The sequence below is a fragment of the Adiantum capillus-veneris genome, chromosome 29 (genome assembly GCF_014529385.1).
Source record: "Adiantum capillus-veneris isolate H3 chromosome 29, ASM1452938v2, whole genome shotgun sequence".
NCBI classification, from domain to species: domain Eukaryota; kingdom Viridiplantae; phylum Streptophyta; class Polypodiopsida; order Polypodiales; family Pteridaceae; genus Adiantum; species Adiantum capillus-veneris.
In genome coordinates this window covers 4,085,417-4,157,505 of record NC_140959.1, presented here as the reverse complement: position 1 = coordinate 4,157,505, position 72,089 = coordinate 4,085,417, and positions in this window count along the sequence as shown.

Here is a 72,089-nt window from a genome sequence, read left to right as displayed (position 1 = left end):
CTACAGGATCAAATAGCCAATTTGGAGGCTTTGCAAATGGACAGGGAAGCAACAACAAACTACTATGTGAAGTAGAGAGAGAAGCGGGTTGCCAAGTTCAATCAAAACTTACCAGACAAAAAGATAGAGGAGGGAGACCTAGTCATGAAGTACAAGAGTAACCTAGATTTCACGTTCCAGAAGAAGTTCAAGAAGAAGTGGACAGGTCCGTATAAAGTGCAGAAGGCCTTTCCAAATGGGACCTATCAGCTAGTAAGAGAAAATGGTAAGCTTCTTAGGAGCAGGGTGAATGGTGTGTGCCTCAAGTTGTATTTTGAAAGAAGTCTAGTGCTTGAGGTGCATCAGATTGTAGCCAAGGGGGGTGGGCAACCCACCTAAAGTATATAGTGTGCAAAAGAAGATGAAGTTTTTGCACATAGCATATACATAGGGTTGTGGTTTTGTGAGTGATTTTAGTTGTCAGTATAGTGTGCAAGTTTCTAAAGTTCTAAAAATATGTTTTTGCTCGAACATAAATGTTCAACAAGGGGGCTAGGCAATGATGGTGCAACCAAAGTTGGTCCAAGCTAAAAAGTGTGCAATTCCAGGCTAAAGCTACAAGCAGGTGCAGTGCAGAAGGCTAGAGCAGGTATCAAGGTCAGCCAAAGGGTAGCAAGAATGCATGCTTAATGCGGCTACTTAGGCAAAAAGGGCTTCAAAAAGGGTCCAGATGGGATAGCAAGTAAAGGTGCCTAAAGTGCCATGTTTGTGCTCTAGAATGTGGGGTTCGAGTTGCTCTAGAAGCCGGTCGAGATGGCTCATCAAATGGAGCCCCGATGTGCAGGATATTGCAGTTTCAAGTTATAAGGTTTAGCAGATCTAGGACGGAAAGGTCAGCTGGGGATAGGTGTCCCGAGTGAACATTAGTGTTTAGAAATGTAGTTCTTGAATTATGGAGCAGGCTTGTCTTTTTGAATTGCGAATCAGAGCTCTGGATAGCAAGTTATGGCCGGTTGAATTTTTGTAGGGGGCCGGGCTTGTGCCCACCTAACCGCATGAGAATTCATGCCATCTGGCATTTTTTGGGCCTCCACTGAGTTCTAGGGGGTGATGCACTTCATGTGGAGTAGATAAGAACTGACGAAGTTTCAATCGGATTCTTGGTTAGCAGTTTACGGCGGGTCAAATTTGAAGGCTAACTCCGAACACGTGAATGTAGTTGGTTTTCCCAGTTTTTGGGCTCTTGGTTCAAGGCCACGGAAAAGTCCAAAGATAAAGGGATCTTCACGGCTCAAATCCAGTGTAGTGGATCTTTAGCCGGTCTTAAGGCAAGGCAATCGGATCAGTAGGCACCAAGATGCAAGCAATTGAAAATTAGGGGAGTAAAAAACTTGTTTGTTTTCCAAAATTTGTGCTGGAATTCAAAGAGTCTTGGAGGGCCATGGCCTGTCAAATTGCCACATGGTGCATTGTAGTCCATATCAGCAAAGTGTATAAGGGCCAGGAGTATTGCCCCTTGTAATCATCACATGGGTGAAGCGCTCCCTTGGAGATCTTGGCGATGGTGGGCCCATGGAGGCACTGCGTGTGTCAGGGTTGATGGCGCAAGGTGGCGCGCCCTCGGTTTTGGGAGGAAAGGATGGCAGCCGATGGTGGCGCACTGACTGAGGGTGGTGGTGACGGCACTGTTGTGGCGTTGGAGTTGGTGACATGATAGGATGTCGTTTCCATGCCCCTTAGGGAGGGCCCCCTTTTGAAGACAAGCAAGCACCCCCCCCCCCCCCCCCCCCCCCCCCCCCCCCCCCCCCCCCCCACTAGTGACATCGCTAGTGCAAGGGAGGAGGGAATCAATTCCATAAGGGGGAGAGAGAGGAAACTCAAAGAAAGCCTAAGGGGGCCGCCATGTGCAAGGGGTAGGTAGGGCCATTGCAGGCAGAGCAGGTCCCGTGTGAGAGAGAAAGGGCCCAATTTTTTCAATGAAATGGGGTCGTTTTTAGTGTTGTTTGAAGCCTGCAGAGTGGAGCACTTTGGCAGAAGAGTGTTCATGTCAAATCCCCTTGTAATTTCTCTTGAAAATGGCCATTGTGGTGGCATGGCAAGCTTTGTACATGCCTTTTGAAGCATAATCAAGCCACTATTGCCCTGTTTTGCTATGGTTTCCCGTTCCCCCCTTCTCTTTCTCCTGCTCTTGTGTTTCCCCGTGGTGCTGACAGTGTGGATGCATGTGCCCCCCCTAGACCATTGGTGTTTTGTGTGAGAGAGTGAGTTTGAGTGGTTGTGTGCATGTATAAATGTGGAGACAGGCTGATGCAATAGGTGTGCATTGTGTGGTAAACCTGTGGAGTTTGTAAGCATTGGGAAAATAGTAGGCATTGGTCTGCTAGTGTAAAGATTTTTTTGAAGATGTTTTCTGAGAGGATATGGGTGATGTGGATACCTTGAGCTATAGAGAGGCCTTTGTTATTGTGCTGGGTGTGTTCCCCCATTCCCCTCTCCAACATCTAGGTTTTTTATTTGGAAAGTTGTAGAACGTGACATCCGCTATTGTTTTCTCTGGTTCACTCAAATAGTTAGAGCATTCATTATTTGCATCCTCATTTTTCTCAGAATGCTCTAGTGAGCTGTAAAATATCTCCTCTTCATCTACTTCCATCGGTTTGTCTTTTTTGGGTTGTTCAAAGACTGGTTCCTCATATTTCCCATTTACCACGCTAATCATATAGTATGGAACATATTTATCGCAAACTTCATTGTGGGACCATCCAAAATAGCACACACATCTAGGGTAGCTAGAATATGTGTCCACTCTAAAGGCTCTAGAATTTATTCAGGGAAGGGTTCATGAATGTACTCCTTGTCTTCAATCGACCTTTCCACAATACACTCTTCTTGTTTTAAGCTTCTACATTGAGATGCTCCACACATCCATATTTCCTTTGTCAAGTTGGAAGCTCAGATCCTGCTAATGTAGTTGAATCAAACTCCTCAACTGGGGTTTGGTTCATTTTTTAAACCTATGGTCTTTAAGGTTTATGCGTGTTATGGTTTCTATGTGCCTAAGGTATATATGATCATATCCCTAGTCTTGGACCATCTTCAATTGTCAATGAATGGTTGTCCTAGTATTATGTTGTAGTTTTTCTTCTTGCAAAAATCTACATTAGCAAAGGTATGCTCATACTCTATGCCACAAGAAGTAACAATCACCTTCTCCAGAAGAACTAAGGGTTTCTCTACTAATTGCAATTTCTTCCATATCTTTTTGGTTGCAATGGCCACACCTACTTCACTATCAAGAATCTCCATGGTTTAGCACCTTGGACCTCAATGGGAACATACTATTTCCATCGTCCCCTTCACATTACTCCCATACCTTGTTTAAGGGTATTGGTTACATGTTTAATTGAGTATTTTCTAGCTCTCTGATCCCTTGTTGTATCTGTGAAGTCGGATCCTTTACACCAAACTTTTCTAAGCATTTTCCAATTGTCGCCTACATGTTTGATCTTATTCAAAGAAGTTATGATATTATAATGGTGCAAGTCACAAGTGCAAAAGATATGTCTATCAATCCTCTAGAGTCTTACAACCTTTTTTGAGGAGAGTCTTTGTGATGGTACTGCCTTCACCTTAAACTTTGCTTCATACTCTCCCATGTAAGAGGGTAAGGTTCTCAAAGATTGAGGTTGGCTATCCAAAGACCTACAGATCCTATATCCTCCCAATATGAGCGATTATCTAGATTTCCCCTCAAATTTCTTAGGAGGAGGAAGATATACATCCCTCCCATTACCAATCTGGTTAACTCTCTGACTTAGTTGTTTGTTTTTCTTTCTTCTCATATTTGTTTCCAAAGTTCATATAAACCGTCATTTTTTTTGAATGGGCAAGTCACAAGTGCTCAAAAGATATGTCTATCAATCCTCTAGATCTTACAACCTTTTTTGAGGAGAGTCTTTGTGATGGTACTGCGCCTTCACCTTAAACTTTGCTTCATACTCTCCCATGTAAGAGGGTAAGGTTCTCAAAGATTGAGGTTGGCTATCCAAAGACCTACAGATCCTATATCCTCCCAATATGAGCGATTATCTAGATTTCCCCTCAAATTTCTTAGGAGGAGGAAGATATACATCCCTCCCATTACCAATCTGGTTAACTCTCTGACTTAGTTGTTTGTTTTTCTTTCTTCTCATATTTGTTTCCAAAGTTCATATAAACCGTCATTTTTTTTGTATATCTCAAGTATGATAGGATAGAAACCATCAAATGCCTCTTTTGTGGTATTCACTCTACTCTTGGCTTTTTAATTACCTTCATGGGTTCTAATTCAATTGTGGGAATCTCAGTTATCCCTTCAGGTTCATGTCTTGGTGGTATCATTGGTGTTGGAGCTGGAACCTCCATCCAACCCTCTAGGCTTCTTGTTGGTGGCTCTAACAAAGCTTCGGCTATTTGGATCATCTTCTCACACATCTCCAGTATTTTCTTTTCCAACTCAGTGTATGGATATGTCATCCACCTTTGGTCCAGAGTAGTCTGGTTATTCTTAAGCCGTGCCTCATAAGCTTTCAAAAGTGCATCTAGAGCTTCATTCACTTTTTTAACTAGTACATATCCTCTTGAACTTGCACTTTTTGTTTTTTCATCCTTCTTAGGCTCTACCTCAAGGGTCTCCTTTTCCTTATTGGCTTCCCCTTCTAGTTTCCTCAATTTTTCCTTGGTTTTTTTTAGTTCTTCTGCTACGGAGATTTGTTCTTGTTCCTTCCTAGATTTCATGCGTGCTTTACTATCCTTCCAAGTGTTGCAATGACTTCTTCGTTCAAGACTAGTGCATCTGTTCTAGGTTCCTTGATCATTGGTTCTTCCATTGCCTTTTGAGTTTTCACTCTTGTGACAACCTGTATAGGTATCACCATTTCATTTTTCAAACCACTACTTGATGAGATTGTCTCTAAAATATTCAATGTTTTTTTCACCATTTTATTTGGGTTTTTGGGACAGTTACTAATCAAACGAGTGATGCCACAATCTGAGAAATATCCATTCACTTTAATGATCTTCGTATGAGGACAATCTTTCATAAGATGGTCACCGCCACTCGCACTGTCCTAATGGTTTTCGAGGCACTCTTGGAGCCACACTTTGATGATAAGCAGGACTTTGTCCTACTAATCCAACATTGGATATGAATAATAATGTTGTCTCATCTAATCTGCCTTCTCTTGCAGCATGAGCTGTTGTTGGTGGTCCAATGTTCCCAATCATGCTCCAAGGTTCTGGTGCTTTTGGTTCTTCAAGTGGATAGTATGTTGAACTAGTCATGCATCCACTTGGCTCTTTGTAATATGCGAGCACAAGCACTTGGGCTTGCTCCTCCGATTCTTCTACATTTGGTGCATACCTAATGCCTATTGTTCTTGCTCCTGGGAGAGGTGGTTGTTGCCCCAAAATTGGTTATGGCCGCTCAACCCCTACTAGTCCTGGCAAATTCCCCGATGTGTACCTAGGCACTGGTGGTACTTGAGGAGGTGCTGTACTAGGCTAGTGGGGCATACTATCACTCTTTCACATATCCCTTGTTGTAATAACACTCTTTTGTCACATGATTAGTCCACTTTTTCTCAATGGCACACCACTTGGGTTGCTTAGCCTACAGCTTAGCAAATGGGCTTATCCTTTTGAGCACTTCTTCAATGAGTTGCTCCTGACTTGCATCTACCTTGATTTTTTGTGCTTATGTTTTGGACTTTGACCACTATGTTGGGATGAAGAATCATCATCTAAGTCTTTATAGTCACCTTCCTTGTAGACCGCACAATTTTCTACTAGGTATAAAGCTTCTTTAGTCAACTCATTTATGGTTGTCCTCTTTTTCCTATGTAGATCCTTCTAAAGGTCTGCATTCCTTAGTCCTTGGATAAATATCAACATGAGTCTAGAAAGGCCATGGGACAGAGTATTTGACAGATCTATACAGTTCAATTTGGTCACTCTATGATGGAAATTTGGGATTATCAAGATGATGAAAGAAAGATTTACATCATCAAGACCATTCACAGAGAGTACATGTCGGTAGAGGGGTGCGATCTAGTCTTGAATGATTGGGTCATAACAGTGGCAATTGCCACAATGTCACACCATCAGTCAGAGGCGAGAGATAGGTACAAGGCCGGCAGTCCAAAGATGGCATTGTTGGATGCAGAGGAGTGGGTGGGGATTGCACGAGAGACATAGGACAATCCTCAGAGATTTCATCAGCAGTGAGATACAGCCAAAGCACATTTGGAGTCTTCTAGAGCGTCACATCTTGGGAGTGGGAGCTACAACACACTTTGGCATGAGTTTGTAAGTATTATACATATGCTTTAAATTGTCAAATATTTATATGCTATTTTAAGATTTATCTTATGGTTAATTATTTATTCTACAGGAAGTTGTCATGACGCACCCTTTGACACACCACCAAGAGAAGTATGTATGGGTACAAGCATGGACTTGTGGCCCTTTTGACCCAACTGCAAGAGGAGGGAGAGACCATCAACTGGGAGGCATTACCATGAGGGTGACATCCTCCATATATGTTTTTTGTGTAGCTGTGGTCTTCTTGATACAGTTGTGCTCTTTCATTGTATACATGTACAAATTCATGCTTATGTTTATGGTTCTACATTTTGTTTACGATTATGATTATGGTATGGAAATTAGGTTATGGTTATGGTTTTGCAATTATGGTATGACAACCATGTTATGGTTATGGTTTGGCAATCAAGTTATGGTTATGGTTTTGCAATAATGGTATGGATGTTATGGTTATGGTATTACAAAATCAGGTTATGGTTATGGTTTTGCAAGTATGGTTTGGCAATTAGGTTATGGTTATGGTTTTGCAATGATGGTATGGTAATCATGTTATGGTTATGGTATGACAAGCAGGTTATGGTCATGGTTTTGCAAATATGGTTTGGCAATTACGTTATGGTTATGGCATAGCAAATGTGGTTTGGCAATCACGTTATGGTTATACTTGCAGTTTTCAAATCATGTATTAATTATGGTTAGGAAATCTTCATGTCCTTGTGCCTATGGTTTGGGAGTCGAAGTTGTGATTATGCTTGTGGAAACTTGTCTGATTAAGATTTTGATTTTTTTGGTTTTTTTATGCTTACAATTTTGCTAATTTGTACTCACTCCCCACGGCATCCACTAGGAAATATGTAAGATAGCACGTGCAAACAAAATAAGGGATTTATAAAGTCTAGGTACATGTACAGAAAAATGTACTTACATAAAGGGTTTTTTGATTGAGAAAGTAAAAAAAATTATACATACGGGCTATTTTTTTACAAAAAAGTATATATAAAGGGTATATGTAATACTTGAAAATATACATATAAGGGATTATTTAAATACCTCTTGTTCGCACATGCTATATGCAATATTTACATAGTGGACTCCCCGGGACTCTCTTGCTCTTCAATGTCAAACTATAGGTGGAGTGCGGTTGCTTTTGCACTCTTCATTTGGAAAGAGAGGGTTGTTTCCTGGTGCTACAGTACATTCAACATTAGTTCCTAGCCCTCTTTCTCCAAAAAAAAGCAAGTTTTGACATCGGTATAGGTATCCGTATACTCGTCAAAATGGGCGTTGGAATAGGCATCGGTATGTCAACATCATTTTCGAAGCTTATTTCAATGTTTTTACCGATGCAAATTTCATTGCTTATTCTGTGATGCAGATGCTTATACCAGGGTTTTTTATTTTAAAACAAACTTTAACCGTCAATATCCACATCAATTTTTGCACGACAACAAATGTCAAGAAGTAGTGAGCTCATCCAAGGGATGTGTTTTGACTTGGTCCCCAAATATGGGAGTGTATGAGCTCCAAGGGCTGCCTTGCTCTATAAGTGCTCTCATTAAATTGAGTTCTTTATTGCTTGACAAATTGAAATATGGAGATGGATGTTGCTCCTCATTGACTTGCAAAGCCAGTAGACCTACTACAAGTCCTTCTTTCTTCAAATGATTGATGCTTTGAAGGATAATGTGACCAAGTTTCTTATGCCAAAGACTAAGAGAGCTAGATGAAAAATGAGAGCTAAAATTAGCATGGTGAGTAGCATGCGATTTCATCTTGAAAAGCCTTCCATTCCTCTTTCCATGAGCAATGACCTTACCTTGATCATTCTCTACATAACAACCTTGCTTATTAAACTTCACTTCATGATTTTTCTCCACAATTTGACCTACTAAAATTAGATTTTGGGCTATACCTAGAACGAGAAGAACATTGGACAAGTCCTTCACTTCATTGCTTGATATCTTCACTCGGATAGTTCCATTTTCTTGAATGGCATGATGGGAATCATCACCTGTGAGGACCAAATATTATCCTTCAAATGGTTGAATTGTTTTGAACCAATCATGATGATGAGTCATGTGGTTGGATGCTCTTGAGTCAATATACTACTTATCAAGCGGATTGCAATGTATATCATTGTAAACGTTTTTTCAAGCAGTTGTTGAAAACTATTTTTGAAACTGCAAAAATCTTAGATACAAATAAGGAAAATTAGAGCTATTGTTATTGTAGTCCATCATCCGTTGATCACACAACGTTCTCTCTTTAAAGCATTAAGTTTTTCCTTGAATCATGCTAACTGTATTCATTTGCGAGAGACACACAACATCTGATGATATGAGAAAGTTAAGTTTTCCAAAAAGGAAAAAGAAATGATTTTGTACTCCTATGTGTGGATATGTCTAGGTATTTGTGAACTTGTATGCCTTGATTGCCAAGCTTTAGACGAGGTAGAGTGTGCTAGTGAAGTCCATGCAAGGGACGAAGCTGGAGAGTGCAGGAGGTAGTCATTGTTGGTGTCTTGAGATATCAAAACACATTGTAGCACACACTGAAGGAGGGTGAAGGATGTTGGTGAAAGTAGCTGACTGGAAAAAGAAAGGGGTGGTTGGAGCAAGACGCAAAATTTGTTGATGTTGTGCCAAAATGAATTGTGATGTGCACAATGGAGAAGTTATGGAATAATGTCATGGAAAATATATAAGTTGTTGCTACATGGTTTGTTTCTTATTTGGTGATTTTTGAAAGAAGTATTAACATGGAAGGTTATGGGAGGTGAGACAAGATCCATGTGGACATGTGACATGAGTAACCGAGAGACATGGAAAAAGAAATTGAATTTCTCTTGAAGTTGGAAAATTATATGAGCTTGAACGATTGTCGATAAATGGTATTGTAGTAGTGTAGCTGCTTGCTGGAATGGATTGTCCATTTCTATTAATGCTATTTCTAGACACCTAAGTATTGTAGACAGACAAGTACGAACAAAAGTCGTTGAGCAGTAGTACATGTTGCTGTTGAACCGCTAAATGAGAAAGTTGAATGAAATTGTTGTAGAAAAATACAAAACAAAACTTAAAAATTCTCACAGAAAACAGTCACAAGACTCTTGAAAAGCACTTTGATACACAAGACAAACATGAATGAGAAATATTACCGTAGAACAAAGACTGAATTTCATTGCACTGTATACTTTTCTATGGTATTTTAAATAATAGTATTTCTTGCGGTTTGGGGGACGTCCCTTCAAATTTTTATATCCTTTCGTGGAAGTTGCATCATGAGTAATTATCTCTTGTGTTTCTAGTGAAATAGTAGTACTCCCACCATGTGTATCGTGTAGTAACCAAAACTCAGAGAGAACGGTGGAAAGGATGACACATCATGTCTCATCCGTTCTGGTGGATTTGTCATGTGCACCCTTTTCCTAGCTTCAAAAATTGACCGTCATGCCTATATAAACACAGTTATTGATTTTGCATCTAATAGAGTATACTATGGAGCTCTCTTCATCTATCGTTGTCTTTTGGGAGTTGGAACAACGTCGGAACGGACTGCTTCCTCTTGTGAACTTGTTATATTGTTGGGTAGCTCCTTGCTAGTGATAGCCGTTTTTCGGCTCTCCATAATTGCCATAGTGAGTTAACCCACCCTACCAAAATCATCCAAACACTGTGGCTATCCCTACCATTTCACTGTATATAGGTGTGTGTGAGTTAGGGGACTTTTTCCATATCTTCTTAAAAACCCTTAATTAGCTAGTCACTGGGCTAGTTGAGCCAAAAAAAAAAAGATAAAAAATATAAGTATATTATGGCCCATTTGTGTGTAAATATTTCATTGTATATAGGGCCTAAATGAAAGGATTTTTCATAATTATTTTGGTATTTATTTAAATATTTCTACCTATGGTGTGTTATTTATGCTATGTACATTGACTCACCATTACCATATTTTTTCTTACCATTTTACATACTCTTTATTCCATATAAAAATAATTTCATGCAAGCTTCTCTTATTTTTGGTGTAATTCCATCCCAACAAAAATCCAAAAAAACTAGTTCTATTTAGTGTATATTTTTTCACTATTGTGATTTTTCCTTCCTACATCTATTCTCTTTTACTCTCATAAATTAGAACACCAAAAATATTCATCTTTTTATGGTAGCCTTATAATGAGAGAGATTTATTTTGACCCCTTTATATTTTTTCCACCTATATTATTTATATTTGACATGTACATATTTTTTTAGATCCCTCAATATTTGATTTTCTTAGTTGTACTATTCACTTATATCATGATCTCAACAATATCTTCAATTATAGACCTACCAAATAAGGTCAAGGGTATGTGGAATGCATGCATGCACCATGGGGAGCTCACTCTTGGAGGTATTCAAAAGAATATCCAAAGAAGGACCTCACAAGGACCTTGTGCAGTGGAAAAAACAGTCGGTTTTGCTAAATTTTTAAAGATCACATGCTCCCCGAATTTGAAAAGGTGATACAAACAAAAATTGTAGCTCCTGAGCTGAACTTTCACCTCAAATTTTTTTATATTTTTTTGAGCTACGAGCTGTGAGCTATGATTTTATTGGTGGACCCCCATTTTGCCCATGCTATGCAGCCACACTCTCTCTTCCACTTTACCATTTTCCTATTTCACACACACCTCTCCACTCATCATACCCACCTCTCTCACCACTCCTCTTTGCACCCTACTCACCTTCTTCTCAACCTTGAAGAATAAGAGAAACCATGGTGAACTCATGTCTCCTACACACTTCCATTCCAAAATTGACCACCTAGTCTCATTTTTTCTCTTCCATATTACCCATATTTATAAAAAAAACCACAAAATTCAGCCTCTTCTCTTGAAAGACAGCATCATGGTGATTGATTACTCATGTTCACTTACCTTGACTCCCAAGGAAGGTCAGGAGTGGAGAAAAAACGTACCGTCAAAGCTAGTGGACCGTCAACAAGCGTCAAAATTGACCCTACTCAAGACACTTGGAGCATCGACATTGTAAGAAATCCATTTTTCTTACCTATTAAGACTTTTTTCTTCTTTATTTGTATCCTACATGGATATCCCCATTGTAAATATCCAATTCCATTTGTAAATCAATAAAAATACTAACTCTACTAATTTACTAACACTAACCTAACGGCTCCTGTGAGACGAACAGTGGATCAATCAGTAATTACCATGACAGTTACCACAGTAATTCCCAAGGCATATAAATAGGACCCATTACATTGTAATCAGGTTGGCATTAGTCGTGGCATAAATCGAGTCATTTGTCAGCTGTACTTCTTCTTAAACTTTTGATTCATAATCCTTAGCCCTGAGCTGTTCTTGAGCTACATCATCCTTATCTATAATCTCTCACATGTAATTCTAAATATAGCAGCCCAGTGTACTTCAGTCATACATACTTTGTACTCATTCTCTCTCTGAGTCTGTATTTGAATTTGAATATCATTCTCAGTACTTTAGTCTGTTTCTCATTCTAGTAGATGTATTCCAGTTCAGTTTCTATTTCCTTTTTCAGTCTACTACTTGAACTAACACATCACCCATAGTTGTAAACTTCTAGCACTGGGATCAATTATCTAAAGAGATCAGCTCCAGTTCCATTTTGGCGATCATGATGGCTAGAGATGTTGCTCGTTGACTAGAAAACTCATCGCCCAGTTGGAATTTCTCAGCTGCAGTAATGGAACCCAAAACCAGTCGTGGCCGGGAACCATTCTACCGTGTTGACCCTATTCCTAAGGAGTTAGAAAGAGACTCTAACCCCAAGCATGAGTTGGTGACTGACACTGAGGCTAAGGAGGAGCACAGTCAGGCTGATGAGGTGCAGGGCTCACAGCATTCTAGACGGTCCAGACGTAGAAGGGCAGAAACGGAATCACACAAGGCTAAAAGTTCTCGGTCCAGGGAGGGAGACGAGGGTGCCAATGGCAGTAAAGGAAGTTTCCATACTTCCAGTAGTAGACAGGCCAGGGAGGACACAGAAATCGAGACAAAAGACAATATTAATTGGGATGCAAATACAGACAATTGTAAGAAAAATCCAAAGAGGTGTCCACACTCTAAGATTAGAAGAGGAAGGACCAACGGTGATCGGCATGATTACACGTCCTTGCTGAAAATCTCTTTTCCAGTGTTCAAAGGGGGTAAGAAGGATGATCCAGATGTTCACATCCAAGCTTTTAAGCAGTATGCAGAACCGGAAAAATATTGATGAGGATGAATGGGGTGAATACTTTCCACAAATGCTGAAGGAGGCAGCGAGGAAGTGGGACTACCATTACCCGACTTGCCAGCTCCGATCCTATAATAAACTACTTAAAGCCTTCAGACTGGAATATTCCGACAACAGAGGTGACGAGGATATTCTTTGTGAACTGGATAAGATTAAGCACAGGAAATTGTTAGTCCGAAGCTTTGTTGAGAAAATCAAGGAGCTGACAAGGCAGCTGCAGGAACCACCATCGAAAAGGCGACTACGAGCATGGTTCTTGAATGGCTGTCGCAGCAAGAAGCTTAGGGAGTAAGAAGTATCAGCATCGACGAGGAAATTCAATGATTTGGTGCAACGAGCCCTGAAGCTGGAACAACAAGCTAAGTAGGAAAAGGGCCATAGGAAGAGGAGGTCCAGTAGTACCAGTCCTTCTATTGATGGCTCTAATTCAAGCGGAGTTTCCAATAGTTCTAAGAGTAGCTCCGATGAGAAGACCAAGGATAAGCCTAAAAAGGGGTCTTGGGCTAGGAAGATTGAAGAGATGGCTCGACAAATTGCTGAGATTAGCTAGACCAGACAACCAGTGAGAAGAATGGAGACTTGGTGTTCAAAATGTAAATCTAAGGACCATGTTTCCAATGAGTGCCCACAGTGTACTTATTGTAAAGCCTATGGCCATTTATGGGATAACTGTGGCATTAGGATTCATCATTTCAAAAAGGGCAAAGACTTGTCAGTGGTGGCATTTACCAATGCCAAACCAGTAAGAGTGGAAATTGTCAATGCTTCTCAGGAGGAGAAATCAGGTACCAGTGGTACTAGTCCAGGGCGCGGCAGATACTAGTCCAGTGCTGGCATTTACCAATGCCAAAACAGTAAGAGTGGAAATTGTCAATGCTTCTCAGGAGGAGAAATCAGGTACCAGTGGTACTAGTCCAGGGCACGGCAGATACTAGTCCAGTGCTGGCATTTACCAATGCCAAAACAGTAAGAGTGGAAATTGTCAATGCTTCTCAGGAGGAGAAATCAGGTACCAGTGGTACTAGTCCAGGGCGCGGCAGATACCAAGAGAGTACTGGCTGAGGCCGGGAGCATGGTAGCTTCTAGATCCAAAGTCTAAGTTGCTATACCTGTGGAAGTATGGGTATTTCGTGGCTTAGTCCAGACACACCTGGGACTGCAGCTACTAAGGTGAAGGTACCAAAGCCAGTTCCATTACGAGCAGTTACACGGAGCAAAGGAGTAGTGATTGAGGAAATCCTAGAGATTCTAGAAAAACCAGTCACTATTGAAAGCAGCAAATGGGCTCAACAAAGAGAGGTATGGAAGGCTAAGGGTAAATAAAAGGTGGTCGATGAATGGCAGGAGCAGAGAGAACTAGCGATGAAGATCACAAAGGATTTAGCCAACAAGCTGCCAGAGCAGCAAGAGATTTTTGAAGCACGGGTCATTCAAAAGATACCAGCCCAATCTACCGAGACACATTAGTCAAAGCGACAAGCTTATTTCCTACAGATCTTGGCATCCCGACAAGCAAGTGTACTTCGTGGGTTGGTAGGTTTCAACCGCTTCCTTTTTAAGATACGTCGCTCTTTCCTTATTTGTCGCTGCAGATATGAGAGCTACAATCCTTAATTGAATGAAAAGTTTTGTTTGATGCATAATTTTAGATAGAGAGTGCATTGCGTATTGCAAAAGAGTATTGGTGCATGAGGTTGAAATCATACATATTTTACTTTTTTGTGTGTTTTGCAAATGATTATCATTGTTCCAGTGTCTAAGTTAATCATTCTATGTTGCATGTGAAATTAAGTTTAAAAATAGCCATAAACCACTACATATAGACAAGGTGATGCTTTTATATGTGTCTTATTGGCTGCAAATCACAAAGTACATAAAATTAATCATGAAGTGTGTAATTGCATAAAAAATTTATAGTTTTGTTTTATGCATGATGTCAGATAGAGAGTGCATTGCAAATTGCACGAGGTTTGACAAATAATTGCTTTCTTAATAAAGTTTTTAGTTTTAATATATATTAAAAAGTATAGGATTGTTTTTATAGCTGAATATGAAGTTCTTATGTCTTCAACTATTAATGCAAGTAATGGACCAAAAAGCCAGCACAAGTGGTACAAAATCAGGAAATAAAGAAAAGGCCTCAAAAAAAGAGTGGGAATTTGCTCACAACATATGTGGTTGATATCTAGAATTGCAATGCAAATTTTGATTCACCACAAAAATAGACGGGGCTCCACACATTAGGGGCCATTTTTTGGTAGCTTTAAAAAGAGTTGTTGCAAATGTGATCAACCTCATGCGATCATCCTTAGGCACTTGAAGTTGCAAAGCATTTGAGAGAAGAGATCACAAAGAAGGATGGCAAGAAATAGAGCATAAAGGAATCTGTTATGGATGCATGCCAAGAGCATCTAGAGCCAACTACCAATCATAATGATCCTGTGGTGACACCAAACAACACTACACAACAACATGTGCAAGGAGATACAATACCTAACAATGTTACTTCTAAGTATTTACAATGAGGTTGGGCTTGGGCAAATGCAAAAAAGATGATTGCACCAACGCTTTCAAACGTAGACGCTATAAGAGACACAAAATGCACTTGCAAAAGAAATTCTTTTCATTGGGAGTACATTAGTCATGGTTGATAACCATCATTAGAAACATGCATGTAAGAAAATCGATGAGTACGCTCCATGATTTTTACCCCTTCGTATCACACGATACAGAATGATCTCTTGGACAAATGTTAAAAGAGAGTGTTTCCAAAATAATTCTTGGGAATATATTTCTTTCAAGATGCACAATCGTCAGTGAAAATTAGTGAAATGTTCAGAGAAGACCACGATCAATGTTATGCTGCTTTGTCCGGGAGAGACGTTCATAAAAGCTATTCAAAATTCTAGTGCTATTAAAAGTGGCAAATATATTGTTGAGGTCTTGCTTAATGTAAGTAGAGAAATTGACGTTGAACATGTCATTCAAGTAGTCACGGATAATGCAAAGAAATATTACAGTGTTGATAACATAATCAAAAAGTGCTTTCCATAGATTTATGTCAATGGTTGCAATACACACAGTTTGAACTTGGTGCTAAAATGGAAAGACAAAGAGTGCTTGATTTGTACAAGATGTGCATGTCAGTTGTGTAGAAATTTCCCGGTGATACTCAATTTGCAAGCACTATTACACATTGGAATCACTCGTACACAATAAGTGCACTGTGATTGATACGTTCAACTACACGACATGTGAAGAATGGTTGCTTGACCAATCTGAATGAGTGAAACATAAAATTACGAGTTTATGTGGATCCATAAATAAGCTTGCTTGGTGGAGGAGTGTAGTGGATGCATACCACGTAATGATGCTCGTTATGTTTGCAATTCACAACCTTGATAAAAAATGCCAAATTTGGGCAAAGTGTGGATGACTTGGTGGACAATCCAACAAAGTTAGAGAATCTTGAGGAATTAAAAGAGTTTATAGTAGAGAAAGAGTGGTGAATACCATTCTCTGCAAAACAAAGAATTGTTTTGTGTAAGTAGTTTCATGCAAGATGGAAGAGTGCTCATAGTCCACTCCATAGTGTGGCTTTTATGTTGAACCCTGAGTATTGGAATTTGGACTTGATGTCAAATACATATGTGGTCAATGATTTCTATCAGGTAGTCAATATGTTCCACTCCAATGTTTGAGATCAAAATAATTACATTAAAGAGATGAGTGCATTCACACTAAGGAAGGACCTTGTGCAAATGAATTTGTCCAACCGATGACGAAAGAGCAACTTGCATGAAAGTGGTGGATGATGAACTGTGGGGAGCATTACTTGATTGTATGTCCTCTTGGAATGAAAGTTTTGGTGCAATGTGAAACAAATTTGAGCTTTGAGAGAAATTACAGTATGTACAAGCATGTCCATAGAACAATCCGCAATAGATTATTAGTAGATAGAGCTGAAGAATTAGTTTATATGTTCAACAATGAAAAAATATTGTATCATATTGAAAGTGCTGGCTACAAGGAAGAAATGCCTAGTTGGGTCTATGATTGTCAGATCAAAGATGAAGGTGAGTTCAATGTTGGTGTATCACAGTGCATGATATAAAATATAGGAGAGAATCTCACGATAGATATAGATGATTCAACAGAGAAAAACAGACAATGCTCGCACTCAAAACAAAACATTAACTATACATATTGACCATAAGATGAACTAGGATTACAAATACAAAATGTAATTGGAGCTTATATTCTTCAACATGTTTTGATTGTATACAATGGTGCTTTGAGGCAAAATTACAATGTCCTTGTTGTGAAGTGTGTTTTTTAAAGTGTGCTTCTTCAATACTTAATAAATTTTTAATTGCACTACGAGTGTCTTGTTTGGCTTGGTTGAATTTATACTCATTTGCCATTCCAAACATATAATATACTCCTTGTGGAATTTCTTCAAACAAATTCCACATCGGCTATTGTTTTGCATTAATTGAACTAAGCAAATTAGGTGATAATAATGTCCACATTCCAATGTGTAGTATCCACTCCATCCATCAAAAGCCTTGTAGCATATTGGACATTGATTTGATGAAGAGGCATTTGAGTGTGATACAGTGACTACATTTGGATGTAAAAACAGGTGACTTATATGCTTCCCTTGAAAATGCGGGAATTCACATGTTGCGTCAAGTTTTGAACATCTTGTCTTAGGAGATCAAGAATTTTCTTCATTCTTGTATGTGATGCTTGAGGTGTGTCGGCTACTTCAAGGATTCATGTTATTTTTACACCTTCTCTACCAGTTGTGCTATCAAAATATCTTATTTTTTTCAAATTTAGATCGGCACCTTCAACTATTAGTGCCAATTTCTCTCATGTAAATGTCACACAACTCTCCCTTATGTCATGTGTGGCCACAGTTGTCTCCTTTGAGGAGAAGTCTATTGGACGTTGCTAAAAAAATTATACGTACAACATTTTTGCAAAATACAGCGCATAATTTTTATTGTGTAATGGATGGCCAAAATTTCCAAGTAGATTCTCTTGGCTTTTTTCTTGATTTCTTGGTGCTAGCACTTCAGAACTCTCCAACAACCTTTCTTGATCTTTGCGTCTTCACATGGCCATGTTGTTTTAATCATATCCTTCTTCACTTCTTTGTTGATGTCTTTCCATTGTGGGTGATGCGGATTTTCCCATTAGATAATGGACGAGTTGTGTGTTTCGCTTGTTGAGTAGAGATTCCATGTGCTAGAGACTTGATACGTTGGAAAGCAGTAACAACCAATCGATGCTAATCTGCTGACTGCATTTGTGGTTCACATGCCTGTTCTTTCTTAGCCATGGTGTCTTAGAACTACAATTGGACACTTGGATGAAGCTAAGAGAATGTGAAGCACGAAGAACATTTTTCTATTGTTTAAAGAGTATTTAAAGATAGACCCTAATTCCTTTCAACGATCGCTCATTGAACTTACGCCATCTTTTATCCGGCTTAAAATATTTTGAAGGGTGCGATCGATTCTTGTAAATGATTTGCCACCTAGGTTTCTTATTAGATCCATCCGTCCATAATTACTTGTGATATTGTTGTTAACATGAGTTGAAGTATATTTGGATCAATTTCTTCAGTCAATCAAGTTGTCTATTATACAACTTAAGTGTTTGAGTTAAAATATATTTGGATCAATAAATTTGAGTTGCCTACTATAAAGCATCTTGATGTATTTGGTTTGATGTGCTCTTGTCATGGTTTGATGTGGTCTTATCATGATTTAGAAATCCATGAGAGCATCTTGGTCAGGGTGAGAGAGCACTTCATCTAGAAAATATACCTTTCTAGCTGCACTCCAAAAGTCTATCAGTATCTTGTATAGGAATCCTAATGCATATATATCACTAGAATTTGTGTATGCATCTCAAAACTGTGGACCATATATCTCTAGAGCAATCCATGCCGCTTTTGCAGTTCATGTTCTCCTGCTTCTGTTGCTTCCAAAAATGCAAATGAAGACTGAGCTGCACTATGTACAAAATTGTTGGAGATCCACTTGGCTAGGGTTCTAAGCATCATATCTCAATCAATAGTACCGATGCGAGGTTTATTCGTGTGGGTATAAATCAACATTATATTATAGGGATGAAAATCACGTGCACTATGCCAGGAGAGTGGGCGGCCGCAACGCCATCAATCAAAGCATGTAAAATAGCTTGCATTTGCTCAATCACTGCTTTGAGACAAGTGGTTTCTATCTTTGATAGTTGTTGACTTGTAGGTGGAAAATTCTTCTAGCCATACTGAACTTGGTGCATGCAACACCAAAATGCACCTTACGAGAAGGGCACTTGGCACATTAGATCTCCCAATGAGCCCCCATTATAGTATGGGAAGAGTGTGATCGAGGGGCCTTTGTAATAAAGCCTCAATACATCTAACAATAGAGAGGTGCAATGTCTTCATGCTCTGCTCTAACTGGAAGCTATCAAATTTTTCTTCTGACCCTCCCTTGTAACATTTTCCTACATAAGTGATGTGCTCTAGAAATAATTATATGCATTTACTAGTATATAATTTGTAGACACCAAACAAGCCTACTCCAATTTTAGCACCTTTGACTAGGGCTTTGTGAGGAATGCCTATTAAATATGTGCACTTGGCATTCAATGATATTCACATGAATGTGCCGATGCCGTTGGTATCTGATCGGCCACCAATGGCCCCTTGCACATATTTCACCATCTTGATTCGCTTCAGCAAAGTGGATTGATCTTGGACTTTTCGCGCTTCATCTTCACCTTCCACTCCTCCCACTATTAATCCCACAACTCTACATTGGACAAGTTGCAAGTGGGAGAGAGGTCTTCTTTCAAATCTATACAACACACCTTCATACTACCAAGCGCCGTTTTGATTTTGAGGTGCAAGTCAAATTCTCTGATTCTTATTGGTATAAGTAACTCGTACTGCCCTTCTCCATGCAACCTGCACTCTGTGTTCTCCTAAATAGTGCTCATGAAATCTTTCATAAAGATGTTACTCTCATTTATTTGTTGAATTTGGGCATCTATACACGAAGAAATTTCTTATATGCACTCCTTTTGAATAGCCCACACAATAATTTTTCTTTCTTCCAGGCGTCATTTTTGCATTGGATAATACAAAAATACTTAAAATAGAACTGCATAGCATTCCGACGATCTTACACATGTTGGACTATTAATATAACACTTCAAAACACTATCTCAAACACTTCTAAACACTATAACACTTCAAAACCCTAAACACTTCAAAAAACTCTGATGGATTATAAGACATGAGTCCACCAAATCAGTATTATGATGAAAAGTTTTAAGATGGAAAAAAAAAGTGCAATTTTAACAAAAATTCATAAATTCAATATAATTTCTCATCAAAAGAATATTTTTCACAAATATCAAGACAAAACTTAAGGTTTGTAACACATCTATTGCCAACACCCATTAACTAAGCAATTTGCAAGGTTTCAAACTCACAAGTATGTTGTATTTTAAGCCCATTAAAAAAAAATATAGGGCAAACTTTATTGAGAGAAAAAATTGCCATGAAAAATTAATGAAAGTGTATATGTGAATTCCTATTTGTGTCGATATGAAGTAGTTGTCTACAAATATGTGAGATGAATGAACAAATTCAAAAGTGGACTAAAACTAATCTTCGATAAATGAAAATTACGCTAGTTTGTGGGATATGGAATAAATCAATAAATATGGCTGTGATAACCATCAAGGAGTATCACCTTATGTAATAGAGTTGTAGATGTTGTACATATGCAACATAAGACATTACAAATTTAGATGAATTAAATATTTAATGTGGGCGTCCATTGTAGTGAAACATCAACTACTGTTTTGCAAAGATGCTTTTCAAAAATATATCTATTATTGAGATTGTACAAACGCGACATGCTATAAAGTTTATGAGTACTTTAGTAGCATTTTATAAGCTGAAAAAAGTACAACCTGGCATACCTGAGACCATGTTGGCTTCAGTAAAAGGGATGATTGAAGAGTTGGGAGCTGATAGAGGAGTTGAAAGCACTACAATGAAGGAATGGCATTGTGAAGATATTACCCCAGTTCTTTGAGCTCTGACAACAACTTTGACCATGAGAAAGAGGAAATTCATGTCAAAATCTGTGACAAAATCCAGAAACTCACTGTGTAGTTGGAAGACATTAGAAGAACTTTGCCTAAAGCAGCAAAATTCATCAGACAGCGAAGGAAGGCTGAGGCGAAGGCCAGGACATTTGACTTGACGGCTGTCAGAGGTGATGAAGTGCAGCTAATTCAGATAGATTACAAAGTTTGAAAACAATGGGAACCACTTTTGAGTGTCAATATGGATGGGGGAGCAGGAGTAAACATCATGGGAGTACATCTTCAGCAGAGGATGGGCATCAAAAATTTGAAGCCAACACCTTTCAAAGTGCAGATGGCAGATCATCGAGTAGTGCAAGCTACTAGTATGATCAAAAATATGCCGATAGGAGTGGGCAAGGAGAAGTTCAAGACCAGTTTTCTAGTTCTCGATGTGCAAGGAGCATATTGAATGCTACTAGGGCACCCATGGTTGCAAACTGCACAGGCTGTTGACGACTATGCTAATCAAACTCTAACTTTATAAGGAGCTAGTGGCAGAATCCAAATTCAGACAAACAACACTAGTAGCTGGAGAAAGGACCTGAGACCTAAAGAACTATGCCAAAAGTATAAGATCAAGAAGATTGAAAGGATGTTAGAAGATCTAAATATTTTTCCCTTAGCAGAAATTGATCTTAATGCAGGTCTACTGAACAAGGAACATGCTGACAAAGAGAAGAAGCAGTTTCCAGACTCGTTTACTGAACTCAATTCAGGAGAACGATCAGTTCAGTTAAGTGGAAGGCCGGAAGGATCAATTGAATCCAGCACGTCGGATGAGCCAGCACATTCTGGGGAGGACACAACAAATCAGAACAGTGATTTGGAACTCAAAGGGCTGTCTTGGGATTACGTCGAAGAGTCAACCAAGAGAAAAGACGGTGGGCCTAAGTGGCTACTCCCAGATGATCAAGAGATCGAGGAATGGAATCTAGGCTCTGAATACAACCCTAGAATGATCAAAGTTAACAAACATGTCAACCCTACAATGAAGGAGAAAGCACGCAGAATGTTCCAACATTACAAAGATGTCTTTGCCTGGGAACACGCTGATCTGAAAGGGGTGGATCCAGAGGTCTGCCAGCATAGGATACCACTAAAGCCAGATGCCAAGCCAGTAAGACTGCAGTGGTACCAAATGAATCCCAATTATGCTAAGAAGGTCAAGGAGGAGATTGACAACCTTCTCAAAGCTGGGTTCATCACTGAAGTATCCAATAGCGATTGGTTGTTTCCTATTGTAGTTTCTCCCAAGAAGAATGGGAAGTTGAGAGTATGTGTAGATTATAGGAAACTCAACACTCAAACCATCAAGGATCCATTTCCATTTCCCTTCACAGATATGTTGCTTGATGAGATTGCAGGGTATGAGATGTACAGTTTTATGGATGGATATAGTGGCTACAACCAATTACAAATTGCTCCTGAGGATCGGGGGAAGACCACTTTCATTACAGAGTGGGGAGCATTTATGTATCTGGTAATGCCATTTAGACTATGCAATGCACTAGCCACTTTTGGGCGGTGTATGATGGAGATATTCAATGAGTTTCTTCATCAGTTCCTCGCCATATTCATGGACAATTTCACTGTATATTCATATGAGGAACAGTATTTACTATTCCTGAAAATGGTTTTTAAGCACTGTCAGGAGAAGCAGATTTGTTTGAATCCATTTAAATATGTTTTCCTAGTCTGGAAAGGATAGCTACTGGGACATGTAGTATCCCGCAATGGAATAGAAATGGCCAACGACAAGATCCAGTGTGCTCAGGAGGCCAAGACACCCAGGAATGCATCTGAGTTAAGTTCTTTCTGGGATATATTAACTTTTAAAGAAGATTGTGCATAAATTTGCCTCCCAAGCTTTACCATTGTATGAGCTCACAAAGAAAACTAGCAAGTTCAATTGGACTGCTGAGTGTGAGGAAAGTTTCCAGAACTTAAAAAATGCCATTATCAATAAACCAGTCCTTCGGCAACAAATTGGGATGTTATCTTCCATGTACATATGGATGCTTCGGGGCTGGCAATGGGGGAAATACTAGCCCAGCCAGATGGAAGGACTGACTATCCTGTCTATTTTGCAAGTCACAGATTCAGCCAGGCTGAACAAGGTTATACAACCACTGAACGAGAAGCTCTAGTAATGGTTTTTAGTGCTACAAAATTTAGGCATTATTTGCTAGGAAATTTGTTTTATTTCTATGTGGATCATTAGTCCCTCTTATTCTTGATTAATAAAGTCATTATTCAAGGAAGGCTAATACAGTGGATGATGTTCCTTATGGAATTTGAATTTTGAATTTTCCATAAACCTGGCAAGAACCACTATGGTGCTGATTTCCTCTCTAGGAGTACGGAGGGCTATTCTGAAGTGTCTTTAAGAGACGAACCAGTGGATGCTGAATTGTTTCAGCTAGAAGCGGCAGAATCAGTTGATCTTGAATTATATGAAGTATATCAGTTTCTTTCTCAGGGTGGTTTCCCAGATGATTGGAAGCAAAACCAGAAGAAGGATCTGGTTATCAAAAGATTAAAGTTCATTATCATTGGGGGCTTACTCTACAGATTAGGTATTGATGGTATTCTTTGCCGATGTGTACCTATGGAGGGGAGAATGCAAATTATCTCAGAGGCGCATAATGGAGAATCTGGTGGACACTTTTCTGCTGATGTTACTTACAAGAAGATTTTGCAGGCTGGTTTATGGTGGCAAACATTGATATCTGTGTCAGAAGATTTTGCAAAACATATGACATATGCCAAAGAATGGGTAGACCCACAGCTACAGACATGACTCCCTTAACACCAGTACAACCACTGGGTGTTTTCATGAAATGGGGTTTGGATTTTATGGGACCTTTCAAGAAGGTTACTACCAGGAAGAATAGGTATATAGTGATGGCTGCCCGCTATGTAACCAAGTGGGTAGAAGCTAAGGCTCTTCCTGACAACACAACCAAATCCACTGTAAGATTTCTATTTGAGAATATTGTCTCTCGCTATGGCTGTCCTGTGGAGATTGTGTCGGATCAAGGGACACAGTTCATCAATGATACTATGGAGATCCTTATGGATATGCTTTCAGTCAAGCATCGGAAATCCACACCTTATTATCCTAGATGCAATGGACAAGCCGAAAGCAGTAACAAGACCATTAAGACTATTGTAACATTTAATGGCCTAAAAACTTGTGTGTAGCGGAAATTAACATGAACATAGTGGGCATTTCATTAGAATAGATTCCTAATGAGAATTACAAGAGTGCTTGGGTGGAGAAAGCAAAAAAAAGCATAAGACCTAGTTAGATAGCATGAACAATACTTTCAAAAGAGAGAGAAATTAAGCTATTGACAATAGTTGAGGACCGGATTTGCATGGAGCCGGTCCCCCCACCAAAAGGCTTTGTATTATGGTTTCTCCCATCAAGAGAGATATTGTACAATACAATTCTTTGTGTTCCTTCAAGACTAGCTAGTGCAATGAAGATGAAAGCTTCATGCACTAAGCAAAACTCTTATCAACCACAACATCAATTGTCTCCAGTCTCAGACCCAAGACCTCACACACCTTCGAAGATGGTGAGAGCTAGCGGGGTATGAGAGTAGATTGAGAGGAAGAAGGAGTATTCTTACGAGAAAGATGTACATCTCCTCACATAATCACTCATATTAGCATAGCTTAGCTTGGTAATTAGCATGGTAGAGGAGATGAGCATGCATTGAAGCTTGGCTCTTGGTTGGATTTGCATCACAAATCCAAGAGTTGTTCGTGTAGGCCTCCCTTCTCACAAGCTTGGAGTAGGTGGTAAGCTTTCCATTAAAGCTTGAGAAGGAGAGAGAGTATTCTTTACTTCACACATGAGATTGTGTGAGTGTGTGTGTGATAATGCCTTGCAAAAATCACCCCCCTCTCTCTCTTGGTCGACCCCTCTTGCTATTTGCTCAAGCTACCCTCTCATTGGACCTCCCTAGGGCTAGACAATGACAATTAAGCAGCATAAGTGATAGCCTTCTGACATGTGTCCCCCTTTCCCTTTTTGTGAGATCTTTAGGTAATTCAATAATTCAACTAAACTCTCATTGGACCCCTTTGCCTCCTGGCCAATAGGAATCAGGCAAGCCATTGGGCTGCTGAATGCTCATTGGACCCCTTGGGAGACTGTCCAATAGTCTTCTAGAGGGCTTAATTCTCATTGGTTCGTTTATTAAGTGTTTTTAAATTAATTAAACTAGATTTACTCTGGCCTAATTCTGATTGGTCCACCTCCAAGGCCATCCAATAGGAATTGGGTACACCTTGTGGGCATCTGGGCTAGGGAGCTGACATGTGTCCCTCATTCCCTTTGTGTAAAGGGAGCTTGTGTGTGTGTGTGTGTGTGTGAGTTTCTCTCCCATCCCCTACAAGCAAGGCTCTCCCCCTCCTATGTAGGGATTGCTAAAGACTTTTGGGGTACACCCAAGGCATCCAATTTTCCCAAAGTTTGACCTTTGGACGCAACCTTTGAATTTTGGAACCTTAGCATTTTGGAAGTATAAATGGATTGAAACTTAGGGTCTTTTAAGCCCATTATTGCACATGGCTCTTTTGTAGATGGCCCCCCCTTTGGATCCCTATTGTGGTCGGTCTGCTAGCTTAACCAATATTCTAGCTTTTTCTCCCCTGGAACTTCCGCATATTAAATGATCTATCTTTTGTAGACGGCTCGGACGGGACCGGCTTGGGTCGAGTTGCCTTCAAAGGGGCCCGGCTCGGACGGGACCGGCTCGGGCGTGGTTGCGTTCCATGGGTCGACGGCCGTGGTGCGTTTCGCGGGTCTTGCGTTCCGGGTCCCTAGCCCCACGTAGCCTCAGGCTCCGCCGCACTCACGGAGGGTCATAGCGTGCCCTAGGGAACCTTGCGTGGAGTCCCCACGGTGCACGAGTGCGTGGAGTGAGGCTAGCGTGTCTAGGTGGGGGGTCCCCTCTCGTGGCCGTTTTCGGGAGGCTCATACCCCTTATATACACCCCCGGTTGAAGAAAGTTCGACGTCCTCGTCGAACGAAGGGAAAAGAGAGCTTGGCTATGCATGAGGCCAAGGGACTAAGGGGTGCATATAAGTGCAAAGTGTGTGAAAACTGTACCCGAAAATGCAAATAGATAGCATTCTTTGTTTTTGGACTTTTTGAGAATAATGTGTGTGTATTTTTGTGGTTTTTGGCAGAAGGCTGAAAAGAGATGCTTTGAATACCCAAGTAGACTTCCCCATACTTGAGCATTCCCCAAAAAGGTAACCCAGTGTGTGCGGAGCCACCTGCTGCGTTGGCCCGCGCGGAGACTTCTTGAAAGTCGAATTGGAGTAGAGTCCGTCGCAATGCAGCCCTTGCGAAGTTGCAAGGAAACTTACCGTCATTTTGACGCGCGTTGTAGACTTAGGCTGACACCAGCTTTGGTTTCCAATCGCCGAATCTTGAATCGGGCAAGGTTACTTGGTTAGATGCAGTCTTTGGGTTGAAGTTTCTTTGGTCGTCATGACACCATGAAGGCTTTGGCTGAATCTTCAATCTTCAAACTGATCCCTGTTAGTCCCTATGTGGACGTCATTTGGAGGGCTAGCACGGTGCCCTGTGGTCTCTTGTAGACTTGAATGGGTCTTTAGCTCAGCATGGGCCACAAAAGTGGCCGGGGCACGACGAACTACGTTGAGTTGGTCCGTCGCGTTTTTCTCTTTTGATGTTTGATATGAAGAGCCCTGTCTGGCTCGCATCTTTCCTTTGTGTTTGCAGAAGTGGTGACGGCCCGGGGTTTGGACGCGTCACGGGGACGGGGCCTGGAGTTCTTTTCCTGGAGCTCTGATACCAAGTGGAGCTCTTCCCTCAATTACCTCGAAAGGTACTTTTCCCGTGGAAGTATGTACAGTGTTATTGTAAGCATACTCCAGTAAGGGTAAGTACTTCTCCCATTGGTGGTATCTTTGATCTACTTCCGTTACATAGGCTTTTAGTAGATCGAGAATTTTTAGGTTATCTATTTCACTTTGGCAATCCGTTTGTGGATGATAGGCCAAAGAGAAGTTTAGCCTTGTCCCTAAATTCTCAAAGAGACCCTTCGAGAAATTACTGGTCATTCTAGGATCTCTATCCGACACTATGGACATTGGCAAGCCATGGTACTTGAAAATTTGTGAAATGAAGATGGTTGCCATTTGATGGGCTTTGATAGTCTTTTTGACAGGTATAAAATGAGGTTGTTTACTAAACCTGTCAACTATCGTCCATATTCCCGTATTCCCATGGATAGACTTAGGCAATCCAAAAATAAAATCCATGGATATGCTCTTGCATGGTGAATTATGGATTGGCAAGGGTTGAAGCAATCCAGGTTGCTTTGCTCTATCAAATTTTGTCTTTTGGCATACCACACATTTAGAAACATACTCTTGTACTTTCACTTTCATGGTAGGCCAATAGAAATATGTTTCAATTCCCTTTAAGGTAGACTGAATCCCTCTATGCCCCACATAAGGAGGAGTATGAGATTCATACATTACTTTCTCAGGTAGTGAGTTAGTAACGCATAGTCTATTGCCATAGATAAGATAACCATAGTGTAAAGTAAATGGTTCTTGTTTCTTCCCTAATGCAAGGGCTGAAATCACATCTCTAAAATCGGGATCAATAGCGTACTCATCTATCATTGAAGATAGATCATTGTGAGTTGCTATGGAAACCGCATTCACTCTCGGCCGTCTTGAGAGTGCATCAGCTACTTGATTATGCTTGCCAGCAATGTGAGCAATATGAAAATGAAATTGCGAAAGGAAATTTGCCCACCTCATTTGTTCGTCGGAGAGCTTGGTCTGCGTCATGAAGTACTTAAGACTTTGGTGATCTGTTCGCAGAATGAAAGGAGTCCCCAATAAATAGTGCTTCCATGATTCTAAGGCATGTAGAACTGCAAGGAGTTCCTTTTCATATATGCCTAGAGCTTGCTCAACAGGGTCGAGCCTTCGACTTTCATAGCCTATGGCGTGCCCTTCTTGAAGCAAAGCAGCTCCAAGGAAGTCACCACAAGCATCACATTGGACCTCAAATGGTTTTGAGAGATCCGGTAGTGTAAGCACAGGTTGAGAGATAAGCTTTTATTTAAGCTTTTTGAAAGCATTGTTCTCCTTAGCAGACCATGTATACCTAACGCTTTTCTTTGTTAGGTCATGTAATGGTCTCGAAATGTGCGAGAACTTTTCTATGAAGCGTCTATAGTATGCACACATACCTATAAAGCTTCTTAGTTCATGAAGATTCTTTGGTTTAGGCCATCCTTTTATTACCTCTAATTTTGATGGATCCATTTGGATGCCATCATGAGAGATAATGTGACCTAAATACTGAATCTCTTGCAAGAAAAAATCACTTTTCTTTTGATTAACATAAAGTTTATTCTCTCTTAAAACTTGAAATATTACCTGGAGGTGTTGCTTGTGTTCGTCTAATGAATTAGAGTAGATGATAATATCATCAAAGAACACTCTAGTGAAGGTTCGATGAGGCCTGAACAGCTTCTCCATCAAGCGGTTGAATGTGGTTGGTGCATTGGTCAAGCCAAAAGGCATGAAAATGTATTCGTAAAGACCAAATGTGGTGCGAAATGCGGTCTTTACAATGTCTTGATCAACTATCCTTATTTGATGATAGCCACTTTTTAGGTCAATCCTACTGAAGTAGGTTGATCCTTCTAGCTTATCAAATAGGTCTTCTACCCATGGAACGAGAAACCTATTCTTGATAGTGATCCTATTTAGTGCTCTATAGTCGACACACATACGATATGTGACGTCTTTCTTTTGCACTAATAGCACAGGTGAGCAAAATGGAGATGAGCTAGGCCTAACCATGCCCTTTTCAAGTAACTCATGCACTTGCCGCATAATCTCCTCTTGTTGAGCTGAGAAACTCTATAAGGAGGTTTGTTAGGCGGTGAACTTCCTAGAAGAAGTTCAATTGCATGGTCATCATTTCCTCGTTTAGGAGGTAGCTCACAAGGGATGTCGTCAATAAAGACATCTTGAAACCCCTTGAGAAAATTGGATAACTCTAATTCCTTTTGGTTGCTTTTATTTTCTTTTGCTAAAGCATTAGGTTCATTTTGAGAATCTTTAACAAAAATCATGTACACGGAAATAGAGCTCTTTATTGACTTGTTGAAAGCTGGTGTATGTACAATGGGGATAGTGTTACCCATTTCCTTAGCATCTATATACATGTCTTTTTCCCTGAACTTAAAGGATATTCTCCTTTCAGGGAATTTAACATTGGCAGCTAGGCGGTCAAACCATGGTGCCCCAAGGATTACATCTTCATGCTTGAGAGGAGAGATAAAGAAGTCCTCTTTGTCCACATAGCTTTGGACATGAAGCCTCAATTTCCCGATTACGGGAGTGATTGAAGCTTCTTGCCCTGTTGTCGTGCAGAAACATTGCTCACAGACGCTAATACAATGACAACCAAGCCAACAACAAGTTGTCAACCTAGGACGGAGTTGATCCGTAGGCGCATGGAAAAAAATAGTTGATTGTCACTCAACTATTCGACCTTCTCTAGACAATCACTACCAAAGGAAATCATTCTAAAGCACTCTATTCATACTGAACTGCAATCCTTCCTACAACACTTCCGTTCACCGAAACATGGTCAAACATTGTCGATTCGTCACGAAACTCAATGATCCTACTCTACACACCTAGAGGACACTTCCCTGAAGTTTCTAACCTAATCCACAACCCGTAAACATATGGTGCAGAAATCGCGTATAAAGACAAGCCGAAATTTACAGGTCATCGAATCTGGAAATGTTTAGTCCTAAAGTGTAGTTCTACTTGCCGTGAACGCAATGACATAAAGCAATCACAAAACGGACACATGGATAGAGAGAAAACTCACTCGGAAGCTCACGGAAGAGCTCTTCGTGAAGAGACTGAAACCGCTCAAGCTTGGCGTCAAAGCGTAGCTTTCGCCGTTGCTAACACGATGGTGTAGTCACTTCCACAATGTAGTAGTCATAGCATGCAAGGGGAAGGGAAGAAGACCTCTCTCACTCTCACACACAGTACGCAGTCACCGTATGCTCAGATAAACTCCCAAAAATGATTAAAATAAAAAGATCCTTAGGTTTACAAAAGATTGGCTTTTATACCTCAGCCTTGGAGGTGTCATCTCATCAAAATGAATTCTACTTCCTATCAGGGGTGTTGTTGAGTAGCAAATACAATGACATATGTTCCGAAAATTATCTGGAGCCTGAAGAATTAATTACATTTAAGCTCATTGTGTGAATAGTACAAGAAAAATGGGATTTCGGATGCGGTTGATTTGTGGTCAACACTCCCCCCTTCCGCGTTCACGTCATCCCTGACATGATCTTTGTCTGCTTGACTTGCCGCCTGGGCCATCTTCTTATGCCCGCTGCTAATGGAAGCCTGGTGGCTTTATCAATTTGAGATAGGATTCATATCGTACATTCCCCAGAGTGATAGTAGGGTCGAAGATCTTGCTGTCGTAAGTGAAAAATCCTGTATAAAACGCCTCTTCAAATGCCTGCATATGATAGCTCGGCAAAAACATAACTCTCTGATAGAGTAGATGCAACACTTCAGGTGATGGCTGCTTTGAGAGGTCGTAGACCATCTTGGCAAATGTGTCGCCCGTTGATAGTAGACTTGAGTCAGTAGCTTTGGAGGGCACGAACACTTCAAGACAGGCCAGTAAGGTTTTGTATATTTTTCTTAGCATGATGCACGCTAGGTCAGGAGAGCCAGTGAATATCCTAATGGCGCCCTTTAGGGTTTTCACCATATAGGCTGCACTTATTCTCTCTTCTGCACTAGGTGGTGGCAATGATGGGTAATTTAGCCATGTTGCGTGTGTTCTCAATAATCTGAGATGATTGGCCCATGATCTGACATGTGGCACTGGGCAGTAGGCACAATCATCCCTTATAGCCTTAGGTGCTTCCACCAAATTCTTCAAATATGCCGAATATTTGATGAGCTAGGATTTTCTCCATTTGGGTTGAGAATCTACAATTCTTTTCATATCTGATTTTCTTTGTAGATCTCCTTTGTATATGGCTACTGTTCCTTCGGCTTGAATTCTCTTTTTGGTTGCTTCGACTTCGTATTTTAAAGGAGGATATGGAAGTGTTGGCTGCATCCACTCTTCTCTTAATACTGATGTGGCGATCCCTTGAGCACCCAATGAATGGATAATTCTTTTTTCCCATTCTATGGCGGCTTTGTGATCTTCCACTGTAGTTTGTTCTATGAGATGCTGCAATCGGGACTCCTCTTCAACTGTTAGAGCCTGTTCCTTTTCCTCTTTCTGCTGCATCTCTTCCTCAATAGGCTTAGGGTCTTCAGCCCCTTCTGGTATTTGCATGTGCTCTATATGAGCACTCACCTCTGTCTCCCTCGTGCTCGGTCCTACTTGGAGCTCTTGCAGGTGTCTTTGTACATCTACTTCCCTTTGAGTAGCTGTAGCTGCATTTTCGACCAGCAATTCTTGAAGCTCCGCGAGTTGTTGGCTTTTAGCTTCTCTTCTTCTCTTACAAAATCTTCAGCTAAAAGAGTCCTTTGTCGTTGCTCAAACTTAAGAGAATGTTGTAGTCCTTTGATTTTCTCTTCAAGGGCCTGCACTTCTCTATTGTTGTCTTCCGGTCGACCTCTCGCTGCCCTTGGAGTTGCTCGTAGCCTTTGGATTGTTGTGTCTTGAAGTTCCAATCTGGCTTTCAGCTCCATGATCTCATCTCTAGCGGCTTCTAACTCATCTTCCACCTTTTCTTTTTCAAAGGTGACACTTCGGACCTCATTGAAGGCCTCTGCCATCTGGAGTGTTAGTCCATCTCATTCTGCTTCAGCTTCTTTCAAAATTCTAGATACATCTTCAAGTTCATGCTCTGCATCATCTGCTCTTAGTTTTGCATCTTGAAGGTCTTTAAAGAGATGATCATATTCATCTTGCATGTTCGCTTCTCTTGTTCTGAGCATATTGTTTTCCTCAGCTAGTGTAAGAGACCGCGTCCTGATTCTGTCTAGAAGTTGGTGTGTGTCTCTTACATCTTTCTCATTATCTTGCAGTATGTTCTGTCTAGTAGGCCAATCAATTGGCCCGAAAAATGGAACTTGGTACCCCATGCTCAGCATCACCCCTGATGGAGGCTTATACGGGCACTCCAAGGGTTTCCAAATGTAGTGTTGGGGGTTCTGTTCCATTCCCAGCACTTCAGGTTGCTCTTGTTGCTCTTGAGACTTTTCTCGTGCTTTTCTATCCCCCTGTGCTCTTTTCGCAGCTTGTGCTGGCAGCTTTTCTTCAGTCTTTTCCTTCCATGGTGGGTGTGTCACTCCGTACACTCCCTTGGCCGCTTCTTATTCTGAATAGCCTACATTGAGTAGGTCTTGAAAAGAGCATCTGTCTTCTTCCTCCTTATCCTTTGGTGGTGTCTGCACCTCTCCCTTCTCTTTTGGTGATAAACTTCTAAAGTTTCTCTTCTTTCCCTGACAGCATTCCCTTCATTGCCCATACTTAGGGCATCTGCTATCACCTGTGGTGTATTCATCACCTCGACTTTTTGGTTGTCCAATTCGGTGATCCCAACCTTGCCATCCTTCTAAATTGTGCTTGTGAGCTCATAAACTCTTTGTAGATCCACCCCTGCTGGCTCCGCAGTGAAGAAATTGTGCAAGTCTGCCCTTTCCAGCTGAGTTAGCAGAGCTTCTTTGTTTGCATAATCAATGATTTCTCTTGGGTTCATAGGGATATCAATTGTGTTCCCTTGAGGATCTCTGAAAGTGCCTTGGTATATTGAGATCCCTTCATCCTCAAGTGTTCCGTCATCTATCCATGCTTTTGCAAGCTTTAGTGTTTCTCGAGGTATGGTGTACGGCTCGGTCTTTGCAATGATGTCCTTTAGGGACATCTTTTTCTTTTTTTCCGGTGATCGGCTTGACTCCATTGATCCTGGTGTACTCAGAATGTCAAAGTTAGTGAGCCTGTTAAAATCTGGCATAATATCAACTTCTTGCATCCATATAACTTCAAAATTAAAACACAAGCTATTTAGGGCCTAGGGGTGCTATGCATGTTGTAAAAGAGCAAATCATGCTCAGAATAGTGCAATGAGACTTTTTACGCGTATAAAGTCTATGTGAACAGATGGTGGTGATTTTGAATGTGTGCATAGCCCTTGGCTGCTAGGTCACATGTATAGGCCTGGATTCCAATTTTGGATGTCATTTGAACAAGTTTTGACCCTTTTTCTGATTTCAGGCTTTTTGTGGGCTTTTTGTTGAATGACAATCATTAAGAGGATTTCTGAGGATGAAACTTGGTGGGAATTCCTCTAAGATAGGAGCAAAGGCTTGGGATAAGTGAAGCTTGAGATTGGATGTCAAATTTGGCCTGAGAGACATTATACGCGTATAAAGTCTAAGTTGGAAAATTTCATCTACTTTGATACCATGGATAGACTTTGGCTAGGCTTACACTCCCTTTGCACCAAAACCTGATTTGGGTTAGACATCAGCTGCTTTAAACCATGAATTTGAGATCTAGTGTGTTGAACCTTGTGATTGGGGTTTGAGTGGTCATGAGGCTATTGAATGTGGTAGAACTTGGGTTCTGAGCTATAACAGTTGTGTTACAACCCTGATATGTGAAAAATGTTAACAACTCCAATTTTGCCTCTGTAGTCTTTATACGCGTATAAAGTCTAGATGGTCAAAATGAGGTTGAACTTGATTTGTGAGGTCCCCATGGCATGGTTAGCCCTTTGATCGTTCCAAATTTGACTTTTGAGGTTTGTCACTGATGTTGGGGTTCAATCTATGGTTTTGGCATTCTTTTTTCACTCTTTTTGATCCCACTAGTCATAAACTTGTTCAAATTGGATATTTGGCATGTATTCATGATATTGGATAAGATGAAAACAAAAAATGATGAGTTTGACCTCCAGAAGAAGATGAAGTCATTATACGCGTATAAAGACTACATATGGATTGTTTTACTGTTTTCAATGTATTTTGATGCTGATGCATTGTATAGTGCCTAGATCAAGTTTGGTTGGATTTGGAGCAAGTTTGTTAGTGTTTCGGTTATAGTTTGAGTTTAGGCCTAAACCTTGCATCTTTTTGGCATTAGATGCTCCAACTAGCTCCAAACCCATTCAAACTTGGTAGGTCCTATGCTTAGAGTATGTACTATGGCAATATGAATCAGTTTGTGATGAACTCCTTGTGAAATTGGCAGTGAGTCTTTATACGTGTATAAAGACTACTGTTGCAAAAATGTGAATTTTTGAATCCTGACTTGCATGATGATTGTGCCCTAAGCCCTAAATACTTGATTTCAACTTTGAAAGTCATTACTTGGTCCTGGAGCCATCTTCCCACCATTATTCCTGTTGAATATCAACTTCCTAGCTTGGGGAAGTGAGTAATAACCTTTTCGTGTGGTTGTTGCCGCATTTGGGTTCTCCAACACCCCTTTTGTCGATTTGTCTCTCTTAAAGCGTCTTTTTGATTGGCGATGACAGATAGCCGCTTTTTTGCACTTTTGGCCTTAAGCACAGATGGTTGGTGGTATGTCGATGCTGCTCGTGAAGTTTCGGGCAATCGGTCGCTTTGTTTGCCCGTATGAACCAAATGACACTTTGCAAGCTCGAAGCCGTTTCTTGTATTTAGGCCATTTTTTTGTGATCGGAATTTGGAGAAACTTCACAGGCCCTCAGGCTATGCTAAAAGGTACCTCCTTGTGAAATTTCAGTCCGTTCTGACAACTTTTTTCCGAATGGGGTTATAGGAGGCCTGAGAAATTAGGGTTTTTCCGGCTGGGCATTTGGGATCATAGACATGTTCTTCTACTCTAGGGTTAACCCCCTAACAAGTCTTGTAGCTACCAGGTTAGTGGTTGTCGAGTTACGGCTACTTTTCTCTCTCTTCCCCCATTGCCCTACTACTGTTTCTGAGAGTTTTTCGCGACAAAGTAAACAATGAACACCAAGAGTGCATGGTAGTGAGCTCACCTCTCATATCTGGCGCTGTCTAGTATCCCGTGCGCGTCGTACAAAGTCGTCGAAGGTCGGAGCGCTCTAGGTGGCTGGAGGTCTCTGTCAACTATGAATAGTAGAAATGAGCTTTAAATGGAGTGAAAATTTCTTATATTGGGGGTCCCCGAACCACTCTTGATGGAATTTGACATGTGCTCCCATCTTCTCACGAAATGTGGTTTAGACTCGAAAAGTTCCTGATTTGGACTCCATTTGCTATGCTTACCAGAAAATTGGCATCTCGGACACGCTTTCCGCTCCAGTCTCATAATTGCACCCCCACTGTACCATAGGTTGTCCTATAGTCATTGATCATCCCCATTTTTTTTTCATTACGACCGTTTCTCACTTGCTTTTTATATTTTTGAAGTTTTTCTGCCGAAAATTAGTAAAATTAAAAGAAAAATAGCAAATCAAACCCAGAAAATCCCCAAAAATCATAGTAAATCACAAACATCACCGCAAAACATTATATGCACTCACATGCAATTTTTATGGCCGGATTTCTCCATTTTACCAATATTTTGCTCGTAAATAGCTATTTTTACATATATACACACACCTAGAGGCCTAATTTTGTCATTTGGCATGATATATCTATAGATTTCCTACTGTATAAGGGCATATGTACTTAGATTAGTCCAAAAAATTCCGCAATCAAACCAAAACCCTTCAAAATAGTCAAAAAACATGCCCTTTTTTGCTCTTTTCACATTCATTGGGTCCGCATTGAGAATGCCTCCCCCCTTCCTAATCGGAGTCCTCCCGGACGACAAGGTATCGCCTCGGAGTATGTGCCGTGCATAGGTTGAAAAATTTGTGCTAATGCTTGGCCGATTAATGTGGCCCTATTTTATGCATACTCGGTCAATGCATGGAAAAATTAATGTTGTGCAAGAGAAGGGAATAAGCAAGATTCTTATTGGCATTCGCCGTCGAGGTTTCTTGTTTTCTTTGCAAGTAACAGTTGTAGCTCTACTGCTCTCTGTTGAATTGTCTTTTTTGCAAAAGGCAATTGCTTTGCCGACACTGTTGATATAGCCGTAGTTGTTTCTATGGAGAGGATTGGCTTCGCTGGAATGGCCGTCGGCCATAAATTCTTTTCTTTCCATTGGTATTTTGTTTCTGCCAAATATTGTAGATGTTTTGGCACTTCCAAATGTAGCTGTCTGTCTTCCGTTGTTGCTTGTACTGAAGGGAGTTCCTTTTGCTTTGGTTTTGGTATCCAAATGCGAGTGACATTTGGATTATGGCTGAGCATTTTCTTTGGGATCCATATCTGTTTTATGCCCTTGGTTTTTGGTTGAACCATCTGCTTCATTGGAATTCATTTGTTGCATTGTTGTTTGTCTGCCATGTCATTTCTATCCTTCCGCATCCATACTTGCTTCTGTTGTTTTGGTAACGTAGAACTTTGCATTGCGGCCTGTGACTTCGTATGTCTGTAATTAGCATGGTTGGCCTTTACCTCATTGTTGGTCTCGAGTATCATGTTGTTCTTTGGTGGCATTTTTGCTTTTCGCTCTTTTTCCAGTGATTGCATGGCTTGTAGCTGATTATTCTGGTATTGCTGAGCAAAGGCTATCACCTGTTGTTCATGTGCATGCTGAATTTTGATTGCCTTTGCATTCCAATCTATCTGCACATTGTACTCTTTTTGCCACGGTTGTCCCAACATCATTGGGTGTTGTGTGCTTTCATCCTCCACCACATAGAATTTGTGTGGGTAAATATATTGATGTATTTGTACATGCAATATAGTCCATCCCAATGTTTTCAACGGGTGTGATGTGCTACTTTGCAGCACTTGAGGAGTAGGATGAAGTTGACCTGTGAATTTGAGATGTTGGTATAACCCGTAAGAGATCAAATTTGCTTGAGCTCTCGAATCAAGCAATGCTATTGATTTAACTTGATTGTTGCCCACTTTGACCGCAATTATTGGCTCCACTGTGTCTTCATCTAACTTCATCAGTCAAATGGCATTGATCCGCAATGGTGCTCCACTTTGTTGTTGTTGTCGCAGAAGTCGTCGTTTTGCAATGCGTTCTTTTGCTTCTGCTTGAGCTTCCTCTCGTACTCGCTGTTTTTCCTTCATTCTTTGTTTTCCTTGATGAATTTGTTGGAGCATCTCCTGTGTGAGTGGTAGATGGTATTTCTTCAGTCGACATCCACTAATCTAGTTTGGCATTTCTTCACCTGCTAATGTAGCAAGCTTGACAGCTCCACTTTGTGATGGATCACTAATCACAAATGGTCCCATCCCTCGCTTCTTAAGTTTCTTGGCATGTTGCTTCAAAGCATAAACAAGTACGTAATCGCCTGTTTTGAACTCTTTATTGCGCACATGTTTGTCAAAGAATTCTTTTTGTCTTCTCTTTTTAGCATAGATTGAATGTTAGAAGCTGGATACACCCCATGGCATCTAACTACTTGGAAGATTATTATTTTTATAATTATTCATTCATTGAGGAAAACCTGATTTTTGACCTTGTAAATATTGGGACTTACAGAAGTTTCCAGATTGTATCCCAGTTTTGATAGTTAGATTGAGTAGATGGTTGATTTTGAAACTTTAGGGTTTGAGAATTGTAAAGTATATATACCACTTTTTGACCTTAATGAAAACCCTTTTGTCATTTTTAAAAAGAAGTTTTGAAGTCTGTGAGTGAGCGTACTGTGTACGAGAGAGAGTGTGAGCTTCATCTTGACGCTACCTGTGCACCGGTGGTCGGAATCGAGTGTGAAGAAGTGCAGCGTGTTGCCCCTGATGAGAGCTACGCACTAATACCTACATTGCATGCGTACGGTCCGGTTTTGTGAGCTCCTTCTACGAGCTTCATCTGGTGTTTGGGTGAGTATACGTTGTCTGATTTTGCATTGCAGCATATCCACACGTTCACATTGAGTAGAACTACACATTAGGCACTTTACATTTCGGAAATGAAGACCTACAGATTTCGGCCAGACATCCTACGTGATTTTGCACCGTGTGTTTTTGGTTGGGATTTTGGTTCATAGACCTTAGGGAGAGCGACCTATTGGTGTTAGTAGGGTCTCCTTCAAGTTCTATGGTGTTTCGGGATTGTTTGATGGGTGTTCGGCTCTAGAAAGCGTTGTAGGAAGTTTCCTCTTATGCAGTCTTGAAGGCTGTGACTTAGACAATCGGTAGAGACCTCTGTAGGAATTAGTTAGGAGTTTGTCGAGTGTAGGTTGACACCTTATGCTTGCTTCCACGTGCCTGCGGGTCGAGCTTCGTCCTTAGCTGACATTATATATTAGGTGAGTTCTTGTTGTGCTGACGTCCGTCGCGGCGTATCCGTCCAACATTGGCGCCGCTGCCGGGGACGAAAACCTTAGGTAGGTGACCGAGACTAATCCTTGAGGATTGGGATTTTTGGCTTGCCAAGAGTCTTGTTTTACATTTAGATAGGATCAGAGGGTGGAAGACTCTCTAGGTCTTAGAGGGAGTCTAGGAAGCGTGTGTCTGGCCTAGATCCTTCGACTTAGGTAGACCAAGATAGTTTTAGGTAGTAGTTGAGTTCTTGAGTAGGAATTGGAGTGGTAGAAGCGGTGAGAGGAGAGCTTGAGAGTCAGGAGAGGCCAAAAAGCAACCAAAACACCATTATCATCATTTCACACGATAAGTAGGAGTAGAGTAAGTAGGACATCATGATTTAGGATCTAGAGCATTTTATGCATGTATACTTGCTTGGTGAAATCATCACAAGTTTGTAAAAGACGCAAAAAGATACAAACGGATGCAAAAGTGTGTTTGAAAGCTTAAGTAAAGTCCAAAAGTTACTGTGAATGTTTCTGATAGATCTACAGAGCATCAGGAGCATCTCTGTCAGAAAAAAAAATTAATTTCAATCCAGGAGACATCCTACGCGTAGGATGTCTACTACAGGCTAATCTAGTGGAAATTTTGGTATTTTGAGTTGAACAATGTGTTTAGAAGGTGGGGTTTACCCTAATTTCAAATGGAAAGTGGAAATTTGACCATATCTTGACAAGATAAGCCCAGATAGACTCAAATTGCCAGACATCCTACCCAAATTGTGCCAAAACATTATTTTGAGACCAAAACCATAAGATGGTTGGATGAACATGTCTTGCATGATATATTGAGTGATTGAAAGGGGTTTCACCTCATTTGGGTGAGAAAATTGGGTTCAAAGCGGACTTTAGCACTTTTGACTGAAAAAGGCAAGAATAGTTAAAATTGGGACTTTTGAAATCCAAACCAAAATCTAAGCATACCATTGGGTTAGTGACATCAAGGGGAAGCTATGGGACAAGTTTAGGGTCAAACAGGCCAAAAAGACATCCTACGTGTAGGATGTCTTCTGTGTGATTTTGGACTCCAAACCAAATTTTGAGTATACCAAAGTGATCAACAACTCAAGGGGAGCCTGTGCTTTGAGTTTGAAGCCATTTTGATGAAAAAGACATCCTACGCGTAGGATGTCTAAAGCAAGAAATTGAAGCCAGACATTGACAGTGGGCATAGCAAGGTGTTGTATAGCCTAAGGCAAGCCTCATAGTCAATTTTGGTCCAAATTGGAGTTGATTAGACTGATCAAAATCAGCAACAGGCTGTCGGAACATATTTCTGACTCATTGACCAACTAGTAGGTGTCCAAATCAAAAAGTAAAAACAGTTGTGGGCTCAGCACATCAAGGGGAAACCATAGTGCAAAAATCCAGGCAAAACAAAGCAGAAGACATCCTACGCGTAGGATGTCTATTGGGGCCTACTGAAGAGAAAACTTGACTGGGCATAGACAGTGAGATGCCATTTGGATTAAGGGTTCTAGAACTTCTTTCAAAAGTGAATTTGGACGTTGTTTGTCCATTTGACGGATCAAAGACTGAATTCAAACTTTTTCGCATAAATTGACCAACATCTGAGGGAAGTACAGTTCAGATTAGCAGACCTAAACCACAACATCAGCAGTGTATAAAATACAGTAGTGGTTGAGATTAACTCTCCAGTTATACCAATGATTACTAAAATATCTTCTGGCAAATAAATGCTTTGACTCGATTGCCGAAATTAAAACGCTTGTGTACAGGTATATTCAGCAACAAAGCAAGAAGTTGTGCAGAAACTGACCCTTTGCCAGGTGAGAGGTTGGATTTGTGATAAATTGTATTGATAAGTTTGATGAATTTAAGATCCGGAAGATACATTTTTAGAGACCAGAAGGTGGCAGGTGACCAAGGTAGCTTAGTGTCCACCGAAGAGAGTGTAACTCAGGCAAGGCTAGATCCGCTAGCACCAATTATTGAGGAAGGTAGTGATACTAACACTTCATCAGACAAATCTTTCTTCATGATGGATAGTCAACAGCCAGGAGGTTTCACCTATGACGGACCTATGCCAGGAGGAAGCACCTCGCAAAATCCTTTGAATGATTCCAAGCTCACTGTGATCTTCCTAGAAGGAACAAACTCGAGGGGAGCCCTAGTCTATTCTGACTATCGAGGACGCAAGTACATTTGTATCAAAGAGAGGCCAGCTCAGAGATTGGAGATAATCCGAGTCTATGATGATGGAGATAGATTTCGAGACGAAAAGGGGAACCACTATCTGATAGTTAGTAACCCTGAAGATTACAACAAATATGGAGATAACGTGGCGAAAGGGAAAATGGTTTCAGAAGCTCAAGAACCGCCACCAAACATTGATCGACCCGGAGCTATTTTTATGTATGATAAGAAAACAACCAGGGTTTCAACTTATGACGAGAACTTGGGAATCTACAAGCATGAGAGTGAGGGTATAGTCTCTTACTTTCGCAGCAAAGAACCATACGTAAACGAATTAAGCAAAGACAAGGTTCTTTACTTACTCTCTTATGAAACTGCTATGGGGAAGGGTATAGTTTTTTTTTATAAATACGGGCGAGAATACCAACGTATTCTCCCAGAGGAGGTAGAAAGGGCAACAGGTCCAGGAGCATCAACATATCCTCCTGAGGAAGTTCCAAGAGCCACCTACACCCCAAGCAAGTCAACAAATCCTTTTTCAGATGAGTATGATGCTACCTCACATTCCACCCGACCGCAAGCATTCAACAACCAAGACCAACTGGCAAACCAACCATCATTGCAGGCATGGTTTCGACAGAGTGCAACAATGGAACAAGACTAAAACCAAGATGGTTATCAAGCCGCACGAGGGCTAAGGGATTTGCAAGAACCACCACTCTATTCAAGGTATCAAGGAGAGAGTAAGCCAAAGACTCAAGGGTCAACAGAGCCTGGAGGACCACCCATAGAACAAGTTCGAAGAGATGAACCACCTCCAGCGAGAACCGTTAGAAATTATGGCTTAGGAGCACCACTCAGAGAGGAACCAGCCTATTACAAAAGACCTGACGAGGTATATCGATTAGGATGTGGAGATCCAATTATGAGGTTTCTAGACCATCGGAGAATTAGGCCTTCTCAAGTGCAAAAATGGGTAAACAAGAAATACACAGGAAGCAGAGAACCAAGAGATCATGTAGCAGCCTTTGTGCGTGTAATAAGAGCCGAAGAGGTGTTAGACTTCCCTACCAATTTGCAGGGTTTGGACTAACCCTAGAGGATGATGTTGCCACTTGGTTTGACTTTATAGAGCGTAGAGACTTTGAGTCTATGGAGGAAGTGTTTGACGAGTTTATCGAGGAATTCTCACAAAGGGGGATAGCTCATAATACCGTCTCACAGATCCATAAATTCAAATAGAAAGATGGAGAATCTGTACGAAAGGCATCCCTAAGACTAAAAAGATATGTTAAGTTCTATCCTGTTGAAGAACTGCCAACTCAGTCCAGACTCATGTTGATATTCATCCAGGGACTAAGGAATGCGGATCTCCAGAAAGACTTACATATGAAGAGGAGCACGACGTTGAATGAGTTGACCAAGGAGGCTCTTTACCTTGTGGACAATTTTGCGGTCTACAAAGAGGGGGAGTTCAAGGACCTTGACGACGATTCATCTTCACAACAAAGTGGAAGCAAGTCTTTAAGACAACACCGAAAGGAGAAGTAGCGGTAAACCAGGACCAGCTTGTAGATGAAGTGCTAAAAAATGTCAACTTGTACGCCAAACCCCAGGCTAAACAGCCCAAGTGGTGTGCTATTGAACAAAAAAGGACAAACCATGTGACCAAGGAATGTTATTATAACAAGGGATATGTGAGAGAGAGACCTTACGTTCCCCAAGCTCCGGTAGCTTCTCCTCAAGCTCCACCGATGCCTAGGTATCAAGCAGGCAACCTACCAGGACCTGTAGGTGTAGAAAGACCACAACCGGTGTTGGGGCAACAACCACCCCTACCAGGATTATGACCAGTTGGTATAAGATACACAACTGAATCAGAGGATAAGGCTTTAGTACCTATGCATGCATATTATGAAGATCCCAATGGATATGTGGCAAACCCTGTCTATTATCCACAGGAAGAGCCCTCAACACCAGAACCATGGAGCATGATAGGAAATACAGGACCACCAACTGCTGACAGGCAGCAAGAGAAGGAAGATATAGCTTAGATGAACGAACATTGTTGTTCATAGCCAATGGAGGAATGGGCGGACAGAGACATGCATACCAACAAAGAGGAGCTCAAGGAGCACCTCAACAACCCAAGGGACCTTGCTACAAGTGTGGTGGAGACCATTGGCTAAGAGACTGTCCTCATGATGAAATCATTAGAGTCAATGCGTATTGCCCAAAATGTGGAATTACTCATTTGATTCCCGATGCAAAGGATCAAAAACCACCTTGAACATGCTAGAAACAGTACCTTCCAGTGGAGGATCGAAAAATGAAACAATTATACCCATCCAAGCAGTAACACGAGCCCAAGCTCAAAGAAGGACGAACGAACCCACAGTTGAAGAACCGAAAACCGATGCCCAAAGTTCAAAAACGAGAAATCAGAGAAGCACTTGGAAAGCTAGAAAGGCGCGTAGGAAAGCCAGGAAGGAACGAGAGCAAACAGCTCTATCTAAGGAGTTAAAACATACAAAGGATAGATTTGAGCGGTTAGAGGATCTAGCTAGCTTAAGCTCACACACCACGACGACCATAGCACCCAAGGAAATAGCAGAGCCCAAAAGTGCGGGATCAGTAGGATTTGTACTCGCAGACAAGGTAAATGAGCAGTTGGATGCGCTTCTAACAGCTTATGAAGCTAGACTTAAAAAGAACCAAACCCAAGAGCAAAGGTGGATGACTTATCCATATGCAGAAATAGAAAAACAAAGGTTGGAAATCTGTAAAAAGATGATCGAAATAGCTCAATCATTGATGGAAGACCCACTGGGTAAACCTGCAAATTGGCATGAGGCACCAGCTCCAACCCCTATCCAACCAACTTTAGAGAAATATGTGGAAACAAAGGAAAGACTCACTAATGCCTATGAGTCCAGAGGAGAGCCTATAATAGTGCCAAATACCACAGATGAGGCAAGTGACGGGTTCCAGCCTAAAACATTGGCAGAGATGGGAATGGACTGTAACAGTCTAGACGATCTGTGGAAGCAAGTCCATGAGGCCAACGAGGCTAATAAGATGAGTAACCACATGAATAGCATGAGAAAAGACAAGAATGTAACCTTACCTCCTATTGAAGAATTTGAGGCAAGGTCACAAATGAACTTTGAGATACATTCACAAGGGGGAGACCAAGGATCAATTAGTTCGGGGCACAGCCAACGAGACTCGCTTAGAACTTTACCCTCTTACCTAGGAGAGTATGAAGCTAAGTCATAAGTGAGAGCAATCCCATCTTAAAGACTTTCTTCTAACAAAGTGATGGATTCGCAAGCATTGATTGAGTTGTTGTCCACCCCTGTGGCATGCACAATCACATTAGCAGAACTCCTAAGGTTACGGCCCAACATGTGGACCACATTAGGTAAATGCCTAGAAAAATTTGGAGTGAAAGACCCCACCTTGAAGCAACAGGAAGGGATCAAAGAGTTGGACAGGCCTCAACTAAACACTAGGCCAGTACCATTGAACAAGGTTGGAGAGTATTGCGAGGGAGAAGATGGAAACACCACGCTACCAGTAGAATTCCAAGGAGTAGTTTCCAAAGCTATTCTTGACAGTGGAGTGGGAGTTGCTATCGCCACCAAGGAAATCTGGAAAAAATGGGGAAAACCAGCTTTGAGGGCTACCAGAATGAAACTGCAATTGGCAGATGGGTTCATGGAGAAGCCTCTAGGACTCTTAGAAAAAGTAATTGTCACTTCGTGCAGAATCGAGTATGAGCATACATTTGCAGTAGTCAATTTCGACAAAGAGAACAATTATGAGATCATCTTGGGACGACCATTCATGCGACAATTGAAGATGGTCCAAGATTGGGGGTATGACCATATATACCTCAGACATGGTGAGACAACAACTAAAATATACCTAAAAGACCATAGTTACAAAGATGTGAACCAAAAACCTGTGGAAGAGTTTGATTCAACTATAGTAGCAGGATCAGAACTCCGGGCATGGTTAGGGCAACAAAAAGAGCTATGGATGTGCGGAGCTTCACATTGTGGAAGCTTAAGAAGAGAGGAATGCATCGTAGAAAGAGCGATAGAAGACAAGGAGTATACCCCGGAACCTTTCCCTGAAGATGCCTTGGAACCTCTAGAATGGGAACACATACTAGCAACATTGGATGTCTGTACCATTACAGATAGTCCAACAACAAAATTTTGCGATAAGGATGGCTATGATGTGCTACCCTACTACATGGTAAACATTATACCAGGAGAAGAAGAGATGGTAGAACCACTAGAACAAGAAGAGTTTTACAACTCCTCTGAACATCTGGAAGTAGAGGATGATGCAGATAATGAGTATTCAGACACCTCAAGTGAGCATGGAAGGAAAACCGAGAATATCAAGTTTTATGATTTTGCCAATCAACACCCTAGATGCCGGGAACGCTATAGGAGGAAACGAGCAGGAAACAAAGCGAGAGAGAACCTGATGCCCAGGATAAAAGGTAAAACTCACTATTTGATGCTTGTAAAAGCAAAGGATTGTGTGAAAGATCAAATATCAGGAAGATTCTCAAAAGACCGAAAGGAACGAACGCGAGAGGAAATAAAACAGGTACGAAAAGCTAAAACAGAAACAAAATCACAAAAATCTCAAAAATAAAAAAAAGAAACAACAAAAGACCAAGAGTGGACCAAACTGGAGCGCAAACAGAAATACCAAGAACTGAAACGGTCTTTAAGAGAGATATGGACTACTGAAGAAGATAGTGATGGTAAAGGGGAGTCAGAAAAGGGGAACATGAATGTACCCTCATACTATCGGAAATTTACTATCCAGGACAGGAAAATCATAATGACACCACCAGTCAGGGAAAGAACCAACCAAGAATCTTATGATGGGCCAGAAAATGCAAAAAGGATAGACCTTGCAGAACCAGGTGAAAAGCCTCAGCCGGTCTATATAGACAACGATTTAGAGCCCGAAGACGAAGAACGGCTAACACAACTTCTCAAGAAGTATAAAGATGTGTTTGCATGGTCGTATAAAGACCTCAAGGGAGTTGATCCATCGATATGCCAACATACAATTCCTTTGAAATCGGATGCAAAAACTAGCAAACAACGTCCTTATACATATAATGACACATTTGCTAAACGAATCAAAGAGGAGATTGATAAGCTGATGGAAGCTGAATTCATCTATGAAATCGAACATACAGATTGGGTGTCACCCATTGTGGTAGTTCCCAAAAAGAATGAAAAATTGTGAGTGTGTGTAAACCTCAAAAAGGTAAATGCAGCCACCATAAGGGATAATTATCCCTTGCTAATCACAGAACATGTACTTGAGCGAGTGGCCGAGAAACAAGCTTATTACTTTCTAGATGGGTTTTCAGGATACAACCAACTGGCAATAGCAAGGGAGGATCAACACAAAACAACATTTTCCACAGAATGGGGGATTTATGCGTATCGAGTTATGAAATTTGGCTTAACTAATGCCCCAGCCACTTTCCAAAGGTTAATGATTCACACATTCAAGGAATACCTAAGAATATTCTTAGAAATTTACATGGATGATCTCTGTGTACACTCTCTTCTACGAGAGGAACAAATCGACCATTTGAAAAATGTCTTTGAAAAATGCAGGACATATCGAATCTGTCTTAACCCGAAAAAGTGTGTATTCATGGTTAAGCAAGGCCGCATCTTAGGACACATTGTCTCAAGAAATGGCATAACAACTGACCTAGACAAAGTCAAAGTCATTGTCGACCTACCCAGGCCTACTAATGCAAAACAAGTGCAATCCTTCATGGGACACTGCAGATATTATCGAAGATTCATATACATGTATGCGGTTATCGCACAACCTCTGTATCGTTTGCTAGTCAATTTTGATTGGACCGAGGAGTGTGAAACTTCATTCCAAAAGCTGAAGGAAAACCTTATATCAACACCTGTACTGAAGGCAACAGATTGGGAAAAGATATTCCATGTTCACATTGATGCTTTCACATATGCCATCGGGAGTATTCTGGCTCAACCTGGAGACGAAACAATGGATTTTCTGATTTGCTATGCGAGCCGACAGCTAAACAGTGCAGAAAAGAACTACACAACCACCGAGCGGGAAGGGTTAGGAATGATTTATGCTGTAAAGAAATTTCGACATTATTTTCTTGCAAACAAATTTGGTTCTTTACAGATCATCAAGCTCTTTTGTATCTGGTAAATAAACCTTGCAATACAGGGAGAATCGTACGTTGGTTTATTATATTGCTAGAATTTGACTTCACAGTGGTGGTCAAGAAGGGTAAAACACATCTACAAGCGGATCATCTTTCAAGGATACACAACGGGGAAGCTCCTGAAGGAGTAGATGATGACATACCAGATGCTTATCTTTTCAATATTGAAATGGTACCCAAATGGTCTAAGGAAATTGTTAGCATTCTTTCCTTTGGAAGTGAGTTTGATAATACGGAATACAGATCCAAACAACAAACAATTCAACAAACAAAAAACTTCCAGTTGAGAGCAGGACGACTGTATCATCTTGGATCGGACCTAATCCTACGATTATGTATAAATCCGAAAGAATTCGAGTGCTACCTTGAAGAGGCACATGTCCAGAATTGTGCATTTCATTGTTCAACAGTGAAAACACACTAGAGACTAAAACAGTTAGGGGTTTATTGGCCAACTATGTATGCGGACAAACATTCTTATGTTACCAATTGTACTATATGTAGTGCCAAATGACTAGTGGATCACGCAACTTTGTTTTAGGTAAACATTGCACCTGCATGGAGTCAATATATAATTGACTTCCTAACCACCAGGTTGTTCCCCGAGAACATCACAAGAGCACGGAAAAAAGGTTGTTCCCCGAGAACATCACAAGAGCACGGAAAAAAGCTATAGAGCTGGAAGCTCGTGACTTTCAATTAATTGGGAACCAACTCTATAAGCGAGAAAAGGACAATCAACTTAGAATCTGTGCAAGTGAAAGCGAATACCTGCTGATTCTAGAACATGCACATAGCGGAATAAGTGGAGGCCATTTTTTGGGCGATAAGATGGCAAAAATTGTCTTAACTACAGGAATTTGGTGACCTACATTGCACATGGATGCTGGCGAGTTTGTAAAGCATCGTGACGCATGTCAACGCACCAAGGTGCCAATAAAAAGAGATGAGATGCCATTACAGCCAATGATGGGAGCAAGAGCATTTGCAAAATGGGGCATTGATTTTGTGGGACCTATCTCACCCCCTTCATATCGCACCCATACCCAATATATCATTGTGGCTACGGACTATCTCACAAAATGGGTCGAAGCCAAGGCAACACAAAAAGTTGATGCACGCACCACTGCACAATTTTTGTATGAGAATGTTTTTGTACGATACGGGTTATCAGTAGAAATTGTCAGTGATCGTGGGACACATTTTCTCAATGAAGTCATTGAATATCTGCTAGAGGAATTCATGGTCATACATAGGAAATCTGCACCATACCATCCAGAGGCCAATGGACAAGCTGAGGCCACAAATAAAACACTATGCACGGTTCTCACTAAAATAGTGTCAGAATCAAGAATAGATTGGGATCAGCAGCTACACTCAAGACTATGGGCATACAGGGTAGCTTACAAAACATCAATAGGAACAACACCGTACAATATGGTGTTTGGCCTGAATGCTATACTACCCATAGAGTTTTTAATTCCAACTCTACGAGTAGCAAAACGCTTAGAATGGACAGGCCATGAGCTCTCTTCCAGAATTGATGATCTTGAAAAGCTAGATGAACTCCGCTTACGAGCTGTAGCTTCAATCAATGCTAAAAAGAGAAGACAAAAAGAATTTTTTGACAAACATGTGCGCACTAAAGAGTTCAAAACAGGTGATTATGTACTTGTTTATACCTTGAAGCAACATGCCAAGAAAATTAAAAGGCGAGGGATGGGACCCTTTGCGATTAGTGATCTATCACAAAGTGGAGCTGTCAAGCTTGCTACATTAGCAGGTGAAGAAATGCCAAACTGGATTAGTGGATGTCGACTGAAGAAATATCATCTACCACTCACACAGGAGATGCTCCAACAAATTCATCAAGGAAAACAAAGAATGAAGGAAAAACAAAGAGTACGAAAGGAAGCTCAAGCAGAAGCACAAGAACGCATAGCAAAAAGAAGACTTTTACGACAACAACAACAAAGTGGAGCACCATTGTGAATCAATGCCATTCGACTGACGAAGTTGGATGAAGACACAGTGGAGCCAATAATTGCGGTCAAAGTGGGCAGCAATCAAGTTGAATCGACGGCATTGCTTGATTCAGGAGCTCAAGCAAATTTGATCTCTTACGGATTATACCAACAACTCAAATTCACAGGTCAACTTCATCCTACTCCTCAAGTGCTGGAAAGTAGCACATCACACCCGTTGAAAACATTGGGATGGACTATATTGCATGTACATATACATCAATATATTTACCCACACAAATTCTATGTGGTGGAGGATGAAAGCACACAACACCCAGTGATGTTGGGGCAACCTTGGCAAAAAGAGTACAATGTGCAAATATAGATTGGAATGCAAAGGTAGTCAAAATTCAACATGCACATGAACAACAGGTGATAGCCTTTGCTCAACACTACCAGAATAATCAGCTACAAGCCATGCAATCACTGGAAAAAAAGCCAAAATAAAAAATGCCATCAAAGAACAACATGATACCCAAGACCAACAATCAGGTAAAAGCCAACCATGCTAATTACAGACATACGAAGTCACCGGCCGCAATGCAAAGACCTAGGTTACCAAAACAAGGGAAACAAGTATGGATACGGAAGGATAAAACTGACATGGCGGACAAACAACAATGCAACAAAAGAATTCCAACGAAGCAGATGGTTCAACCAAAAACCAAGGGCATAAAACAGATATGGATCCCAAAGAAAGTGCTTAGCCATAACCCAAATGTCACTCGCATTTGGATACCAAACAAAAGCAAAAGGAACTCCCTTTAGTACAAGCAACAACGGAAGGCAGACAACTGTATTTGAAAAAGGAAAACTGACTTATGTGGATGCCAATCAACAACAAACCAGTGGCAAACAAGGAAGTGCCAAAACATCTACAAAAACCGGCAGAAACAAAATACCAATGGAAAGCAAAGGCAATACGGCCCAGCCAATTCTCTCCTTAGAAACAGCTACCGCTCTATCAACAGTGTCGGCAAAGCAATTTCCTTTTGCAAAAAAGACAATTAAACAAAGAGCACTAGAGCTACAGCTATTACTTGCAAAGAAAACAGGAAACCTCGACGGCGAATTCCAATAAGCATCTTGCTTATTCCCTTCTCTTGCACAACATTAATTTTTCCATGCACTTGACCGAGTATGCATAACATAGGGCCACATTAATCGGCCAGGCATTAGCACAACTTTTTTAACCTATGCACGGCACATACTCCGAGGCGATACCTTGTCGTTCGGGAGGACTCCGGCTAGGAGGGGGGGAGGCATTCTCAAATGCGGAACCAATAACAGAAACCGCAAAAAAGGGTAGAAACAACAAAAAAGGGCATAATTTTTGACTATTTTAAGGGTTGTTGTTTGATTGCGAAATTTTCTGGAGTAACCCAAGTACACATGCCCTTATACAGCATGTATCTATAGGTATATGGGGCCAAACGCCAAATCAAGCCCCTAGGTGTGTGTATATAAGTAGAAATAGCCATTTTTCAGGCAAAATATTGGTAAAACGGAGAAATCCGGCCATAAAAATTGCATGTAAGTGTATATAATGTTTTGCGGTGATGTTTGTGATTTATTATGATTTTTGGAGATTTTTGAGGTTTGATTTTCTATTTTCTTTTTAATATTGCTAATTTTTGGCAGAAAAACTTCAAAAATACAAAAAGAATGTGAAAAGCGGTCGTAATGAAAAACAAAAAATATGGGGATGATCAGTGACTATAGGACAACCTATGGTACAGTGGGGGTGCAATTATGAGACTGGAGCGGAAAGCGTGTCTTGGCCAGGTTTTGATCGAAATGCCAAATTTCTGGTAAACAGAGCAAATGGAGTCCAAATCAAGAAATTTTTGAGCATAAACCACATCTCGCAAGAAGATAGGAGCACATGTCAAATTTCATGAAAAGTGGTTCGGGGGCCTCGATTATAAGAAATTTTCACCTCATTTTTAGCTCATTCTCACTATTGACTGAGAGCTTCTGCCACCTAGAGCGGACCAACCTTCCAGAGCTTTTACGACGCGCACGACTACCCAACGAGCTCTAGACATGAGAGGTAGGCTTACCACCTTGAGCTTTTCGCGTATGTTTGTCATTATGTCGCGAAAACTAGCGTAGGGATCACACACAAAGCGGGCGGTAGAGACCTACAAGTAGAGACGGCGGCCTAACGGCTAACCCGAAAGCAACAAGACTTCATCGGCAGCTTACCCTAGCCTAGGAGACCAGTCCTGGATGTCCAAAGGCAGTAGAAAACCATCAGGAAAAACCCTAATTCCCAGAAACTCGCAAGAGGCCACCAAATGGGAAATCGGCGAAACGACGACCAAATGCTACCAAAATTCATGGGTAGGAGCATCTCGACATGCTCGACAAGTCTATATGACCCGCATGACCAAAAAGTGACCCGAGGCGGCACTAAACTTCAGAAACGGCATCGGACACACAAAGCGTCAAATTGCTCTTGCGGCCAAACCGCAAGCCCGTTTGCCACCAAACTTCACGAGCGGCTTTCCTAGACCATCAAAAACCAAGTCCTAGGGTGGTAGACCACCACAAATCATCGAAGGTATGTAAATGCAACCACGGGTGCTTCTAGAGCGACAAATTGCCAAATGAAGTTCCGGGGAAGCCAAAGTCGACAAAAACCATACGGCAAGGATCCCCAAGGCATCGGGAAGCTATGGAGACCAACATCAAGAAATTTCATAGCCGAAAAGCACTCCAAAAGTCAGAAAACGGCTCGGAGACTCTGAAGTCCACACAGGGAGTTATTATCTCTCCATTTGACTTTTTTGTTGAAATTAGGCTCAAAAGGGACTCAGGGGGACCAAGGGCAGGCACTAGGAGCACCATCCATGAAAAATCATCAGGAGACATCCTACGCGTAGGATGTCTCAAGGGCACTTCTAGGCACAAACTCCAACTTTTTTCATCATACACATTTTTTGAATGACATTTACAAGCTATCCACCAAGTCTCATCACATTTAGACCAAAATTGACCTCATATGCATGAAAAAACGCAAAGTTAGGGCATAGAGGCAATAATGGGCCATAGAACTACCAAATCTTGTCCAAATCACATGAAACTTGCACAACACATTCACCAACACATAAACAACCAATCTGTGTGGTTAGAAGCAAAAAATGGTGAAGTAGACATCCCACGCGTAGGATGTCTATTTGACTTTTTTGGCCTGCAGAGGATTTTTGTTCACTCCAGATCCAATCACCTCATCATCAGGAGCTCATATATCAAGTTTGAAGCCATTCTAATCATCTTTGACCCCCAACACCTTCAAGATACACTTTTGCAGCCCAAAAACACCACATAGGCTCTTACAAGCATCAAATCCTTGTCCAAATCCAAATCCAAGAGCATGGCCATGTTCCATAGGCCAAGGACTACCCAACAGAACAAGTTTCATGTCATTTTGATGAAAAAGACATCCTACACGTAGGATGTCTCCATCATAATTTAGGCCTTTTGTGCAAAGAGTGACATCATGGGAGCCAATACCATGGTGCAATGAGCCCATATACCAATTTTCAACCCATTTGGACATCAATTGCTACCTATGATGGACGTTCTACCCAATTTGTGACCTAAAGCCTGAATCAGCCCAAACAATCCACTTTTTGATATCCAAACCTAAATCCAAGCATATAGCCATGTTCCATGAGTCATACACTACCAGCATGTCAAGTATGAACCAATTCTGAGGAAAAAGACATCCTACGTGTAGGATGTCTAAATGGAAAATTTTGGCCAGATTTGCACTATGAGCACATGCACAGCTTCACAAGTTCCTTTTAAGCTTTATTTTCAATTTTCAAGTCATTTGGATAGTTAAAACTCAGTTTCGCAGCTAATATGGAAAAAACGCTAACTTCGGATTACTGAGTGCAACAGGATCTATGGCAGCCGCGAAGTCACCGGCAAAGAAGAAAAGAATGACCATCAAGGATTACCTGGAAGAAGTGGAACCCTTTGTCATTCCAGAAGGAACACTAAAGCCCACTAGCACATGGATCCAAGAAAATCTATTAGAGTCCAACGACAAGATCTACAAGGAGTGTTCAAAGACACTGAAGGCAATGTCATCGAGCTACCAATGCTGCCGCGAGAACTCAATGAGTTCGTACGAAGCAAGATGGCCGGGTACTTGGAGAAGATTGATCTCCACAACTACTTTGAAGCAATACCGGCATGGGTGGACATAAAGAGAGTCTGGGAGTTTGTGACAACCATCAAAGAGGATGGAGTCTAGGAGTTTGTGACAATCATCAAAGAGGATGGAGTGACCAAAGTAACAGATCTACAAGGCAGTCTAGAAACAGAGATAATCATCACTGAGCAAGTTGTAGCAGATGCACTAGACCTCTCCAACAAGGGGGATAGTGTAACGAAAAGAAGAGATGAGGTAAAGGTGTACAATGAGAAGAAAGGGAATTACACCTTTGAAGATATTGCCAACCCAAGAGTGGAAATCATGAGCCAGTTGTATAACCAATACTTCCACATGTGTACGAAGAGGCCACAAAAGTACAGAATTTCGCCAGGTTCAATTGCCACAATATTCACTTGGGCAATGATAAAAGGCACCCCAAAGATAATCAATTATGCGGCATATATACATGACAACCTAGTAAAGATGGGTAACAAGAAGCCAACCTATATAGTGCCAGGAGAACTAATCACCAAGGTGATTTATGGGGCACTACACGCAAAAGGAAGGTGGCCTGACCCCCCGTCTCAGAACGTCTGGCTGAGGCTAAAAGAAGACAAAGAAGACGAGCCTCAAAGAGCACCAAGGGTGACTACAAGACTGAAGAGACGACTAGAGCCAGTTCAAGAGGAGCAGGCGGAGCAAAAGAAAGAAAAGAAGGAATTTACCCAAGTACCTGCAAAAGAAACAAGGTCACAGAAAGCGGCAAGATTAGGGAGGCTGATGGAGAGCTTTCGAGCAGAGAGAGCCCTTAAGGGTGATTTAAGTGAACTCTGGAAGCCATCTCTAGAAGCTATGTCGGGATCATCCCGAAGAGTGCAAAGGGACAGATTCGAGGACTATATCAAGAATTTTGAGATTCTTGATGCAGCATCAGAGAATATACTGCATGTCCCTTTCACAGAAGAGGAAGTACAACAAATACGGCAGAAACTGCTAGATGATCAGAAAGAGAGCCAAGAAAGAGAAAGAAAAACTAAAGTAGACAGGGATTTAAAGGGCAAGCCTACATCTCTACCGGCCAGCCCTAAACCCAGCCCACAGCCATCACCACCGCCCTCACCACCTTCTAGCAGCCCTTCACAAGAAGATAAGGAGGCTGAAGACAAACCAGAAGAACGGCAAGCAGGACAACAAGAGCAGAGTCAGGAGCAAAAGCCAAAGGAAGAGGCTAAGCCTCAAAGCGAGCAAAAAGAATTAGAAGATTCTTATTACGCATTTTTGGACCTGCTAGCTGCAGGATACACGAAGGAAGAAGCCTCCACAGTCGCATTCGACTTGGCGAGGACAGGGCCTAAAGAACAAATGCAAGGCATCAGGCTAGTGGAATTAAGGGAAATTGCCACAGATACAATGGATCTGCACCCACCCTCCAACGACTGGGACGTGGTGATGACGAAGCTAGCTGGGTTGAGAGCGCAATCCATGGCTTCAGAAAGAGAGATGGCAGATCTCAAAGACACTGAAGTGAAGATTAAAATGGAAGTAGATTCTCTACAAGGACAAATCCAAAGGCAGAAAGAGAGGGAAGCTGAGCTACAGGCCAGCCTAGCAAGGGCACTACAAAGATGCCAAGCAATGGAGGAAGAAAATCAAGCAGCCACAAAACGAATGCAAGCAGTTGAAGAAGAATGAAAGCAGTTGAAGAAGAATGTCAACAGCTCAGCAAATCATTGCTAGATGCCGAGAGGGAAAGAGATAACCTTACCCTACAACTGGCTAAAGAGTCTAAAGAAGTAGAAGCCATGAGAAACGCCAAGGAAAAGGCGGAGATAGATCAAGAAGCCAGCCATGATGAGGTCCTTGAGCTCAAGGACCAACTCAAAGTAAAACATCAGACCATACAGAGGCTGCGACCATCACCTGCCAGAGTCAGAGCTACTAGCTCGACTCAAATCACGACTGAGAGTCAACTCTATGAAGAAAAAATGCAAGAACTTCAGAAAGAGCTAACTCTAGAGAAAAATCAGAGATTGATGATGGTAGAAGGATCTATCGTCATGCAAATGAGAATGGAAGAAGGCCAAAAAGCCCTGCAAGAGGAAGTAGAAAGCATGAAGAGAAAGCTCGAGGAGGCGGAGAGAATAAACGCCAAATTAAATGACCTCCTCGTGAATATGGGCAAAGAAGCGGAAACGAAAAAGAAAAAACTCCTGAGGCAAATTGAGGAGTTGAAAGGACAGCAAGTAGGAGAGCTAGAGAGCACAGGGCCAGCAGCCAATGAGGGCATTGACTTAGAAAATGTGGCAGATCCGGTGGGCACGCCTATGCAAGAGGAAATCCTAGAAGGATCCTCTCAAGAACTACAGGATCTAACACAGGAAGAGGAAGAAAAATTGTGTAAAGCAATAGAGGTGGAGCTCAGAGAGACAAAAAAGGAAGCCTTGGAGTGGGAGCAGAGGGTGTTCAAGTCTATGACCATTCAGAACATCGATGCCAACAACCTCAGGCGCGAGTGGCTTCAACCCTCTCTCCCATATCCATTGCTGAAATATGAGGCAGCCACCATAAACAAGCGGATAAGAGAAGAGCCAACCATACCATTTTACAATGCAGATACCTCACAACCAGAAGGGGTCAGGCTCATTGTTGATTCTCAGCCAAAGTGGAGGAAGGCCTGGCTTACAAAGTACCCACAATACCTAATCCACTTGGTAGAGGCACCAAAAAATATCAGAGACAATCTCAGCTTTTGTCCTCTACCAAGGATCAGGACGTGGAAAGCGCGGGAAATATTGCAAAGGAGCCAACCCACTTGGCTGAACTACCCTAAGCTGCCGAGCTTGAAGGCAGGTGAGAGAATAAGTGTCCAATATATGGTGAAAATCCTAACGAGCGCCATCAAGTTGTTCACTGGCTCACCTGACCTTACATGCATTCTGATGAAGAAAATCTGCAAAAACCTCTTAGCAGTGTTTGAGACTTTCAAGCCAAGCCAGGTGACCGACATCATCTTTTTCTTCCAGGATACTTACAGATGCGCTTATGATCTGTCTGGTCAGCCTTCCAAGGAGGTGATACATGCAATGTATGAGAGGATAATGTTTCTACCATCCTATCACCTCCAGGATTTTGAAGAAGCATTCTACACAGGCTTCTTCACAATAAACACTGACATTTTTGGCCCGACAATGATGAACCTGCATGCAAGATACGAATCACTGCTAAAGATGCAAGAAACGATACGATGAAAAAGCAGATCAGCGGCCATGTCGGGGACGACATGGGCAAGGAGGGGGGGAGTGTTAGAAGCTGGACACACCCCACGGCATCTAACTACTCGGAAGATTATTATTTTTGTAATTATTCATTCATTGAGGAAAACTTGATTTTTCACCTTGTAAATATTGGGACTTACAGAAGTTTCCAGATTGTATCCGAGTTTTGATAGTTAGATTGAGTAGATGGTTGATTTTGGAACTTTAGGGTTTGAGAATTGTAAGGTATATATACCACTTTTTGACCTTAATGAAAAACCTTTTGTCATTTTTAAAAAGAAGTTTTGAAGTCTGTGAGTGAGCGTACTGTGTACGAGAGAGAGTGTGAGCTTCATCTTGACGCTACATGTGCACCGGTGGTTGGAATCGAGTGCAAAGAAGTGCAGCGTGTTGCCCCTGATGAGAGCTACGCACTGATACCTACATTGCGTGCGTACGGTCCGGTTTTGCGAGCTCCTTCTACGAGCTTCATCTGGTGTTTGGGTGAGCATACGTTGTCCGATTTTGCATTGCAGCATATCCACGCGTTCACATTGAGTAGAACTACACATTAGGCACTTTAGATTTTGGAAACGAAGACATGCAAATTTTGGCCAGACATCCTACGTGATTTTGCACCGTGTGTTTTGGGTTGGGATTTTGGTTCATAGACCTTAGGGAGAGCGACCTATTGGTGTTAGTAGGGTCTCCTTCAAGTTCTATGGTGTTTAGGGATTGTTTGATGGGTGTTCGGCTCTAGAAAGCTTTGTAGGAAGTTTCCTCTTATGCACTCTTGAAGGCTGTGACTTAGAAAATCGGTAGAGACCTCTGTAGGAATTAGTTAGGAGTTGGTCGAGTGTAGGTTGACACCTTATGCTTGCTTCCACACACCTGCGGGTCGAGCTTCATCCTTAGCTGACATTATATGTTAGGTGAGTTCTCGCTGTACTAACGTCTGTCGCGGCATATCCGTCCAACATTGAAGCTACAGCCCTCAAGCGTAGTTCATCTAGCTTTTCAAGATCATCTATTCTTGAAGAGAGATCATGCCCTGTCCATTCTAAGCGTTTTGCTACTCGTAGTGTTGGAATTAAAAACTCTATGGGTAGTATAGCATTTAGGCCAAACACCATGTTGTACGGTGTTGTTCCTGTCAATGTTTTGTAAGCTACCCTGTATGCCCATAGTGTTGAGTGTAGCTGATGATCCCAACCTGTTCTTGATTCGGACACTATTTTAGTGAGAACTGTGCATAGTGTTTTATTTGTGGCCTCAGCTTGTCCATTGGCCTGTGGATGGTATAGAGCAGATTTCCTATGTATGATCATGAATTCCTCTAGCAGATATTCAATGACTTCAATAAGAAAATGTGTTCCACGATCACTGACAATTTCTATTGGCAACCCGTATCGTACGAAAACATTCTCATACAAAAATTGTGCAGTGGTGCGGGCATATTCTTTTTGCGTTGCCTTGGCTTCGACCCATTTTGTGAGATAGTCCGTAGCCACAATGATATATTGGGTATGGGTGCGATATGCAGGGGGTGAAATAGGGCCCACAAAATCAATGCCCCATTTTGCAAATGCTCTTGCTCCCATCATTGGCCGTAGTGGCATCTCATCTCTTTTTATTGGCACCTTGGCGCGCTGACAGGCATCACAAAACTTTACAAACTCTTCAGCATCCATGTGCAATGTAGGCCACCATATACCTGCGGTTAAGACAATTTTTGCCCTCTTATCACCCAAAAAATGGCCTCCACTTATTCCTCTATGTGCATGTTCTAGAATCAGCAAGTATTCGCTTTCACTTGCACAGATTCCAAGTTGATTGTCCTTTCCTCGCTTATAGATTTGGTTCCCAATTAATTGAAAGTCACGAGCTTCCAGCTCTATAGCTTTTTTCCGTGCTCTTGTGATGTTCTCAGGAAACGTCCTGGTGGTTAAGAAATCAATGATATATTGACTCCATTTGCTCGGTGGTTATGTAGTTCTTTTCCGCACTGTTTAGTTGTCGGCTCGCATAGCAAACTGGAAAATCCATTGTTCCATCTCTAGGTTGAGCCAAAATATTTCCAATGGCATATGCAGAAGCATCAATGTGAACATGGAATATCTTTTCTCAATCTGGTGCCTTCAGTATAGGTGCTGATATAAGATTTTCCTTCAGCTTTTGGAATGAAGTTTCACACTCCTCGGTCCAATTGAAATTGACTAGCAAACGATACAGAGGTTATGCGATAATCGCATACATGTATATCAATCGTCGATAATATCCGCAGTGTCCCATGAAGGATTGCACTTGTTTCGCATTAGTAGGCCTGGGTAGGTCGACAATGACTTTGACTTTATCTAGGTCAGTTGTTATGCCATTTCTTGAGACAATGTGTCCTAAGATGTGGCCTTGCTTAACCATGAATACACACTTTTTCGGGTTAAGACAGATTCGATATGTTCTGCATTTTTTAAAGACCTTTTGCAAATGGTCGATATGTTCCTCTCGTAGAAGAGAGTGTACACAAAGATCATCCATGTAAATTTCTAAGAATATTCTTAGGTATTCCTTGAATGCGTGAGTCATTAACCTTTGGATGCTAGTTGGGGTATTAGTTAAGCCAAAAGGCATAACTCAATACGCATGAATTCCCCATTCTGTGGCAAACGCTGTTTTGTGTTGATCCTCCCTTGCTATTGCTAGTTGGTTGTATCATGAAAACCCATCCAGAAAGGAATAAGCCCGTTTCTCGGCCACCCGCTCAAGTACATGTTCTGTGATTGGCAAGGGATAATTATCCCTTATGGTGGCTGTATTTACTTTTTTGAGGTTTACACACACTCGCAGTTTTCCATTATTTTTGGGAACCACCACAATGGGTGACACCCAATCTGTATGTTCAATTTCATAGATGAATTCAGCTTCCATCAGCTTATCAATCTCCTCTTTGATTCGTTTAGCAAATGTGTCATTATATGTATAAGGATGTTGTTTGCTAGGCTTTGCATCCGATTTCAAAGGAATTGTATGTTGGCATATCGATGGATCAACTCCCTTGAGGTCTTTATACGACCATGCAAACACGTCTTTATACTTCTTGAGAAGTTGTGTTAGCCGTTCTTCTTCTTCGGGCTCTAAATCGTTGGCTATATAGACCGGATGAGGCTTTTCACCTGGTTCTGCAAGGTCTATCCTTTTTGCACTTTCTGGCCCATCGTAAGATTCTTGGTTGGTTCTTTCCCTGACTGGTGGTGTCATGATGATTTCCCTGTCCTGGATAGTAAATTTTCGATAGTGTGAGGGTACATTCATGTTCCCCTTTTCTGACTTCCCTTTACCATCACTATCTTCTTCAATAGTCCATATCTCTCTTAAAGACCGTTTCAGTTCTTGGTATTTCTGTTTACGCTCCAGTTTGGTCCACTCTTGGTCTTTTGTTGTTTCGTTTTTTGGTTTTTGGGATTTTTGTGATTTTTTTAATTTTTAGTTTTTCGTTCCTGTTTTATTTCCTCTCGCATTCTTTCTTTTCGATCTTTTGAGAATCTTCCTGATATGTGATCTTTTACACAATCCTCTGCTTTTACAAGCATCAAATAGTGAGTTTTACCTTTTATCTTGGGCATCAGGTTCTCTCTTGCTTTGTTTCCTGCTCGTTTCCTCCTATAGCGTTCCTGGCGTCTAGGGTGTTGCTTGGCAAAATCATAAAACTTGATATTCTCGGTTTCCCTTCCACGCTCGCTTGAGGTTTCTGAATGCTCATTATCTGCATCATCATTTACTTCCAGATGTTCAGAGGAGTTATAAAACTCTTCTCATTCTGGTGGTTCTATCGTCTCATCTTCTCTTGGTATAATGTTTACCATGTAATAGGGTAGCACATCATAGCCACCCTTATCGCAAAATTTTGTTGTTGGACTATATGTAATGGTACAGACATCCAATGTTGCTAGTATGTGTTCCCATTCTATAGGTTCCAAGGCATCTTCATGGAAAGGTTCCGGAATATACTCCTTCTCCTCTATTTCTCTTTCTAAGACGCATTCCTCTCTTCTTAGACTTCCACAATGTGAAGCTCCGCACATCCATAGCTCTTTTTGTTTCCCTAACCATGCTGGGATTTCTGATCCTGCTACTGTAGCTAAATCAAACTCTTCCACATGTGTTTGGTTCACATCTTTGTAACTATGGTCTTTCAGGTGTATTTTAGTTGTTGTCTCTCCATATCTGAGGTATATATGGTCGTAACCCCAATCTTGTACCATCTTCAATTGTCGCATGAATGGTCGTCCCAAGATGATCTCATAATTGGTCTTTTCGTCCAAATTGACTATTGCAAATGTATGCTCATACTCTATTCCACACGAAGTGACAATCAATTTTTCTAAGAGTCCTAGAGGCTTCTCCATGAACCCATATGCCAATTGCAATTTCATTCTGGTAGCCCTCAAAGCTGGGTTTCCCCATTTTTTCCAGATTTCCTTGGTGGCGATAGCAACTCCCGCTCTACTATCAAGAATAGCTTTGGAAACTACTCCTTGAAATTCTACTGGTAGCGTGGTGTTTCCATCTTCTCCCTCGCAGCTCTCTCCAACCTTGTTCAATGGTATTGGCCTAGTGTTTAGTTGAGGTTTGTCCAACTCTCTGATCCCTTCCTGTAGCTTCAAGGTGGGGTCTTTCACTCCAAATTTTTCTAGGCATTTACCTACTGTGTTCCACATGTTTGGCCGTAACCTTAGGAGTTCTGCTAATGTGATGGTGCATGCCACCGGAGTGGACAACAACTCAATCAATACTTGAGAATCCATCACTTTGTTAGAAGAAAGTCTTTGAGATGGGATTGCTCTCACTTACGATTTGGCTTCATACTCTCCTAGGTAAGAGGGTAAAGTTCTCAGCGAGTCTGCTTGGCTGTGCCCCAAACTAATTGATCCTTGGTCTTCCCCTTGTGAATGTATCTCAAAGTTTATTTGTGATCTCGCCTCAAATTCTTCAATAGGAGGTAGGGTTACATTATTTTCTTTTCTTGTGCTATTCATGTGTTTACTCATTCTATTAGCCTCGTTGGCCTCACGGATTTGCTTCCACAGATCGTCTAGATCGTTAAAGTCCTTACCCATTTCTGCCAATATTTTAAGCTGGAACCCGTCACTTGCTTGATCTGTGGTATTTGGCACTATGATAGGCTCTCCTCTGGACTCATAGGCATTAGTGAGTCTTTCCTTTGTTTCTACATGTTTCTCTAAAGTTTGTTGGATAGGGGTTGGAGCTGGTGCCTCATGTCAATTTGCAGGTTTACCCAGCGGGTCTTCCATCAATGATTGAGCTGTTTTGATAATCTTTTTGCACATTTCCAACCTCTATTTTTCTATTTTTGCATATGGATAAGTCATCCACCTTTGCTCCTGGGATTGGTTCTTTTTGAGTCTAACTTCATAAGCCTTTAGAAGCGCATCCAACTGCTCATTTACCTTGTCATCCAGTACAGATCCTCCTGATCCCGCACTTTTGGGCTCTGCTATTTCCTTGGGTGCTATGGTTGCCGTGGTGTGTGAGATTAAACTAGTTAGATCCTCTAATCGCTCCAACCTCTCCTTTGTTTGCTTCAGCTCCTCTGCTAAAGCAATTTGCTCTCGTTCTTTCCTAGCTTTCATACGAGCCTTTCTAGCCTTCAAAGTGCTTCGTTGTTTTTTTGTTTCTGAGCTAGGGGCATCGGTTTTTGGCTCTTCAATTATGGGCTCGTCTGTCCTTTTCTGAGCTTGTGCCCTTGTAACTACCTGAATGGGTATTATCGTTTCATTTTCTGACCCTCCACTGGATGGCACTGCTTCTAGCATGTTTAGAGTAGTTTTTGCTCCTTTACTAGGGTTTTTAGGGCATTCAGGAATCAAATGAGTAATTCCACATTCTGGGCAATACGCATTGACTCTGATGATCTCATCGTGAGGACAGCCCCTTAGCCAGTGATCTCCACCACACTTGTAGCAGGGTCCCTTGGGCTGTTGAGATGCTCCTTGTGCCCCTCTTTGTTGGTAAGCATGTCTCTGTCCGCCCATGCCCCCATTGGCTATGAACATCAGTGTTCGTTCATCCAAACTGTATCTTCCCTCTCCTGCAGCCTGGGCAGCTGTTGGTGGTCCCGTACTTCCAATCATGCTCCAAGGTTCTGGCATTTCAGGTTCTTTAGGTGGATAATAGACAGGATTTGCTATATATCCACTCGGCTCCTCGTAATGTGCATGCACAGGCACCAAAGCCTTATCCTCTGATTCGGTTTGTCATAAAATCTAATATCTAACTAACCCAAATGATTTTCTCATATTAAATTGATCACTTAATGTGGGAGAATAAACGGGAACAAGTGTTAAGATATAGGTATGTGCTTATAGATCTATCTCAACACGGGGCCAATGGTAAAGGGGCCCAAAAGGGAGATGGTCTATCAAAGAGCAAGGCTAACCAATGGAGCATAAGACCTTAGGGTTAGCTTCATTGAAGACCTCCAATAAATGTGTGTAAAAGTCCTTTGACCTTAAGTAAGCTAGGGCTGAGCTTGAGGTGGGAACCCGGCCCAAGCTCGAGGTGCTTGTCATGCTTGAGGTGCTTGTCATGCTTGAGGTGTTTTTCATGCTTGAGGTGCTTGATTAAGATGCTTGAGGTGCTTGAATGGCTCCATGCTTGAGGTGCTTGACTTGCTGCATGATTAAAGTACTTGAGGTGCCTTGAGAAGCTTGCCTGAGATGCTTGTGGGAACACCCCCTAGTTCAAGTGCTTTGTCATGCTTGGTGAGTAAGGTGCTTGATCACCTAAAAGTCAAAAGCATTCCTACAAGAGGGGGGGCGAGCCCTTTTCCTAGGGGCTAGAGAGAGAACACCCACTCACACACACAAGGGAAGCCCAACTTGAAGAGGCAGCAAGGACACATGTCAGGCCCCTACCCATGTTACCTTCATGTGTTGCTTGAAGCCTATTGGCTAGGCTTCAAAGGGGTCCAATGATAAATTACATGAATTATCTAATTGTTTTAGCATTTATCAAGTCCTCTCTCTCAAAGGGGAAAGGGGGACACTTGTCCCAAGGCTACCCATGTTGCTGGTAATGGCTCTTGCTTGTGATTGGCTAGGCCTGGAAGGGTCCAATGAGCTTCAGGAATGAGCTACAAGGGGGGGTCGACCCAAGCAAGCTAGGGGGGTGCCTAGGGGGTATACTCACCCACACACACTCACAAGCACTCTCATTGTGTGATATACAAAGTGCAAGAGCTCCCTCTCCAAGCAAGTAGAGGTTGAGAGCCTACACCAACACTCTTGGCTATGGAGTGCAAATCCAACCAAGAGCCATGCTTCAATGCTTAAGCTTGCCATATCCTTCTTCTTCATTACTATGCTATTATGTATGCTAGCAACAAGAGTATGATAAGTGAGGAACTAATTCTTTCTCCTACGAAATGTTTCTTCTTCCTCTTCCCTACCCTCATTCCCTGCTAGCTCTCTCCACCTTCGAAGGTGTTTGAGGTCTTGGGACTGAGGCTTGGGATAGTTAAAGCTTTCTTCAAGTTTATGTTATGTTTGTGGTGCATGAAGCCTTCCATCTTCATGGCATCACCTAGGTCACAAGGAACACAAAGACTGTATTGTAACAAGTCTCTCTTTATGGGAGAAATCATAATACAAATGCCTATTGGAGGGGGGACCGGCTCCACATAAATCCGGTCCTCAATTGTTGTCATGTTCTCTAAACTCTCTCTCTTGCAAAAGTATTGTCTATGCCAAGTTAACTAATTGCTATGATTATGTTGCTATCTTCAATTATGTCTACCCGCTATGCTCACAAAATCATTTCTTGAAAGTACTCTCATTAAATTCCGCTATTCTCAAATTGAATAGGCAAATTCCATTACATTGGTATCAGAGCATTTGGTTTCTCTTTTCTTGCTTAAGAAGAGAGGTCCTTAAGTAGCCTATAAATGGTTGATGTTGTTAATTATAATAGAGTAAGTGGAACTGGGATCTAATACCGGTTTTGTTAAGCCCACTATGTGGGGGATGGTGCACACCTCGGGAGCTTTGGACTTAATAATGGAGTCTTTTTAGACTTGCCTACGGCTTTACCATTATTGAGCCATAAGAAGTCCGAAAGGAGCTAGCCCTTGGCAACTCTGCTATGTTAGACCTACTCCTCTACTCTCTATAATTAACCACTTTGAGCCGTGGGTGTAGATACTTAAGAGCCGATTTTCAAAGGCTAAGAGGAGTGGCAACTAAGGTTTTGAATTGCCAAAGCATACACTAAGTACATACATAAAATTTTGTTAACATGGCTGACAATAATCAAGAGAGTAGAATGAACATTGATAGCTTTGATTTTGCACATGAAGGTGCTAATGATGATGCTCCCATGTTTGTGAATTATCTTGTGACTAGGTTGCAACAAGCTATGGGCAACCCTACCTTGCAAGCCGAAGTTACTCAACAACTTCGTGCCTATGGAATTTCCCTTCCTCTCCAAGAGGAGAGAGAGCTTAGGAGGCCTCTTGAAGAGACCCCCAAAAGAAGACTCTCTCCCATTCGAGAGGAGGAATCCAAAGAGAAAGAAAGCAATGAAAGTCTAAGTTCTTCTGAAGATGTGGCTCCATGAAGAAGGCGGTCTAGACGATCGCCTACTCCTCCCAAGAGGAAAAGAGCAACCCATAGTCCTTCTCCTCATCACTCTCAAAGGCAAGAGAGGAAACAAAGGAAGAAAAGGGCTAGGAAGAGGTCACCCTCTTCTCCTTCTTCTTCACCTTCCTTCTCTTCCGATGAAAGTTATGGCTATTCTCCTAGACAATACAAGAGGGGAGGGCATCGCAAATCATTTCCTGCATGGCGAAGGTCACAAAAGTTAAAGAAGTTCAAGGAGGGAGGAAAGAGTATCTCTTTTCTCACCTACGATGGCACCTTTGGTGCTACCGACAAAGTGTTGGCCTTCATCCAGCAATTTGATGCGGCCTTTGGGGACGAGGGCTTCACAGAGTCCTCCAAGCTACGCCATGTAGCTATGCACTTCCAAAAATCAGCTCGTCAATGGTGGGCTAGCCTTCGTGGCAATGGAGAAGCCCCAAAGACATGGAAAACTCTACGAGTTTCCATCATGAAGCAATTTCTTCCAAGCGATACTAAAGATAAAGTTCTTACCGAATGGCGCGGCTTGAAGCTCCTCTCTCATGAGTCTATCAACAAGTATGTAGATAAGTTTTGGGATTTACATCTCAAAGCTACTGTCTTTCAAAAGATAGACTTTGCCGAGCAAAGACAACAATTCTGTGCGGGATTACCTGAAGAGATGGCCGAATATATCAACTCTCAACGGCCCGGTACTATTACCGAGGTAATCCACCACACCATGGTTGCTTCACGCATCAATTTCCATCAAGGGGCTAGACGTAATGTCAAGCCCATGGAAAACAAAGATAAAAATGATGCAAAGGGGAAATCCAATGCTCAAAATAATTCCCAAGGCACTTCCAACAACAACAACAACAATCGGTCCAAGGAGAAGGGAGTTTACAAAGGTAAAAACAAACTCTCTCCTGAAGAGCTTGAAGCTTTTCGCAAGGACCATAAGTGTTTCAAGTGTGGGGAGCAAGGACATGGCTATCGTTCTTGCCCCAAGAAGAATACTCACAATGAGACTCCTAGGGCTTCCACCATCGAAGCTCCAAAAGAGGATGCTCATTGCAAAGGATCATCACTCTCCTATGCTTGGGGAAAGGTACGAGAGCATGATGCCTTCATCTTGTTTGACCCTGGCTCTACTCTCAACTTCATATCAATAGAGTTGGCCACCAAGTTGGGCATTCAAGCTTTTGAGATGGGAGGTATAGTAACAGCTGATGCAGCTTTCAAGGGACAACAAGCCTCCGTTACTCCCTTGATTGGGAAGTTGAGGCTTCATGTCCAAAGCTATGTCGACAAAGAAGACTTCTTCATCTCTCCCCTCCAACATCAGGATGTTATCCTAGGGGCACCATGGTTTGATCGCATGGCTGCCAACATGAAGTTCCCTGAAAGGAGAATTTACTTCACCTACAGGGGAAAGAACATGTATGTAGATGCTAGTGAGCGTGGTCGCACTATTCCACTTGTAAATCCTCTTTCTTTTGATAAATCAATGAAGAGCTCAGTTTCTGCGTACATGATTTATGTCAAAGAGTCTCTAAAAGCTAATAATGTTTCATCAATGAAAATGATAGGAATCAAGAAGAGTTAGACTTGTCTACTTTTCTAAAAGGATTCCAAGATGTGTTCATCGATGATATCCCTATGGACCTACCTCCAAAACGAGGGGATGATGACCATCGTATTGAGCTCCTTCCAGGAAGCTCACCGCCTAACAAACCTCCTTATCGAGTCTCACAAGCTCAACAAGAGGAGATCATGAGGCAAGTACAAGAGCTGGTAGACAAAGGGATGGTGAGGCCTAGTTCCTCTCCCTTTTGTTCTCCAGTCCTTTTAGTGCAAAAGAAAGATGGTACATACCGTATGTGTGTGGACTATCGAGCACTAAACCATATCACTATTAAAAACAGATTTCCCGTACCTCGGGTAGAAGATCTGTTTGATAAGCTACAAGGCTCTACCTACTTCAGTAGGATTGACCTTAAGAGTGGCTATCATCAAATAAGGATAGTGGATGAGGATATCTTAAAGACCGCGTTTCGCACAACATTTGGTCTTTATGAATATCTAGTCATGCCTTTTGGCTTGACTAATGCACCAGCTACGTTCAATCGTTTGATGGAGAAAATTTTTAGACCATATCAAAAATTCACTGGAGTGTTCTTCGATGATATCATCATCTACTCCAAGTCTTTGGAGGAACATAAGCAACATCTCCAAGTGATTTTTCAAGCCTTGAGGGAGAACAAACTTTTTCTCAACCAAAAGAAAAGTGAATTCTTCCTTCAAGAGATTCAATATCTAGGCCATATTATCTCTCACGATGGTATTCGTATGGATCCATCAAAGTTAGAGGTAATAAAATCATGGCCTAACCCAAGGAATCTACATGAGCTAAGAAGCTTTATTGGTATGTGTGCATACTATAGACGCTTCATAGCAAAATTCTCTCAAGTGGCAGGACCACTACACGACTTAACCAAGAAGAACGTTAAGTTTGTATGGACTGCTAAGGAGCAAAATGCTTTTGAAAAACTCAAAGAGAAGCTTACTTCCCAACTAGTCCTTCTGCTTCCGGATCTCTCAAAGCCCTTTGAGGTCCAATGTGATGCTTGTGGTGATTGCCTTGGAGCGGTTTTGCTTCAAGAAGGGCATACCATAGCATATGAGAGCCGAAGGCTCAATGGTGATGAACGACTCTTGGGCATTTATGAGAAAGAGCTTTTAGCTGTTCTACATGCCCTAGACACATGGAAGCACTACCTATTGGGGACTCCATTTATCCTACGAACCGACCACCAAAGTCTCAAGTATCTCATGACGCAAACCAAGCTTTCTGACAAACAAATGAGGTGGGCAAATTTTCTTTCGCAATTTAATTTTCATATTGCTCACATAGCTGGTAAGCACAATCAAGTTGCCGATGCACTTTCACGACGACCAAAAGTTAATGCGGTGTCTATAGCTACTCACAATGATCTATCCTCTATGATAGATGAGTATGCTACTAACCCTGACTTTAGAGACATAATGTCAGCCCTTGCTTTGGGGAAGAAAGAGGAACCATTCACCTTGCAGGATGGTTATCTTCTTCACGGCAATAGGCTATGTGTTACCCATTCCCTTCGTGAGAAGGTTATGTATGAATCCCATGCTCCTCCATATGCAGGGCATAGAGGTATTCAACCTACTCTCCGAGGAGTAGAGACGTATTTCTATTGGCCTACCATGAAAGTGGACATACAAGAGTATGTTTCAAAATGTGTAGTATGCCAAAAGACCAAGTATGATAGAGGGAAGAAACTTGGATTACTCCAGCCATTGCCTATTCCAAATTCACCATGGGAGAGTATATCCATGGATTTCATCTTTGGATTACCCAAGTCTATCCATGGGAATACAGGAATATGGACAATAGTCGACAGGTTTAGCAAGCAAGCACATTTTATTCCTGTCAAAAAGACTATTAAAGGCACATCAAATGGCAACTCTCTTCATATCTCAGATTTTCAAACACCATGGATTACCCACATCCATCGTGTCAGATAGAGATCCTAGAATGACCAGTAATTTCTGAAAGGTCCTCTTGTGAAAATCTAGGAACAAGTTGAATTTCTCTTCGGCCTATCACCCACAAACGGATGGCCAAAGTGAGATAGCCAATCTTACGATACGCGATCTACTCAAGACTTATGTTACCGAAGTAGATCAACGCTCACAATGGAAAAGTATTTACCGCTAGTAGAGTATGCCTACAATAATACTGTACATACTTCAACGGGCAAAGCACCTTTCGAGATCATAGAAGGAAGACCTAAAAGTCCCTTGCTACTGAAAGTACATGGGAAAATCTTCGCCGCCGAGAGTATAGCCGTGACCTACAAGAATCTTTTCAAAAGATTAGGGAGGCTATAGCCATCTCTCAACAAAGGCAAAAAGCTGCTGCTGATAAGCACAGAAGAGCCTTAATGTTCAAAGAAAATGATTGGGTCTTACCAAGTTTCCTAAGGTTCGATTAAGGCAAACGACGGGCAAAAATACTACGGGCCATCAAAAGTATTATGCTAAACTAGCAAAAAGATACTATGGTCCTTTCCAAATCTTGAAGCCTATCAATGAGACGGCTTATCAACTCAAGTTGCCCAACCATTGGCTTATACACAATGCCTTTCATGTAAGCTTACTTAAGCCCTACAAAGGAGAGCCACCAATTGAATCAATTATTGAAGACCCTCCCGAAGTTGAAGACCAAGAAGAGGTGCTACAACCCGAAGCTATCCTTCGGCATGAAGACAAGGTACTACGACATGGTAAGATTATCCGACGGTATCTTATTAAGTTCAAAAATTATCCTTTTGAAGATGCTAAATGGATGCAAGGAGTACAACTTAAGGATAGTATGAACCTTGTCAATGCTTACAATGCTACATTAGAGTAAGCAAATGTACAAATTTCTTTTAAATAACTCATGTTTTTGTCTTATATGACTAGTCCTCTTTTTAATTGTGCACAAAATTTAACTAGTATGCATGCTTAGAATCATGTTTGTGATGACGACGTCTCTCAAACACCAAGTAGAATTTGTCACTCTACTTTGGGAGAATAAAATGGACTAAAGAGCAGACATGCTTGCGGCAGCTATGTCTCCCAAGCACCAAATGGACTAGTCATCCATCTTGGAAAGATGTCATAGGGTAAAAAGGGATCCTTTACCCGCTAAGTACGATTGACTAATGACTAAAACTTTATATTTTCTACCTCATAGTCGAGGACGACTATGATTTCAAGAGAGAGGTAATGTCATAAAATCTAATATCTAACTAACCCAAATGATTTTCTCATATTAAATTGATCACTTAATGTGGGAGAATAAACGGGAACAAGTGTTAAGATATAGGTATGTGCTTATAGATCTATCTCAACACGGGGCCAATGGTAAAGGGGCCCAAAAGGGAGATGGTCTATAAAAGAGCAAGGCTAACCAATGGAGCATAAGACCTTAGGGTTAGCTTCATTGAAGACCTCCAATAAATGTGTGTAAAAGTCCTTTGACCTTAAGTAAGCTAGGGCTGAGCTTGAGGTGGGAACCCGGCCCAAGCTCGAGGTGCTTGTCATGCTTGAGGTGCTTGTCATGCTTGAGGTGTTTTTCATGCTTGAGGTGCTTGATTAAGATGCTTGAGGTGCTTGACTGGCTCCATGCTTGAGGTGCTTGACTTGCTGCATGATTAAAGTACTTGAGGTGCCTTGAGAAGCTTGCCTGAGATGCTTGTGGGAACACCCCCTAGTTCAAGTGCTTTGTCATGCTTGGTGAGTAAGGTGCTTGATCACCTAAAAGTCAAAAGCATTCCTACAAGAGGGGGGGCGAGCCCTTTTCCTAGGGGCTAGAGAGAGAACACCCACTCACACACACAAGGGAAGCCCAACTTGAAGAGGCAGCAAGGACACATGTCAGGCCCCTGCCCATGTTACCTTCATGTGTTGCTTGAAGCCTATTGGCTAGGCTTCAAAGGGGTCCAATGATAAATTACATGAATTATCTAATTGTTTTAGCATTTATCAAGTCCTCTCTCTCAAAGGGGAAAGGTGGACACTTGTCCCAAGGCTACCCATGTTGCTGGTAATGGCTCTTGCTTGTGATTGGCTAGGCCTGGAAGGGTCCAATGAGCTTCAGGCATGAGCTACAAGGGGGGGTCGACCCAAGCAAGCTAGGGGGGCCTAGGGGGTATACTCACCCACACACACTCACAAGCACTCTCATTGTGTGATATGCAAAGTGCAAGAGCTCCCTCTCCAAGCAAGTAGAGGTTGAGAGCCTACACCAACACTCTTGGCTATGGAGTGCAAATCCAACCAAGAGCCATGCTTCAATGCTTAAGCTTGCCATATCCTTCTTCTTCATTACTATGCTATTATGTATGCTAGCAACAAGAGTATGATAAGTGAGGAACTAATTCTTTCTCCTACGAAATGTTTCTTCTTCCTCTTCCCTACCCTCATTCCCTACTAGCTCTCTCCACCTTCGAAGGTGTTTGAGGTCTTGGGACTGAGGCTTGGGATAGTTAAAGCTTTCTTCAAGTTTATGTTATGTTTGTGGTGCATGAAGCCTTCCATCTTCATGGAATCACCTAGGTCACAAGGAACACAAAGACTGTATTGTAACAAGTCTCTCTTTATGGGAGAAATCATAATACAAATGCCTATTGGAGGGGGGACCGGCTCCACATAAATCCGGTCCTCAATTGTTGTCATGTTCTCTAAACTCTGTCTCTTGCAAAAGTATTGTCTATGCCAAGTTAACTAATTGCTATGATTATGTTGCTATCTTCAATTATGTCTACCCGCTATGCTCACAAAATCATTTCTTGAAAGTACTCTCATTAAATTCCGCTATTCTCAAATTGAATAGGCAAATTCCATTACACGGTTACGGTTGGAGTGTATCTTATACCAACTGGTCATGATCCTGGTAGGGGTGGTTGTTGCCCCAACACTGGTTGTGGTCTTTCTACACCTACAGGTCCTGGTAGGTTGCCTGCTTGATATCTAGGCATCGGTGGAGCTTGAGGAGAGTCTACTGGAGCTTGGGGAGCGTAAGGTCTCTCTCTCACATATCCCTTGTTATAATAACATTCCTCGGTCCCATGGTTTGTCCATTTTTGTTCAATAGCACACCACTTGGGCTGTTTAGCCTCGGGTTTGGCGTACAAGTTAATCTTTTTTAGCACTTCATCTACAAGCTGCTCCTGGTTTACAACTACTTCTCCTTTCGGTGCTGTCTTAGAAGACTTGCTTCCACTTTGTTGTGAAGAGGAATCATCATCAAGGTCCTTGAACTCCCCCTCTTTGTATACCGCACAATTGTCCACAAGGTAAAGAGCCTCCTTGGTCAACTCATTCAACGTCGTGCTCCTCTTCATATGTAAGTCTTTCTGGAGATCTGCATTCCTTAGTCCCTGGATGAATATCAACATGAGCCTGGACTGAGTTGGCAGTTCTTCCACAGGGCAGAACTTAACATATCTTTTTAGTCTTAGGGCTGCCTTTCGTACAGATTCTCCATCTTTCTGTTTGAATTTATGGATTTGTGAGACGGTATTATGAGCTATCCCCCTTTGTGAGAATTCCTCGATAAACTCATCAAACACTTCCTCCATAGACTCAAAGTCTCTACGCTCTACAGAGTCAAACCAAGTGGCAGCATCATCCTCTAGGGTTAGTCCAAACCCTGCAAATTGGGTAGGGAAGTCTAAAACCTCTTCGGCTCTAATTACACGCACAAAGGCCACTACATGATCTCTTGGGTCTCTGCTTCCTGTGTATTTCTTGTTTACCCATTTTTGCACTTGAGA